The sequence below is a fragment of the Xenopus laevis genome, chromosome 3L, assembly GCF_017654675.1.
Source record: "Xenopus laevis strain J_2021 chromosome 3L, Xenopus_laevis_v10.1, whole genome shotgun sequence".
Lineage (NCBI taxonomy): Eukaryota > Metazoa > Chordata > Amphibia > Anura > Pipidae > Xenopus > Xenopus laevis.
The window spans coordinates 159,441,019-159,513,107 of NC_054375.1; the positions used below are offsets into that span (position 1 = coordinate 159,441,019).

A 72,089-nucleotide genomic window follows, 5' to 3' on the forward strand; every position below is an offset into this window, starting at 1 on the left:
TAAAATTCCAATGTTTGTGTGTTTTTTACTTGCCCTTGAATAGAAGATGTAAGTGCTGGACTGTAGCCATAAAGGTGGCCGATGCCATACACAGACTAATAAAAGCTGACTCGGCCAGTGTATGGGGCTCCTTATAGGCCTGCCAAGGGTCGGACTGGGCCGACGGGACACCGGGGAAAAAACAGGTGGGCCAGCCCAGACCCGAATCCCACTGATGCTCCCCGAGGCCTCTGATCTCCCTCCCCTGAAGCGCTGAAGGTAGGTTTCATTTACACACGCTCGAAGAGGGGTGGATGGTGGCGGCCCCTGTAGGGGGGTGTGGGTGTGCACTGGGGACCCCTGAGTTGGCAGCCCCCGTGGGCCCTGCACCCACCAGTTCGACCCTGGGCCTGTCTGATGGATATCTGCCCAAAAATCATACAGATGTCTATAAGGCAGATTTAAAAATCCTGTTGGGGTGAGGTCCTTGCCTGGACAGCCTTCATTTGCCATTGGACCCTTGGGCCAAACAATTGGATGAGCCCAATATCAGCCGGCTCAAGGTGGGCACGTTGGGGAAAGATCTGGTGACCTCCTGAAACTAGAGGATCTATAAGTACATGGCCAGCGAGGCTACTGTGTGATACCTTCTGTACAGCAGCCCTACAGTCGGAATAAGTGGGCCTTTATTTGGCAATGAATGTGGATAAACGAGACTAACGGGCTGATCGGATCTGGAGCACAGAAGTCATGAGCCAGGGGCAAGCAGAAGCCCCAACTGCACAACATCACAGCCAGAGAGGGGAAAAGCCCAGGGGCAGGAAAGAGCCCAAAGCAAAGTCTGTTTTGGGTTAAACACGAGTGTAACAATGTCACGGACAATGAGAATCTGCCCACAATAAAGTGTCAAACCGGAAGTGACATCATTGGAAGTAGGCGTGATCAGGAAAAAGGAGTAAAAGTCGCTATTGAGAAGACCCGCGAGCCGCAAACCCGGAGAACTGCCGACCCGCCTCTATACCCGCTCCCGAATATACAGCCTGTGTGTGTGTCCACACAGGTTGTATATTCATAACATTTAATGTTGAGCGGGAACCCAAAATAGAAATAAATATAAACATACTTTTTCTGTTATTAGTAGTTTATGAGACATTGTCAGTTTTAGACTGCTAATATCAGGCTTGCAGCTCAGCTGTTGTCTGAGAGTCAGTCGGCTATACAGATTTACTGATACACACACCTCCCAACATTTTGGAAGTAAAAAGAGGGACAATATAATTTTTCCTGCACGTAGCGCAGCAATTTTTTTGACCACACCCCTTTCTGTGGCCACACCCCCTAATTACCATGTTTATTTTACAAAATTTGGCAGGTTATGAAAGTTTCAAAATATTTCTCCTTATCTAAAATGTGTTTTTGTGTCTCAAAATTGTTACAAAGTATCTTATTTGCACCTGTTAGCTGTTCTGGGCTCTCTGCTAAAAGCCAATTAAGTGAGAAACTTTGTTTCTTTTTCTGGCTGTTCAGTGCAGAGAAAAGAGGGACTTTCCAGTACAAATGAGGGACTGCGGGTTGAGCTGTCAAAAGAGGGACTGTCCCTCCGAAAAAGGGACAGTTGGGAGGTATGCATATTCAAGGAATCCAAAGTCGTTTTGTTCATGGTGCAGCAGGGGTTAAATTTCCCTTCAAGCACTAAGAGAAGTGAGGGGAATAATTTGGGGGGAAGAACCATTAGGGAAGGATGAAGAGGTGACTGGAGGTGAAATAGTTCTGTACAAACAGCACTGGAATCCTTCTCACTGTGACCCTGACCCTTTATTGACTCAATAAACTCTTTTACTGTCCCCAAAGAGTCAATGTTTAACTGAGACCCCCCCATATGGGGTAGAGATGAACTGCTCCAGCACAATCCCAAACATCTCACTTTCCTTCTCTTATTCCTCTTGTAACTGGAGAAGTAGCAACTGCGGCTCAGACATTGGTAGAAATTGCCCATGTGCCAATGTATTGGGGAATCCAATCAATAGTAATGAGGAAAGGAGGAGACTAAAGGGGAAGTATCATATCCTCATGTAGTCTTGGCACACCTGGGTATAGAGGAATCATATACTGATATACAGTGTGGGGAGTCATTTCTTATTCCTACAAATATCCACAATACTGACCTTTGTCTGCTCCCAAGTGATCCCAAACCTTTACTTTATAGTCTGTACTAGTCCAGACAAGTCCATATAGTCAGGAGAGAGAGACACCCCAATATATATATATATATCTGTAACCTTGTTATGAGCTAAGGGGGCCCAGTCTGAAGGTCAGTTAGGGGGAGATTTGGGGTGAGTGCTTATTTGTACCCTGGGTACCCCTGGAACTATAGCAGGGTGACACCCCAATGTTTCTATATATCTGTAACCTTGTTATGAGCTAAGGGGGCCCAGTCTGAAGGTCAGTTAGGGGGAGATTTGGGGTGAGTGCTTATTTGTACCCTGGGTACCCCTGGAACTATACTGGCTGTACGGCCCTCTGTCCCCTTTGTTTTCTTTATACAATTTCACCTATAAAGTCGCTGTTTGTCTTTCTGTCCATGACACAATATCTGTCAGATCCATAGAACCCCCATATACTAATTACCTGCCCTCCCTGCTTCCTGGGGTCTCTATACCCCTCTCTCCACTACCCTCAGCTTTATGTCTGTCTTTTCTCCCCTGTCTCCTTATCTCTTTTGTGTATAACTGTCTCTGCCTGTCTCTGTCACAGTCTCTCCCCCACCCCAAACACACACACCTGAACACTAAACAATGACTCTTATTGTGCACTGCTCTGCATGCCCTGTGCCTTTAAGTAGCAATTGGTACTGGTCTATACTGGGGAGGGCTGGGATGACTGGTAGGTGGTATATAAGGAGAGGGTGTGAGTGACAGTCCCAGTGTTAGACATGGGGGTGCTGCACTCAGACAGGCTGGAGGAGATACACGAGGGAGCAGGAGACAAGTCAGTGAGTGAAGTGGAGAGGAAAGAGAAGTGCGGGGAGAGTAAAGCTGAGAGTGAAATGAGTGAGGCTTATTCTTACACTGCCACCGACAAGGACCAACAGGGCCGGCTACATCAGGCATGTGGAAGCCTAACCCGACTACTGAGAAGTAAGTCTACTTCTTTCTGTTAGTCACATCCAGCAGTTACACTCCTGTCTGTCTGTAGCACCCACTTGTTACACACTCCTGTCTCACACATTCCTCCTTAACCTCAACCATAACTGATCCCTTCCATTCCCGTAATCAGTTTAGTCGCTTTTCTGTGTATTTTCTCTATTTCATTACTGTCCGTTATATATTTATATAGTGATCATATCCCCTTATATATTTATATATAGTGATCATATCCCCCTTATATATTTATATATAGTGATCATATCCCCTTATATACTTATATATAGTGATCATATCCCCTTATAATATTTATATATAGTGATCATATCCCTTATATATTTATATATAGTGATTATATCCCCTTATATATTTATATATAGTGATCATATCCCCTTATATATTTATATTATAGTGATCAATATCCCCCTTATATATTTATATAGTGATCATATCCCCCTTATATATTTATATAGTGATCATATCCCCTTATATATTATATATAGTGATCATATCCCTACTATATTATTATATAGTGATCATATCCCTTATATATTTATATATAGTGATCATATCCCCTATAATTTATATATAGTGATCATATCCCCTTATATATTTATATATAGTGATCAGTATCCCCCTTATATATTTATATATAGTGATCAATCCCCCTTATATATATATATATAGTGATCATTATCCCCTTATATATTTATATATAATGATCATATCCCCCTTATATATTTATATATAGTGATCATATCCCCTTATATATTTATATATAATGATCATATCCCCTTATAATATTTATATAGTGGATGCATTATCCCCTTATATATTTATATATAATGATTCATATCCCTTATATATTTATATATAGTGAGTACATATCCCTTATATATTTATATATAGTGATCATTATCCCCCTTATATATTATATATAGTGATCATTATCCCCTTAATATTTATAAACGTGATCAATCCCCTTATATATTTATATATAGTGATCATATCCCCTTATATACTTTATATATAGTTGAATCATATCCCCTTCATATATTTATATATAGTGATCATTATCCCCCTCTATATATTTATATATAAGTGATCATATCCCCTTATATATTTATATTAGTGATCATATTCCCCTAATGATTTATATATTAGTGATCATCATCCCCTTATATATTTATATATAGTGATCATATCCCCTTATATATTTATATAGTACGTGATCATAGTCCCCCTTATATATTTATGATATAGTGATCATATCCCTTATATATTTATATATAGTGATTCCCTTAATTTTATAGTGATCCCCTTATATTTATATATAGTGATATATCCCCTTTATAATTTATAATAGTGATCATATCCCCTTATATATTTTATATATAGTGATCATATCCCCTTATATATTTATTATAGTGATCATATTCCTTATATTTTTATATAGTGATATCCCCTTAATATATATAAATATAGTGACATATCGCCTTATATATTTATATATATAGTGATCATATCCCCTTATATATTTATATATAGTGATCATATCCCATTATATATATTTATATATAGTGATCATATCCCCCTTATATATTTATATATAGTGATTATATCCCCTATATTTTATATATAGTGATCCGATCATACCCCTTATATATTTATTATAGTGATCATATCCTTATTATATTTATATAGTGATCATATCCCCTTATATATTTATATATAGTGATATATCCCCCCCATATACCCTTATTATTTATATATAGTGATCATATCCCTTATATATTATATATAGTGATCATATCCCTATATATTTATATATAGTGATCATATCGCCTTATATATTATATATAGTGATCATATCCCCCTTATATATTTATATTAGTGATCATATCCCCCTTATATATTTATAATATAGTGATCAATATCCCCCTTATATATTTATATAATAAGTGATCATATCCCCTTAATCTATTTATATATAGTGATCCTATCCCCCTTATATTATTTAAATATAAGTGATCATATCCCCCTTATCATATTTATATAGTAGTGATCATATCCCCTTAATATATTTATAATATAGTGATCATATCCCCTTATATATTTATATATAGTGATTCATATCCCCTTAATTATATTTATATAGTGATCATAACCCCCTTATATATTTATATATAGTTGATCATATCCCCTTATATATTTATATATACGTGGATCATATCCCCTCTATATTTATATATAGTGATTATCCTTATATATTTAATATATAGTGATCATATCCCCTTATATATTTATATATAGTGATCATATCCCCTTATATATTTATATATAGTGATCATATCCCTCTTATATATTTAATATATAGTGATCATATCCTTATATATTTATATATAGTGATTCATATTCCTTATATATTTAATATATAGTGATCATAGTCCCCTTATATATTTATATATAGTGATCATATCGCCTTATATATTTATATATAAGTGATATATCCCCTTATATATTTATATATAGTGATCATATCCCCTTATATATTTATATAGTGATCATATCCCCCTTATATATTTATATATAGTGATCATATCCTTATATATTTATATAATAGTGATCATATCCCTTATATATTTATATATAGTGATCATATCCCCTTATATATTTTATATATAGTGATCATATCCCCCTTATATATTTATATATAGTGATCATATCCCCTTATAATATTTATATATAGTGATTATATCCCCTTATATATTTATATATAGTGATCATATCCCTTATATATTTATATATAGTGATCATATCCTCCTTAACTGTCTCTTCTCCAGTGTAACAATCCCAACTTGCCTTTCCCCATAACTGATCCCTTCCATTCCCTTTATCAGTTTAGTTGCTCTTCTCTGTACTTTCTCTATTTCCATTTAGCAGACTCAGGGCAGAAAGTAGATGGGACATTACCAGTGCTGTGTAAAGGGGAACAGTCTCCTCCTGAGAATCTATACACATCTATACAATAGAATATACAGTAACACGAGCACCAATAATACAATTCAGTACAGTTCCCCCTCACTGCCCCCACCCTCAAGAACTTAAAGGGGCGGCACATAAGAGTGGCCCCATGAGTGCACAGATCACTGCACCAGCAATACATTTAGGTAGAAATGTGCTCAGTTGTGTAATGGTGGGGCAAATACATTTTTGTCTTTAGTGTTGCAGTGTAACAGTTTCCTATTACATTGTAGCCATGGGACTTGCACTGCGCAGACTACTCCTGCGTTTGGGAGAGGACTGGATCTTCTTGTTCTTACTGGGCATCAGTATGGCCACCATCAGCTTCGGCCTGGACGTTTCCATTGCAAAGCTACAGAGAGGTGGGTTGTTTTCCAGAGAAACACTTCCCTATGTAACACAATGTAGGCTGTGTATAGGCTTTGTGTTGGCTGTGTGTAGTCTATGTTGGCTGTGTGTAGGCTGTGTGTTTTCTGTGTGTAGGCTGTGTGTTTTCTGTGTGTAGGCTTTGTGTAGGCTGTGTGTTGGCTGTGTGTAGTCTGTGTTGGCTGTGTGTAGTCTGTGTGTTGGCTGTGTGTAGGCTGTGTGTAGTCTGTGTTGGCTGTGTGTAGTCTGTGTTGGCTGTGTGTAGTCTGTGTGTTGGTTGTGTGTAGGCAGTGTGTTGGCTGTGCATAGCCTGTGTGTAGGCTGTGTTGGCTGTGTGTAGGCTGTGTGTAGTCTGTGTGTAGTCTGTGTTGGTTGTGTGTAGTCTGTGTGTTGGCTGTGTGTAGGCTGTGTATAGTCTGTGTTGGCTGTGTGTAGTCTGTGTTGGCTGTGTGTAGTCTGTGTGTTGGTTGTGTGTAGGCAGTGTGTTGGCTGTGCATAGCCTGTGTGTAGGCTGTGTTGGCTGTGTGTAGGCTGTGTTGGCTGTGTGTAGGCTGCTCATAGGCTGTGAGTTGGCTGTGTGTAGGCTGCATGTTGGCTGTTTGTAGGCTGTGTGTTGTCTGTGTGTAGGCAGTGTGTTGTCTGTGTGTTGTCTGTGTGTAGGCTGTGTGTAGGCTGTGTGTAGGCTGTGTGTTGTCTGTGTGTTGTCTGTGTTTTGTCTGTTTGTAGGCTGTGTGTAGGCAGTGTGTAGGCTGTGTGTTGTCTGTGTGTTGTCTGTTTGTAGGCTGTGTGTAGGCTGTGTGTTGTCTGTGTGTAGGCTGTGTCCTCTCTAGTTTCGCTTTGGGTGGGAATGAGATTTATGGTTCTGGAACCCAACAGTCATGTGTAAGTCACGTATCTGGGGCAGTCTGTTACATGTTGTAAGTCACAAGGTGGGTGGCTGCTGAGTGGCCAGTTTTATTGATAAAAGATTCGGTAAATGAAGTGCAAGACTGGCACAAAACAGAGGACAGGTAAGTGGCACTTGGTAGGTTGGTGCAGGTACATCAGTGTTATAATTAGGGGGTAATTAGGGTGAAATGTTCTTTATGCAGAAGCCTAACAACTCCATATTCCTGCTCCTTACAGCCAATCTGTGGGTGTATGACAGTCTGGATCACTACCTCTACCTACAATACTTCTCCTGGGTTCTCTTCCACGTGCTGCTCATGATGACGTCGGCTGCAGTAGCAAAGTACATATCCCCCCAGGCAGCAGGTAAGTGCCCCCAGATGCCTCTATGAGACCAGAGCATTGTGGGATAAAGGCAAGATTGGGTGACAAGAGGTGATGCTCCCCTTACAGGGTGATTCCTCTGTTGCAGGTTCTGGGATCCCTGAGATAAAAGTGACCCTACGGGGTGTCGTCCTGGCTGAGTTCTTTACCCTGAGAACTTTTATAGCCAAACTTATTGGGGTCACCTGCACCCTGGCTGCCGGCAGCACCATATTCCTGGGGAAAGTGGTCTTTGTCATACCATATACCATATACATACTATATACCGACCATATACCTACTATATACATACTATATACATACCATATACATAATATATACATACTATATACCTACCATATACCTACCATCAGGGCCGCCATCAGGGGGGGACAGGGGGGACAAGCGTACCGGGCCCGGGCATGAAGGGGGGCCCGGCAGCGCTGCATTTTTTTGAAGATCCGGGCCCCCCTTACGAGCGTCCGAGCCGTACGTCTTGCCTCTTCAGTGCCGAATGCGGAAGTGCCGAAAAGCCGAAGCCGATGCGACGAAAAGACTCGAAGTCACGGAAAAAGCCGAAGTCCCGAAGTCACGAAGCGCCGAAAAGACCCGAAGTCACGAAAACAGCCGAAGCCGAAGTCCTGAAGCGGTGAAAAGACCCGAAGTCACGAAAGGAGGCGAAGTTGAAGTACTGAAGCCATGAGTTCAATTCTACTGAACACCAGTTTGTGTTTTTTTTTAATCCCCTGGCCACCAATGTATTATTTTAATATTCTATAGGCCCCTGCCACCAATCTTTTTTTTAAAACTTTTGTTTTTGGGGCCCCAATTTTTTTTTTTAACTCGTAAGGGGCCCCTTGCCACCATTGTTTTTTTTGGGTTTTTTTTTTAAAAAAAAATTAATTTTCTTTTTGGTGGCCCCATATTTTTTTAACTTGTAAGGGGGCCCCTGCCACCAGTTTTTTTTTTTCAAAAAAAAATTATTTTTTTTTTAAATTTTTTTTTAGGGCCCCAATTTGTTTTTAACTTGTAAGGGGGCCCCTGCCACCATTTTTTTTTTTTTCAAAAAATTTTTTTTTTTTCCAAATTTTTTTTTGGGGCCCCAATTTGTTTTTAACTTATAAGGGGGCCCCTGCCGCCAATGTTTTTTTTTTTTTTTCAAAAAAAAATTAATTTTTTTTCCAATTTTTTTTTGGGGCCCCAATTTGTTTTTAACTTATAAGGGGGCCCCTGCCACCAATGTTTGTTTATTTTTTAGTTTTTTTTACATTTTTTTGTGTTGGGGCCCCAAGTTTTTTTTAACTTATAAGGGGGCCCCTGCCACCAATGTTTGTTTATTTTTTAGTTTTTTTACATTTATTTTTGTTGGGGCCCCAAGTTTTTTTTAACTTATAAGGGGGCCCCTGCCACCAATGTTTTTAAAAAAAAAAAAAAAATTTAATTTTTTTTTTTTTGGGGCCCCAATTTTTTTTATAAGGGGGCCCTGACCATCAATAGCTTTTTACAATTTGTGTGGGGGGGGGTTACTTTTTTAGCGCTGATGTCTGTGTGGTCTTTTAACTGCGATGTGGGCGGGATATGGGGCGGAGCTTGGTCGTCAGTGTGGGCGGGGCCCAGGGGGCCCCAAAAATTTTGCTGTACGGGGCCCCGTGATTTCTAATGGCGGCCCTGCCTACCATATACATACCATACACAAAATATATACATACTATATACATACCATATACATACTATATACATACCATATACAGACCATATACATACTATATACCTACCATATACATAATATATACATACTGTACCATATACAGATCATATACATACCATAAACATACTATATAAATACCATATACATACCATAAACATACTATATAAATACCATATAAATACCATATACATACTATATAAATACCATATACATACTATATAAATACCATATACATACTATATACATACTGTGCCATATACAGACTATATACATACCATATACATACCATAAACATACTATATAAATACCATATACATAATATATACATACTATATACATACCATATACATACCATGTGCTGCAGTGACAATATCCAGTAATTTAACCCTTACTTCTCTTCCCAGGGCCCATTTGTGCATATGGCTACCATACTTGCTACCCAGCTAGGCAGACTTATGGTGAAACTTGTTGGAGCCAAGGAGGTAAATAATGTGATATAGATCCCTCCCCTGCAGTGGATCAAATACCCCCACACCTTTCTCCAAACAGCCCCCATTTCTGCCTAAATAGCATCCCCTAGTCCCTAGCGCTGTTTGCAGTGCCCTTATTCCATCACAGGGAGGGGTCACTGACCCTACAATTTATAGGGACCCTATGTTTGTGAGACTCCCACTTATCCCATAAGAGGGAGGGGATCACTGACCCTATAACTTATAGGGACCGTGTGTGTCAGAGGGAAGGGTCGCTGACCCCATGACTTACAGGGAGCCTGTGTGAGATGCCCTTTATTCCAGCGCAATCAACAGGTTTACTGCCAATTCCACAGAATCCAAGTCGGAAATATGAATTGTTAATTGCTGGAGCGGCTGTGGGCGTGGCTTGCTGTTTTGTGGCACCTGTGGGAGGTACAGTAGGTTTTCTTACCTTTACTTTACAGAGAAATATATACAGTATATATATATATAATATTATTAATGGCGTATCTGTTGCTCAGGTGTGCTCTTTAGTGTGGAAACCACTGCCACTCACTTTGCTGTTCGGAATTACTGGCGTGGATTCTTTGCTGCAACGTGTGCCGCACTTATGTTCCGCCTGCTCGCCGTCATAAACCGTGAGAAAGGTAAGTTACCCTTTAATGAAAACCTCAATGTCCCTACACACAGCCCTGCAGACTATCACTGGAATTCAATAAGCCTCCCCTGTAGTCTGTGGCCCCTGCAGAACAGCTTGTCACTAATCTTGTCACTAGTCGTGGCCCTTCAGAGACTCAGAGATTCCTCATTCTGCCCTGCGGCCGCCACTTCTGTTTGTCACAACCACTGACTCCCACAATTGCTCATTGCTACTCATTTCTTGCCCACGTATAACTTAATGCAACACAATAGATCAATTCTGGGATTGAGCATCACTCCAGTCCTACCAATTATCTCTTCTGCTCCCTTATATTTTAGAGACGGTCGCCATTCTCTTCAGCACAAACTGGCGCGTGGAATTTCCCTTCGACCTCCCCGAATATCTCTCTTATGCCATCCTGGGGTGAGTGTTAATAAAGAGAATGGAAGGGGGATATGATCACTATATATAAATATATAAGGGGGATATGATCACTATATATAAATATATAAGGGGATATAATCACTATATATAAATATATAAGGGGGATATGATCACTATATATAAATATATAAGGGGGATATAATCACTATATATAAATATATAAGGGGATATGATCACTATATATAAATATATAAGGGGGATATGATCACTATATATAAATATATAAGGGGATATGATCACTATATATAAATATATAAGGGGGATATGATCACTATATATAAATATATAAGGGGATATGATCACTATATATAAATATATAAGGGGATATGATCACTATATATAAATATATAAGGGGATATGATCACTATATATAAATATATAAGGGGATATGATCACTATATATAAATATATAGGGGGATATGATCACTATATATAAACATATAAGGGGGATATGATCACTATATATAAATATATAAGGGGATATGATCACTATATATAAACATATAAGGGGGATATGATCACTATATATAAGGGGGATATGATCACTATATATAAATATATAAGGGGATATGATCACTATATATAAATATATAAGGGGATATGATCACTATATATAAATATATAAGGGGATATGATCACTATATATAAACATATAAGGGGGATATGATCACTATATATAAGGGGGATATGATCACTATATATAAATATATAAGGAGATATGATCACTATATATAAATATATAAGGGGGATATGCTCACTATATATAAATATATAAGGGGATATGATCACTATATATAAATATATAAGGGGGATATGATCACTATATATAAATATATAAGGGGATATGATCACTATATATAAACATATAAGGGGGATATGATCACTATATATAAGGGGGATATGATCACTATATATAAATATATAAGGGGATATGATCACTATATATAAATATATAAGGGGATATGATCACTGTATATAAATATATAAGGGGGAATGATCACTATCTATAAATATATAAGGGGGATATGATCACTATATATAAATATATAAGGGGATATGATCACTATATATAAATATATAAGGGATATGATCACTATATATAAATATATAAGGGGGATATGATCACTAAATATAAATATATAAGGGGATATGATCACTATATATAAATATATATGGGGGATATGATCACTATATATAAATATATAAGGGGATATGATCACTATATATAAACATATAAGGGGGATATGATCACTATATATAAGGGGGATATGATCACTATATATAAGGGGGATATGATCACTATATATAAATATATAAGGGAGATATGATCACTATATATAAATATATAAGGGGGATATGATCACTGTATATAAATATATAAGGGGGATATGATCACTATATATAAATATATAAGGGGGATATGATCACTATATATAAATATATAAGGGGATATGATCCTATATATAAATATATAAGGGGATATGACCACATATCACTATATAAGGGGATTATGATCACTATATATAAATATAAGGGGATATGATCACATATATTATACCATATAAGGGGTATGATGCACTAATATAGGGATATGGATCACTATATATAAAGATATAAGGGGATATTGATCACTATATATAAATATATAAGGGGATATGATACTGTACTATAAATATATAAGGGGGATATGAGTCCACTATATATAAATATGATAAGGGGATACTGATCACTATATATAATAATATAGGGGGGATATGATGTGATATGATATATGAAATATATAAGGGGGATATGATCACTATATATAAATATATAAGGGGATATGATCCACTAGTATATAAATATATAAGGGGGATTATGGGGGATCACCTATATATAAATATATAAGTGGGAGATGATCACTATATATAATATTATATAAGGGGATTATGATCACTTATATATTAAATATGATTAAGGGGGATTATTGATCCACTGTATATAAATATATTAAGGGGATATTGATCACTATATATAAATATATAAGGGGGATATTGATCACTATATATAAATATATAGAGGGGATATGATCACTATATATAAAGTATATAAGGTGGGATATGCATCACTATATATAAGGGGGGATATGCTCACTATATATAAATATATAAGGGGATATGATCACTATATATAAATATATAAGGGGGATATGATCACTATATATAAATATATAAGGGGGATATGATCACTATATATAATATATAAGGGGGATATGATCACTATATAAATATATAAGGGGATATGATGCACTATATATAAATATATAAGGGGGATATGATCACTATATATAAAAAAGGGGGATATGATCACTATATAATATAAGGGGGATATGATCACTATATATAAATATATAAGGGAGATATGATCATTATATATAAAATATATAAGGGGGATATGATCACTGTATATAAATATATAAGGGGGATATGATCACTATATATAAATATATAAGGGGGATATGATCACTATATATAAATATATAAGGGGATATGATCACTATATATAAATATATAAGGGGATATGATCACTATATATAAATATATAAGGGGATATGATCACTATATATAAATATATAAGGGGATATGATCACTATATATAAACATATAAGGGGGATATGATCACTATATATAAGGGATATGATCACTATATATAATATATATAGGGATACATATATATAAGGGGATATGACATATATATAAATTATAAGGGGATATGATATGCTATAAATATATAAGGGGGATATGATCACTATATATAAATATATAAGGATATGAATCACTATATATATTATAAGGGGATATGATCACTATATATAAATATATAAGGGGATATGATCACTATATATAAATATATAAGGGGATATGATCACATATATAAATATATATATGATCCTATATATATAATGATATATAAGGGGGATATGATCACTATAATATATAAGGGGGATATGATCACTATATATAAATATATAAGGGGATATGATCACTATATATAAATATATAAGGGGATATGATCACTATATATAAATATATAAGGGGATATGATCACTATATATAAATATATAAGGGGATATGATCACTATATATAAATATATAAGGGGGATATGATCACTATATATAAATATAAGGGGGATATGATCACTATATATAAATATATAAGGGGATATGATCACTATATATAAATATATAAGGGGATATGATCACTATATATAAATATATAAGGGGGATATGATCACTATATATAAATATATAAGGGGATATGATCACTATATATAAATATATAGGGGATATGATCACTATATATAACATATAAGGGGGGATATGATCACTATATATAAGGGGATATGATCACTATATATAAGGGGGATATGATCACTATATATAAATATATAAGGGGAGATATGATCACTATATATAAATATATAAGGGGGATATGATCACTGTATATAAATATATAAGGGGATATGATCACTATATATAAATATATAAGGGGGATATGATCACTATATATAAATATATAAGGGGATATGATCACTATATATAAATATATAAGGGATATGATCACTATATATAAATATATAAGGGGATATGATCACTATATATAATATATAAGGGGGATATGATCACTATATAACATATAAGGGGGATATGATCACTATATATTAAGGGGGATATGATCACTATATATAAATATATAAGGGGATATGATCACTATATATAAATATATAAGGGGATATGATCACTATATATAAACATATAAGGGGGATATGATCACTATATATAAATATATAAGGGGATATGATCACTATATATAAATATATAAGGGAGATATGATCACTATATATAAATATATAAGGGGGATATGATCACTGTATATAAATATATAAGGGGGATATGATCACTATATATAAATATATAAGGGGGATATGATCACTATATATAAATATATAAGGGATATGATCACTGATATATGAATTAGGGGGATATGATCACTATATATAAATATATAAGGGGATATGATCACTATATATAAAACATATAAGGGGGATATGATCACTATATATAAATATATAAGAGGGATATGATCACTATATATAAATATATAAGGGGATATGATCACTATATATAAATATATAAGGGGATATGATCACTATATATAAATATATAAGGGGATATGATCACTATATATAAATATATGAGGGGATATGATCACTATATAGAAATATATAAGGGGATATAATCAGTAAGTTCTATGTAATAGTTTGGGGTGTTACTCTGTACATTGAATGTGTCTCCCCAGAGTAGTATGTGGGTGCGTGTGTTGTGTGTACTTGTTCCTGCACCGTACGACTCTTCTCTTTCTGCAGAACGACACAAGAATCAGCAAATTTCTCAGAAATAAGTAAGTTACTGATAATCAGCCTTGGAGTCGGGTCATTTGTGGGGTTGGATTTGGGCCAGACTCGGCTGCGACGCGGCGCCGGCTTATGGTGAGTGCGCATGTGTGAATTGGCACTCGCGTGTGGTCTCCTCTCTGCCCGACTCTCTCTGCCCTTTTCTTCTTTCTGCGCATGTGAGTGAACTTGTGTTTGCACATGCGCAGAAAGAAGAAAAGGGCAGAGAGAGTCGGGCAGAGATGGGAGAGGACTGGGGGCAGGTGACAGAGGAGGTAAGTGCCTGGCGCCCCCCCAGCTTTGCACCCTGGCCATGTGCCGACTCTGCCTTCCCCTTGGCCCGGCCCTGGTCAGACTCAATTCAGTGAGAAAAAGGTTTATCACATGAAAACTCCATTGTAGTCAAAGGGGAAAAAGCTGGAACTGAAACAAATTGAACCTCGTCCATGAGTTTTCATGTGATAAACCTTGTGATGATTAGTTTTTCTCATTGAATTGAATGTGGCTCAGTATGTGGTCAAATCAGTAGCCAACGGAGGGGAAAACTGTGACTGCTCCCCCCCATCATATTCATTTCTCCCCACTCCATTGTATTTATAAGCTGTGACCCCGTCCCTTTCATACAGTTGTGGCTCTTGTAGAGGGGCCCGAGTTTTGTCTTTATGTCCTGATTGTCGACTCGTCTGTAGAATTTGTTTCATATTGAGGGACTTCCGCTCGGGGGGGGCTCAGTGACATCACTCCTATCAGCCAGTGTCTGGGTCACAGCTTGAACCGCCCAATTCTGGGAAGAGCAGATATAGATCCAGATCCCGGAATTAGGAGAAAGACTTTGGAGTTTTTTCATGGAAAGCTCTATTGCGAGGACTGGAGACTTCCGGGGGATTTCCTTCATTCATCGGCTTGTTGAGTATGAGGTGTAATTGCTATTCATTGGCTCTTGTCCTGTAGGAAATCCTCATTCCCACAGTATCAGAGGAAGAGGCACATATTCCCTCATTCATTCACATAGAACAGGGAACAGCATATAATTCATCACTGCCATCAGCAGGGCCCCACGTTATATTCACATTATACAATGGCACCATCAGGATTTTATAATAACCCATGGCAACCAATCAAATGCTTTCTTTCACTACCCCACAGCTGGCTCATCACATCTAACTACTGATTGGTTGCTATGGGTTACTGCCCTGGTGCAAATGTGTCCAGTGTTTATAAATGAGCCCCGTTGTGTCCCCCAATGGCACAGTTTGGCCCCCAAATAGTTCATGACATTCCCAATGGAAGCCCCAGCCATGCCCAGTACAGGGAGGGGGCAGCCAGCAATATTGGACCTTAATCAAGAAATCTGGGATTTTTCATGGAAAAGCTTTATTTATAAATATATATATGAGACTGACAATGTTCAGAGGTTGGGGGGGGCAATATATCATTTACATGACAGACAAAGACATAAAAGCATAGGATGTCTGTATAAGACGCAGTGATTGGCAGTTGCACACATGTAGCTGTAATATAGTCATATAATATAGTCATATAATATAGTCAGCAGGGGGCGCTCATGAGTCCTGCCTTGTTGTTGTTACAGTCGCATTGTCTATGCCGCATTTGTGTCTTGGGTTCTGGCCAGTGTCACTTTTCCACATGGATTTGGCCAATACTTAGGAGGCACACGGGTATGTTATTATTCCTTTCCTATCCCATCTCTTTCCCTTGCCTTCTGTCTCCTCTCTTCTCCTGCATTCTGCTTCTATCTTCTCTTTTCCTTGCCATTTCCCTCTATCCACTCTCTCTTTCCTTACCTTCTCCTTCTATCCACTTCTCTCATCCCTTGCATTTTCCCTCTATCCACTCTCTCTTCCCTTGCCTTCTTCTTTTATCTTCTCTCTTGCCTTGTCATGTCCTTCTATCTTCTCTTTTCCTTGCTTTTCCCTCTATCTGCTCTCTCTTGCCTTCTCCTTCTATCCACTTCTCTCTTCCCTTGCATTCTCCTTTTATCGTCTCTCTTGCCTTTTCCTTCTATCTTCTCTCTTCCCTTGTCATCTCCTTCAGTCTTCTTTCTCGCCTTGCCTTCGCCCCACTATCCAAATTCTCTTCTCTTGCCTTCTTCTATCAACGCCTCTCTTCCCTTGCCTTTTACTTCTATCCACTATCTTCCCTTGCCTTCATTTTTATCCTCTCTCGTTGCTCCCTTCCCTTATAGTTTCTCCTCTCTTGCTTCTGCTTTCTATCCACTCAGCCTTCTCTTTCCATCAGCTCCAGTCTATCCTACATGTCTGTGTTCCAGGTCTGTTCCTGGTCTTTTCCTGCTATCCCCTGTTCTCTTCTCTTGCTTTCTTCTATTCCCTACTATTCCCTTGTATTTTCTATCCCACCTTCTCTTCCCTTTCCTTCTCCATCTATCACCACCTCCCATCTCTGCAGTAAGAGAAGAAGTGATAAATAGAGAAGGCATTATTGGTGCCTAACAAACAGGCACCCCAGTCATATAAAGTTTCCCTTTGCTGAACCTTCAGTTTATACCCTCTTTGATTTCTTGTTTTTTTTCTACTCTCTTTGCTTCTCTAATGCTCCTTTAAATATATTTACTTCTTTATTTTTTTCTCTCTCCAGTTCTCCCTTTTCTGATGCTTTCATCATTTCATAATTTCCTTTTTTATGGCCATCAGAAAAATAATACTTCACTCCCCGATTAGCTGACCATGAAGGAACATCTAGAGACCTTCTTCAACAACATAACATGGGGCGTTGAGGAACTCTCCCTGGGAGCAAACATCACCGGCCAACCTCCTAATCCCAGCTACGATAACAACTGGCTACAGTGGACTCACCCAAATATGTCAACCGTGGAGATACTGGCCTGCTTTGTGGTTCTGAAAGTACGTTTTTGAAATGAATGGCTGAGGCCTGGGCCACATGACAATTTTTCAGGACATGTTTACACTAATGATAATTAAAACGATCAGCTACAAAGCTAAGTAAGTCTGTATAGTAAGTTCCTTACAGCTTTGCTTTGATTGGCTGCACCATGTGGTGGCCATGTAGGTGCAACTGGCAGAATTGCTGGAGCTCAGATCTTGTAATTCACTTGTTGTCTTAGTCCTTATTGGCTGTGACTGTGTTGCTGCTGTTCCAAACTGCCACTTGTCAGCTTTAAACTGATGTCAGCAGGTTGGGTCGGTATTTCACCAGTATAATCACCATCAGACTATCACAAACAATGGCTCCTGTAGCTGAACATTCTGCCTGTAGCCATTACTAGAATTGTGTTGTGCAAGGTCATGAGAGCATTCCATCCATGGACACGGACACTCCAGTAACATCTCTGAGGCTTTTTCTACATCTGCCAGTGAGGGAGCAGTCTCCCAAGTCACTTTATCACCCACATTCAACATCCAACAGTATTTATTAAAGCATCTAGAGAGATTTAACTGGGGCAGGACTTCTGGATCCCCAGGGATGATATAATTTATCTCTTGTGGTGGCACAGCATTTATTCTCTTGATTTTCTCTTCTTCTCTAGTTCTTCTTGCTCCTGTTGGCCAACACCATGATTATCCCGGCGGGCTACTTCCTCCCTGTCTTTGTCTATGGTACGTCTTTTCCTCTGACTGATCGAATCGGATCCCGTCAGGTACATGAATACAGTGCTCCCTACTCCTACTTTACACAAGTAACTGTTCCCCTCTCACAGGCGCTGGACTCGGAAGGCTTTATGGAGAGATCATGGCGAAAATCTTTCAAAATGGGTTCATCTCTGAAGGTATCCCCATCAAAATAACACCGGCGGGATATGCACTGGCAGGTAGAGTGAAAGTCCAACTATAGTCAAAGAATCAGACAATGGTGAGGCCCTTGGTTCTAGGGTCACGTTTATTCATTGGAGAAAAGGCTGAGCTTTTGCATTTCTATTGCTGACACCAAGTTAGAGGCTTCCTATTTAAGGGTAATTGTCGTGGAGTAATTTCAACATTCTGGATTTTCATGGGAAGGGGACAAAGTGGCCCAAATCAGTCCTTTATTGACTTGAATTAAAAGTGTCAGGTCCAGATTTGGGCAGAAGATTATTGCCTTGAACTGCAGCACCCAGGGAGGCCAATGAGAAGTGCTCCATGAACCATGACCCAAATGCTTATGTGCCTCTAATAACAAAGGTCCAAGTTCTGTGGGTATTTACACCAGGGTTAGCAGGGTTCTCCGTTTTTGGCAATTCTTCAGCGTGACAGGTTCCCATAATGTCTTTCAGAGGGGCCGGGATATCGTCCAAGATAGAAAAATATATTGAGGGCTACAATTAGTATAATGTATGTATTTGTGTATGGATGTAACAGTATGGTAACTCTCCCCAAATTCTCTACCACTTTCAACTTTCTTTTCCTTCCTCTGTCTCCCCATAAAGTCCTTAATCTCTGTCCTATGTCCTATGATTTATTTTATAACCCTTGTTCTTATTCTCACTCTCTCCCTATTCCCAGGTGCTGCTGCGTATTCTGGTGCAGTTACTCACACTTTATCTACGGCACTGCTGGTGTTTGAGCTGTCGGGTCAGATGTCCCATATTCTCCCTGTACTTATTGCTGTTCTTATTGCAAACGCCATTAGTCAGAGCTACCAGAATTCTTTCTTCGACCTTATTGTTATTATCAAGAAACTTCCGTATCTTCCAAAGCTTAAAATGGGGCAAAACAGGTCAGTGATGCAAAATGTATGAGTACAGACACCCCATATATAACACATAGTCTCCCCATATATCCCATTTATACTATAGGACAGTTATAGTGTGTGTGTGTCAGTGTATAGGACACAGTCTCCCCATATATCCCATTTATACTATAGGACAGTTATAGTGTGTGTGTGTCAGTGTATAGGATACAGTCTCCCCATATATCCCATTTATACTATAGGACAGTTATAGTGTGTGTGTGTCAGTGTATAGGACACAGTCTCCCCATATATCCCATTTATACTATAGGACAGTTATAGTGTGTGTGTGTGTCAGTGTATAGGACACAGTCTCCCCATATATCCCATTTATACTATAGGACAGTTATAGTGTGTGTGTGTCAGTGTATAGGATACGGTCTCCCCATATATCCCATTTATACTATAGGACAGTTATAGTGTGTGTGTGTCAGTGTATAGGATACAGTCTCCCCATATATCCCATTTATACTATAGGACAGTTATAGTGTGTGTGTGTCAGTGTATAGGATACAGTCTCCCCATATATCCCATTTATACTATAGGACAGTTATAGTGTGTGTGTGTGTCAGTGTATAGGATACAGTCTCCCCATATATCCCATTTATACTATAGGACAGTTATAGTGTGTGTGTGTGTCAGTGTATAGGATACAGTCTCCCCATATATCCCATTTATACTATAGGACAGTTATAGTGTGTGTGTCAGTGTATAGGATACAGTCTCCCCATATATCCCATTTATACTATAGGACAGTTATAGTGTGTGTGTGTCAGTGTATAGGATACAGTCTCCCCATATATCCCATTTATACTATAGGGACAGTTATAGTGTGTGTGTGTGTGTCAGTGTATAGGACACAGTCTCCCCATATATCCCATTTATACTATAGGACAGTTATAGTGTGTGTGTGTCAGTGTATAGGATACAGTCTCCCCATATATCCCATTTATACTATAGGACAGTTATAGTGTGTGTGTGTCAGTGTATAGGATACAGTCTCCTCATATATCCCATTTATACTATAGGACAGTTATAGTGTGTGTGTGTCAGTGTATAGGATACAGTCTCCCCATATATCCCATTTATACTATAGGACAGTTATAGTGTGTGTGTCAGTGTATAGGATACAGTCTCCCCATATATCCCATTTATACTATAGGACAGTTATAGTGTGTGTGTGTGTCAGTGTATAGGACACAGTCTCCCCATATATCCCATTTATACTATAGGACAGTTATAGTGTGTGTGTCAGTGTATAGGACACAGTCTCCCCATATATCCCATTTATACTATAGGACAGTTATAGTGTGTGTGTGTGTCAGTGTATAGGATACAGTCTCCCCATATATCCCATTTATACTATAGGACAGTTATAGTGTGTGTGTGTCAGTGTATAGGATACAGTCTCCCCATATATCCCATTTATACTATAGGACAGTTATAGTGGTGTGTGTGTGTCAGTGTATAGGACACAGTCTCCCCATATATCCCATTTATACTATAGGACAGTTATAGTGTGTGTGTGTCATGTATAGGATACAGTCTCCCCATAATATCCCATTATACTATAGGACAGTTGATTAGTTGTGGTGTGTCAGTGTATTAGGATACAGTCCTCCCATATATCCCATTTATACTATAGGACAGTTATAGTGTGTGTGTGTCAGTGTATAGGACACAGTCTCCCCATATATCCCATTTATACTATAGGACAGTTTATAGTGTGTTGTGTGTGTCAGTGTATAGGACACAGTCTCCCCATATATCCCATTTATACTATAGGACAGTTATAGTGTGTGTGTGTGTCAGTGTATAGGATACAGTCTCTCCATATATCCCATTTATACTATAGGACAGTTATAGTGTGTGTGTGTGTCAGTGTATAGGACACAGTCTCCCCATATATCCCATTATACTATAGGACAGTTATAGTGTGTGTGTGTTCAGTGTATAGGATACAGTCTCCCCATATATCCCGCCATTTATACTATAGGACAGTTTAGAGTGTTGTGTGTGTCAGTGTATAGGATACAGTCTCCCCATATATCCCATTTATACTATAGGACAGTTATAGTGTGTGTGTGTCAGTGTATAGACACAGTCTCCCAACATATATCCCATTTATACTATTAGGACAGTTATAGTGTGTGTGGTCAGTGTATAGGATACAGTCTCCCCATATATCCCATTTATACTATAGGACAGTTATAGTGTGTGTGTGTCAGTGTATAGGATACAGTCTCCCCATATATCCATTTATACTATAGGACAGTTATAGTGTGTGTGTGTCAGTGTATAGGATACAGTCTCCCCATATATCCCATTTATACTATAGGACAGTTATAGTGTGTGTGTGTGTCAGTGTATAGGACACAGTCTCCCCATATATCCATTTATACTATAGGACAGTTATAGTGTGTGTGTGTGGTCAGTGTATAGGATACGGTCTCCCCATATATCCCATTTATACTATAGGACAGTTATAGTGTGTGTGTGTCAGTGTATAGGACACAGTCTCCCCATATATCCCATTTATACTATAGGACAGTTATAGTGTGTGTTGTGTCAGTGTATAGGATACAGTCTCCCCATATATCCCATTTATACTATAGGACAGTTATAGTGTGTGTGTGTGTCAGTGTATAGGATACAGTCTCCCCATATATCCCATTTATACTATAGGACAGTTATAGTGTGTGTGTGTGTCAGTGTATAGGATACAGTCTCCCCATATATCCCATTTATACTATAGGACAGTTATAGTGTGTGTGTGTCAGTGTATAGGATACAGTCTCCCCATATATCCCATTTATACTATAGGACAGTTATAGTGTGTGTGTGTCAGTGTATAGGATACAGTCTCCCCATATATCCCATTTATACTATAGGACAGTTATAGTGTGTGTGTGTGTCAGTGTATAGGATACAGTCTCCCCATATATCCCATTTATACTATAGGACAGTTATAGTGTGTGTGTGTCAGTGTATAGGATACAGTCTCCCCATATATCCCATTTATACTATAGGACAGTTATAGTGTGTGTGGTGTCAGTGTATAGGATACAGTCTCCCCATATATCCCATTTATACTATAGGACAGTTATAGTGTGTGTGTGTGTCAGTGTATAGGATACAGTCTCCCCATATATCCCATTTATACTATAGGACAGTTATAGTGGTGTGTGTGTCAGTGTATAGGATACAGTCTCCCCATATATCCCATTTATACTATAGGACAGTTATAGTGTGTGTGTGTCAGTGTATAGGATACAGTCTCCCCATATATCCCATTTATACTATAGGACAGTTATAGTGTGTGTGTGTCAGTGTATAGGATACAGTCTCCCCATATATCCCATTTATACTATAGGACAGTTATAGTGTGTGTGTGTCAGTGTATAGGACACAGTCTCCCCATATATCCCATTTATACTATAGGACAGTTATAGTGTGTGTGTGGTCAGTGTATAGGATACAGTCTCCCCATATATCCCATTTATACTATAGGACAGTTATAGTGGTGTGTGTGTCAGTGTATAGGATACGGTCTCCCCATATATCCCATTTATACTATAGGACAGTTATAGTGTGTGTGTGTCAGTGTATAGGATACAGTCTCCCCATATATCCATTTATACTATAGGACAGTTATAGTGTGTGTGTGTCAGTGTATAGGATACAGTCTCCCCATATATCCCATTTATACTATAGGACAGTTATAGTGTGTGTGTGTGTCAGTGTATAGGATACAGTCTCCCCATATATCCCATTTATACTATAGGACAGTTATAGTGTGTGTGTGTTCAGTGTATAGGATACAGTCTCCCCATATATCCCATTTATACTATAGGACAGTTATAGTGTGTGTGTGTCAGTGTATAGGATACAGTCTCCCCATATATCCCATTTATACTATAGGACAGTTATAGTGTGTGTGTGTGTCAGTGTATAGGATACAGTCTCCCCATATATCCCATTTATACTATAGGACAGTTATAGTGTGTGTGTGTGTCAGTGTATAGGATACAGTCTCCCCATATATCCCATTTATACTATAGGACAGTTATAGTGTGTGTGTGTCAGTGTATAGGATACAGTCTCCCCATATATCCCATTTATACTATAGGACAGTTATAGTGTGTGTGTGTGTCAGTGTATAGGATACAGTCTCCCCATATATCCCATTTATACTATAGGACAGTTATAGTGTGTGTGTGTCAGTGTATAGGATACAGTCTCCCCATATATCCCATTTATACTATAGGACAGTTATAGTGTGTGTGTGTCAGTGTATAGGATACAGTCTCCCCATATATCCCATTTATACTATAGGACAGTTATAGTGTGTGTGTGTCAGTGTATAGGATACAGTCTCCCCATATATCCCATTTATACTATAGGACAGTTATAGTGTGTGGTGTGTCAGTGTATAGGATACAGTCTCCCCCATATATCCCATTTATACTATAGGACAGTTATAGTGTGTGTGTGTCAGTGTATAGGATACAGTCTCCCCATATATCCCCATTTATACTATAGGACAGTTATAGTGTGTGGTGTCAGTGGTATAGGATACAGTCTCCCCATATATCCCATTTATACTATAGGACAGTTATAGTGTGTGTGTGTGTCAGTGTATAGGATACAGTCTCCCCATATATCCCATTTATACTATAGGACAGTTATAGTGTGTGTGTGTGTCAGTGTATAGGATACAGTCTCCCCATATATCCCATTTATACTATAGGACAGTTATAGTGGTGTGGTGTCAGTGTATAGGACACAGTCTCCCCATATATCCCATTTATACTATAGGACAGTTATAGTGTGTGTGTGTCAGTGTATAGGATACAGTCTCCCCATATATCCCATTTATACTATAGGACAGTTATAGTGTGTGTGTGTCAGTGTATAGGATACAGTCTCCCCATATATCCCATTTATACTATAGGGACAGTTATAGTGTGTGTGTGTCAGTGTATAGGATACAGTCTCCCCATATATCCCATTTATACTATAGGACAGTTATAGTGTGTGTGTTGTCAGTGTATAGGATCACAGTCTCCCCATATATCCCATTTATACTATAGGACAGTTATAGTGTGTGTGTGTGTCAGTGTATAGGACACAGTCTCCCCATATATCCCATTTATACTATAGGACAGTTATAGTGTGTGTGTGTGTCAGTGTATAGGATACAGTCTCCCCATATATCCCATTTATACTATAGGACAGTTTATAGTGTGTGTGTTGTCAGTGTATAGGATACAGTCTCCCCATATATCCCATTTATACTATAGGACAGTTATAGTGTGTGTGTGTCAGTGTATAGGATACAGTCTCCCCATATATCCCATTTATACTATAGGACAGTTATAGTGTGTGTGGTGTCAGTGTATAGGACACAGTCTCCCCATATATCCCATTTATACTATAGGACAGTTATAGTGTGTGTGTGTGTCAGTGTATAGGACACAGTCCTCCCCATATATCCCATTTATACTATAGGACAGTTATAGTGTGTGTGTGTCAGTGTATAGGATACAGTCTCCACCATAATATCCCATTTATACTATAGGACAGTTATAGTGTGTTGTGTGTCAGTGTATAGGACACAGTCTCCCCATATATCCATTTATACTATAGGACAGTTATAGTGTGTGTGTGTCCAGTGTATAGGACACAGTCTCCCCATATATCCCATTTATACTATAGGACAGTTATAGTGTGTGTGTGTGTCAGTGTATAGGACACAGTCTCCCCATATATCCCATTTATACTATAGGACAGTTATAGTGTGTGTGTGTCAGTGTATAGGATACAGTCTCCCCATATATCCCATTTATACTATAGGACAGTTTATAGTGTGTGTGTGTCAGTGTATAAGGATACAGTCTCCCACATATATCCCATTTATAACTAATAGGACAGTTATAGTGTGTGTGTGTGTCAGTGGTATAGGATACAGTCTCCCATATATCCCATTTATACTATAGGACAGTTATAGTGTGTGTTGTGTGTCAGTGTATAGGATACAGTCTCCCCCATATATCCCATTTATACTATAGGACAGTTATAGTGTGTGTGTGTGTCAGTGTATAGGATACAGTCTCCCCATATATCCCATTTATACTATAGGACAGTTATAGTGTGTGTGTGTCAGTGTATAGGATACAGTCTCCCCATATATCCCATTTATACTATAGGACAGTTATAGTGTGTGTGTCAGTGTATAGGATACAGTCTCCCCATATATCCCATTTATACTATAGGACAGTTATAGTGTGTGTGTGTGTCAGTGTATAGGACACAGTCTCCCCATATATCCCATTTATACTATAGGACAGTTATAGTGTGTGTGTGTGTCAGTGTATAGGACACAGTCTCCCCATATATCCCATTTATACTATAGGACAGTTATAGTGTGTGTGTGTCAGTGTATAGGATACAGTCTCCCCATATATCCCATTTATACTATAGGACAGTTATAGTGTGTGTGTGTCAGTGTATAGGATACAGTCTCCCCATATATCCCATTTATACTATAGGACAGTTATAGTGTGTGTGTCAGTGTATAGGATACAGTCTCCCCATATATCCCATTTATACTATAGGACAGTTATAGTGTGTGTGTGTGTCAGTGTATAGGACACAGTCTCCCCATATATCCCATTTATACTATAGGACAGTTATAGTGTGTGTGTGTGTGTCAGTGTATAGGACACAGTCTCCCCATATATCCCATTTATACTATAGGACAGTTATAGTGTGTGTGTGTCAGTGTATAGGATACAGTCTCCCCATATATCCCATTTATACTATAGGACAGTTATAGTGTGTGTGTGTCAGTGTATAGGATACAGTCTCCTCATATATCCCATTTATACTATAGGACAGTTATAGTGTGTGTGTGTCAGTGTATAGGATACAGTCTCCCCATATATCCCATTTATACTATAGGACAGTTATAGTGTGTGTGTTTAGTTGAAGTAAATGTAATAAATAAAGTAAATGTAATAAGTAAAGTAAATGTAATAAATAAAGTAAATGTAATAAGTAAAGTAAATGAGTGTATGTTTGTGTCCGTAGTGCACATGATATCTGCGCAGAAGACTTTATGGTGACCAACTTGCAATATCTTATAAAAGGATTTAAATACAGGGACATACGGAGTCTCCTCAAATCTTGTGACCTGAAACAGTTCCCCATTGTGGATTCAGAAGGTTTTTAATACTTTTCCTCCATTATAACGTTCCTCCACTAACCCTTTCCTACTCTCTCACCTATAGGTTTTCTCTACTTGCTTCTCACCTAAATCTCATGGAATGTCTCTTCTTTCATAATGTTTTCTCCTTCCTCCCATTCCCAGAATCCAAGATTCTCCTGGGCTCTGTGAGTCGGAAGATCCTGACGAAGCTCCTGGCAGATCAGCTGAGCCCCGAGCGCAGGATCCAGTACATGTTGGACAAAACTGGGGGAAACTTCAACAGTGACTTCACCGTAAGTGTGAGTGTGAGTGGGAAGAAGCTTGGATTGGATGAAAGTGAGTGAAGGCAGAGATTTATTAAGGATGTTGGGGATAATGAGAATGGGTAATATGACTGGGGAGATGGAGGGAGAATAAGGTGGTTGGTGGGCAGTTGGGGATATAGAGGCAGAGCGTGAGTGTTAGGAACATGGCTGAGGATAGTCCAACAAATAGTGAGAAGATTGGGGAGATGAGAGGAGAAAGTGAGAATGGGGTGGAGGAAAGAGTGACAAGGCTGAATAGGATGGAGAGAAGAAGAAACTAGAGAAATAAAGTGGTTGGAGATGCAGCTAAATGATATAATAAGACATAACCAGAGAGTCGGGCTATGGGGAGTTGGGTGAAAAAGCCAACATTGTGCTCTGTAAGGTAAATAGGGTTGAAGGCTACAAGTGAGTGATGTTGAAGGCTACAAGTAAGTGATGTTGAAGGCTACAAGTAAGTGAGGGTATTCACTGCCCCTGCTGAACTCATGGCTGTCACAGGGGGTGGGGGGTGGGGTTTATGGAGAAAGCAAAGAAGCAACTGGGTTGTTGTAGTAATTAGGATAGAGCCTCTCCCCCCAAGGAAAAAACTAAATAAACACAATTTTCCTTTATTTCAGCCTGAAAAGTCTGACGAGCAGAAAATTGGTGAGTACCTGGCGCCATATACGGGTTGGTCTCGCCAGTTCACTTTGTGGTAATATATAGGTATATATATATATATATATATATATATATATAGGTGCCCAATGGCAGTTACCAACAGAAACCAATAGGTAATTCACTTTGCTCAGTCTACTGGAAGTTACATGAGAAAAACAAAGCGCAGACGTGTGAGCAGATTAGCCCCATTAGCAGCTCTTCATACTATTTCTTTTTATATCCAGGCTGAGGTATAACTGGTGTTTTATTGCTCAGAAGGAATCAGCGCATTGTATATTAGAATATTTCAGTTAATCGTCCTTGCCAGCCTCCCTGTAAGATGCCATCAGGTTGTTGTAGCCACACCCACAGCTTGAGTCACAGACTCCCTGCCCCTCCCCCTGTAAGATTTCCTAAGACTGTTCTAGCCACACCCACTGTAATTTGCCTCTGTGCATCTCCCTATTTCCAGATGAGTGTGAGTACACAGACCCCATATACAGTGCCCAGGAGACTGTTGTGTATGAGAGTGAGGAGGTAAGTGATGTCTAGGGGACGGTGAGACTCTCTGTTCTGTAATCCCTAGAGACTAAACCACTAAGCTTGCAATCCACAGACTGAACCACTGAGCTTCCCATTCCAACAGACTTAACCACTGAGCTTCCCATCCCTTGAGACTGAACCACTGAGCTTCCCAACACTAGAGACTGAACCACCGAGCTTCCCATCCATTGAGACTGAACCACTGAGCTTCCCATCCCTAGAGACTGAACCACTGAGCTTCCCATCCCTTGAGACTGAACCACTGAGCTTCCTATCCCTTGAGACTGAAACACTGAGCTTCCCATCCCTAGAGACTGAACCACTGAGCTTCCATTCCACAGACTGAAACACTGAGCTTCCCATCCCTAGAGACTGAACACTGAGCTTCCCATCCCTTGAGACTGAACCACTGAGCTTCCCATCCCTTAGGACTGAATCACTGAGCTTCCCATCCCTAGAGACTGAATCACTGAGCTTCCCATCCATTGAGACTGAACCACTGAGCTTCCCATCCCTTGAGACTGAACCACTGAGCTTCCCATTGCAACAGACTTAACCACTGAGCTTCCCATCCCTAGAGACTGAACAACCAAGCTTTCCATCCCTAGAGACTGAACCACTGAGCTTCCCATTCCAACAGACTTAACCACTGAGCTTCCCATCCCTTGAGACTGAACCACTGAGCTTCCCAACACTAGAGACTGAACCACCGAGCTTCCCATCCATTGAGACTGAACCACTGAGCTTCCCATCCCTTGAGACTGAACCACTGAGCTTCCCATCCCTAGAGACTGAACCACTGAGCTTCCCATCCCTAGAGACTGAACTACTGAGCTTCCTATCCCTTGAGACTGAACCACTGAACTTCCCATCCCTAGAGACTGAATCACTGAGCTTCCCATCCATTGAGACTGAACCACTGAGCTTCCCATCCCTTGAGACTGAACCACTGAGCTTCCCCATCCCTTGAGACTGAACCACTTAGCTTCCCATCCCTAGAGGCTGAACCACTGAGCCTCCCATCCCTAGAGACTGAACCACTGAACTTCCATTCCACAGACTGAACCACTGAGCTTCCCATCCCTAGAGACTGAACCACTGAGGTTTCATTCCACAGACTGAACCACTGAGCTTCCCATCCCTAGAGACTGAACCACTGAGCTGCCATTCCACAGACTGAACCACTGAGCTTCCCATCCCTAGAGACTGAACCACTGAGCTTCCCCATCCCTTGAGATTGAACCACTAAGCTTCCCATCTCTTGCGACTGAATCACTGAGCTTCCCATCCCTTGAGACTGAACCACTGAGCTTCCCATCCCTAGAGACTGAACCACTTAGCTTCCCATCCCTTGAGACTGAACCACTGAGCTTCCCATCCCTAGAGACTGAACCACTGAGCTTCCATTCCACAGACTGAACCATTGAGCTTCCCATCCCTAGAGACTGAACCACTGAGCTTCCCATCCCTTGAGACTGAACCACTGAGCTCCCCATCCCTAGAGACTGAACCACTGAGCTTCCCCATCCCTTGAGACTGAACCACTAAGCTTCCCATCCCTTGAGACTGAACCACTGAGCTTCCCATCCCTTGAGACTGAACCACTGAGCTTCCCATCCCTAGAGACTGAACCACTGAGCTTCCATTCCACAGACTGAACCACTGAGCTTCCCATCCCTAGAGACTGAACCACTGAGCTCCCCATCCCTTGCGACTGAATCACTGAGCTTCCCATCCCTTGAGACTGAACCACTGAGCTTCCCATTGCAACAGACTGAACCACTGAGCTTCCCATCCCTTGAGACTGAACCACTGAGCTTCCCATCCCTAGAGACTGAACCACTGAGCTTAAATTCCACAGACTGAAACACTGAGCTTCCCATCCCTAGAGACTGAACTTCTCATCCCTAGAGACTGAACCACTGAGCTTCCATTCCACAGACTGAACCACTGAGCTTCCCATCCCTTGAGACTGAACCACTGAGTTTCCCATCCCTAGAGACTGAACCACTAAGCTTCCCATCCCTAGAGACTGAACCACTGAGCTTCCCATCCCTTGAGACTGAACCACTGACCTTCCCCATCCCCTGAGACTGAACCACTGAGCTTTCCATCCCTAGAGACTGAACCACTGAGCTTCCTATCCCTAGAGACTGAACCACTGAGCTTCCCATCCCTAGAGACTGAACCACTGAGTTTCCCATCCCTAGAGACTGAACCACTGAGCTTCCATTCCACAGACTGAACCACTGAGCTTCCCATCCCTTGAGACTGAACCACTGAGCTTCCCATCCATTGAGACTGAACCACTGAGCTTCCCATCCCTTGAGACCGAACCACTGAGCTTCCCATCCCTAGAGACTGAACCACTGAGCTTCCATTCCACAGACTGAACCACTGAGCTTCCCATCCCTTGAGACTGAACCACTGAGCTTCCCATCCCTAGAGACTGAACCACTGAGCTTCCCATCCCTTGAGACTTAACCACTGAGCTTCCCATCCCTAGAGACTGAACCACTGAGATTCCCATCCCTTGAGACTGAACCACTGAGCTTCCCATCCCTTGAGATCGAACCACTGAGCTTCCATTCCACAGACTTGGGCAAATACAGGCCAAACATGATATTGAGTTTCTGTTCTTTTCCTCAGAAACACAAAACTCACACAGACACACGCAGGAGATGCTCGGCTAAATTTAAAAGCCAGTACCTGAAAATGGTGAGTAAATCCAAAATTAACAAATTGATATTGTGAGATAAACAGAATAACCAGAGAGAGGACCCTCCAAAAAGTGAATAGTGTCTGTGCAGAGTGAGTGCAGGAGTGAGTATGGGGTGAGTAGGTGTATAAGTTACAGAGACACTCAGTGAGTGTGTATTGCAGGTGAGTAGATGTGTAAGTTACAGACACTCAGTGAGTGTGTATTGCAGGTGAGTAGGTGTGTAAGTTACAAAGACACTCAGTGAGTGTGTATTGCAGGTGAGTAGGTGTGTAAGTTACAGACACTTGGTGAGTGTGTATTGCAGGTGAGTAGATGTGTAAGTTACAGACACTCAGTGAGTGTGTATTGCAGGTGAGTAGGTGTGTAAATTACAGACACTCAGTAAGTGTGTATTGCAGGTGAGTAGGTGTGTAAGTTACAGAGACACTCAGTGAGTGTGTATTGCAGGTGAGTAGGTGTGTAAATTACAGACACTCAGTGAGTGTGTATTGCAGGTGAGTAGGTGTGTAAGTTACAGAGACACTCAGTGAGTGTGTATTGCAGGTGAGTAGGTGTGTAAGTTACAGAGACACTCAATGAGTGTGTATTGTAGGTGTGTAAGTTACAGAGACACTCAATGAGTGTGTATTGCAGGTGAGTAGGTGTGTAAGTTACAGAGACACTCAGTGAGTGTGTATTGCAGGTGAGTAGGTGTGTAAGTTACAGAGACACTCAGTGAGTGTGTATTGCAGGTGAGTAGGTGTGTAAGTTACAGAGACACTCAATGAGTGTGTATTGCAGGTGGAGGAGTGGGAGTGTCACCAGTTGAACCAGGAGGTCCCATTGGAATATCTAACAATAGACCCGGCTCCATACAGACTGCTGGAGAAAGAGACACTCTATCAGGTGAGTCCCACGTGGGGTACAATGAAGAGATGAGACGGGTCTTGGGGATCTGGTGGGAGACCCTGAGTCTTAATTTCATAATAATCAATTAATGATTCCTTCTCTCCTCAGTGTTACGACTTGTTCAACCTCCTCGGCCTACGTATGGCCTATGTCACTCGTTTAGGACGCCTTGTGGGAGTGGTTTCACTTACTGAGGTAACCTCACTTCTTACATCATCATCATGACATCACTCAGATCACTAGCAGGGTCCACATCTGCCGAGAGAAGGAGAGTCCTATAGCATTCTTTATTGGGAAATATATGTCAAGCAGAAAGGAATGTGAGCACAATTCTGAGGCTAAAGCAAACAACAAAGTGAGCTGTGACCAAAGATTTTGTATTTACTCTGTCCCTCCAACTTCTCTGCACACACACGGTTATAAACATGCACACAAAATGGCATTCTTACACACACACAACTAAATGGAATTAGAGGGAAGGAAGAACTCTATGGAGAACTGATGGGAAAGAGAGGGAGTGAAGCAGAAGGAAGGGAGGAAAGGGAAGAACTCTATGGAGAAGTAATGGGAAAGAGAGGGAGTGAAGCAGAAGGAAGGGAGGAAAGGGAAGAACTTTATGGAGTAGTAATGGGAAAGAGAGGGAGTGAAGCAGAAGGAAGGGAGGAAAGAAAATAACTCTATGGAGAAGTAATGGGAAAGAGAGGGGGTGAAGCAGAAGGAAGGAAGGAAAGGGAAGAACTCTATGGAGAAGTAATGGGAAAGAGAGGGAGTGAAGCAGAAGGAAGGGAGGAAAGGGAAGAACTCTATGGAGAAGTAATGGGAAAGAGAGGGAGTGAAGCAGAAAGAAGGGAGGAAAGGGAAGAACTCTATGGAGAAGTAATGGGAAAGAGAGGGAGTGAAGCAGAAAGAAGGGAGGAAAGGGAAGAACTCTATGGAGAAGTAATGGGAAAGAGAGGGAGTGAAGCAGAAGGAAGAGAGGAAAGGGAAGAACTCTATGGAGAAGTAATGGGAAAGAGAGGGAGTGAAGCAGAAGGAAGGGAGGAAAGAAAAGAACTCTATGGAGAAGTAATGGGAAAGAGAGGGGGTGAAGCAGAAGGAAGGAAGGAAAGGGAAGAACTCTATGGAGAAGTAATGGGAAAGAGAGGGAGTGAAGCAGAAGGAAGGGAGGAAAGGGAAGAACTCTATGGAGAAGTAATGGGAAAGAGAGGGAGTGAAGCAGAAGGAAGGGAGGAAAGGGAAGAACTCTATGTAGAAGTAATGGGAAAGAGAGGGAGTGAAGCAGAAGGAAGGGAGGAAAGAAAAGAACTCTATGGAGAAGTAATGGGAAAGAGAGGGGATGAAGCAAAAGGAAGGAAGGAAAGGGAAGAACTCTATGGAGAAGTAATGGGAAAGAGAGGGAGTGAAGCAGAAGGAAGGGAGGAAAGAAAAGAACTCTATGGAGAAGTAATGGGAAAGAGAGGGGGTGAAGCAGAAGGAAGGGAGGAAAGGGAAGAACTCTATGGAGAAGTAATGGGAAAGAGAGGGAGTGAAGCAGAAGGAAGGGAGGAAAGGGAAGAACTCTATGGAGAAGTAATGGGAAAGAGAGGGAGTGAAGCAGAAGGAAGGGAGGAAAGGGAAGAACTCTATGGAGAAGTAATGGGAAAGAGAGGGAGTGAAGCAGAAGGAAGGGAGGAAAGAAAAGAACTCTATGGAGAAGTAATGGGAAAGAGAGGGGGTGAAGCAGAAGGAAGGAAGGAAAGAACTCTATGGAGAAGTAATGGGAAAGAGAGGGAGTGAAGCAGAAGGAAGGGAGGAAAGAAAAGAACTCTATGGAGAAGTAATAGGAAAGAGAGGGGGTGAAGCAGAAGATAGGGAGGAAAGGGAAGAACTCTATGGAGAAGTAATGGGAAAGAGAGGGAGTGAAGCAGAAGGAAGGGAGGAAAGAAAAGAACTCTATGGAGAAGTAATGGGAAAGAGAGGGAGTGAAGCATAAGGAAGGGTGGAAAGAAAAGAACTCTATGGAGAAGTAATGGGAAAGAGAGGGAGTGAAGCAGAAGGAAGGGAGGAAAGAAAAGAACTCTATGGAGAAGTAATGGGAAAGAGAGAGGGTGAAGCAGAAGGAAGGGAGGAAAGGGAAGAACTCTATGGAGAAGTAATGGGAAAGAGAGGGAGTGAAGCAGAAGCAAGGGTGGAAAGAAAAGAACTCTATGGAGAAGTAATGGGAAAGAGAGGGAGTGAAGCAGAAGCAAGGGTGGAAAGAAAAGAACTCTATGGAGAAGTAATGGGAAAGAGAGGGGGTGAAGCAGAAGGAAGGGAGGAAAAAAAAGAACTCTATGGAGAAGTAATGGGAAAGAGAGGGGTGAAGCAGAAGATAGGGAGGAAAGGGAAGAACTCTATGGAGAAGTAATGGGAAAGAGAGGGAGTGAAGCAGAAGGAAGGGAGGAAAGAAAAGAACTCTATGGATAAGTAATGGGAAAGAGAGAGGGTGAAGCAGAAGGAAGGGAGGAAAGAAAAGAACTCTATGGAGAAGTAATGGGAAAGAGAGGGGTGAAGCAGAAGATAGGGAGGAAAGGGAAGAACTCTATGGAGAAGTAATGGGAAAGAGAGGGAGTGAAGCAGAAGGAAGGGAGGAAAGAAAAGAACTCTATGGAGAAGTAATGGGAAAGAGAGAGGGTGAAGCAGAAGGAAGGAAGGAAAGGGAAGAACTCTATGGAGAAGTAATGGGAAAGAGAGGGAGTGAAGCAGAAGGAAGGGTGGAAAGAAAAGAACTCTATGGAGAAGTAATGGGAAAGAGAGGGAGTGAAGCAGAAGGAAGGGAGGAAAGAAAAGAACTCTATGGAGAAGTAATGGGAAAGAGAGAGGGTGAAGCAGAAGGAAGGGAGGAAAGGGAAGAACTCTATGGAGAAGTAATGGGAAAGAGAGGGAGTGAAGCAGAAGGAAGGGAGGAAAGGGAAGAACTCTATGGAGAAGTAATGGGAAAGAGAGGGAGTGAAGCAGAAGGAAGGGAGGAAAGAAAAGAACTCTATGGAGAAGTAATGGGAAAGAGAGGGAGTGAAGCAGAAGGAAGGGTGGAAAGAAAAGAACTCTATCGAGAAGTAATGGGAAAGAGAGGGGGTGAAGCAAAAGGATGGGAGGAAAAAAAAGAACTATATGGAGAAGTAATGGGAAAGAGAGGGGGTGAAACAGAAAGGAAGGAAGGAAAGGGAAGAACTCTATGGAGAAGTAATGGGAAAGAGAGGGAGTGAAGCAGAAGGAAGGGAGGAAAGAAAAGAACTCTATGGAGAAGTAATGGGAAAGAGAGGGAGTGAAGCAGAAGGAAGGGTGGAAAGAAAAGAACTCTATCGAGAAGTAATGGGAAAGAGAGGGGGTGAAGCAAAAGGATGGGAGGAAAAAAAAGAACTCTATGGAGAAGTAATGGGAGAGGGGGTGAAACAGAAAGGAAGGAAGGAAAGGGAAGAACTCTATGGAGAAGTAATGGGAAAGAGAGGGAGTGAAGCAGAAGGAAGGGAGGAAAGGGAAGAACTCTATGGAGAAGTAATGGGAAAGAGAGGGAGTGAAGCAGAAGGAAGGGAGGAAAGAAAAGAACTCTATGGAGAAGTAATGGGAAAGAGAGAGGGTGAAGCAGAAGGAAGGAAGGGGAAGAACTCTATGGAGAAGTAATGGGAAAGAGAGGGAGTGAAGCAGAAGGAAGGGAGGAAAAAAAAGAACTCTATGGAGTAGTAATGGGAAAGAGAGGGGGTGAAACAGAAAGGAAGGGAGGAAAGGGAAGAACTCTATGGAGAAGTTATGGGAAAGAGAGGGAGTGAAGCAGAAGGAAGGGAGGAAAGAAAAGGACTCTATGGAGAAGTAATGGGAACGAGAGGGAGTGAAGCAGAAGGAAGGGAGGAAAGGGAAGAACTTTATGGAGTAGTAATGGGAAAGAGAGGGAGTGAAGCAGAAGATAGGGAGGAAAGGGAAGAACTCTATGGAGAAGTAATGGGAAAGAGAGGGAGTGAAGCAGAAGGAAGAGAGGAAAGGGAAGAACTCTATGTAGCAGTAATGGGGGGAGTGAAGCAGTAGAGGGAGTGAAGCAGAAGGAAGGTAGGACTGCATGGAGCAGAACAGAGGGCAGTTGATACCACCGCCTTATCACATAGAACTTTATTATTATAACACTGGGTCCAACAGCCCCTAAAACCTATTGTACATTTCTTTACATTGCTCACTTCTACGGGCCCCTCACACAGTAATCACAGGGTCTGCTTCCCCTGCACCACAGCTATTGGCAGCACATGGTATAGTAAATGATATAGTATAGTTTTATAGTAAATTATATAGTATAGTTTTATATAGTCAATGATATAGTATAGTTTTATAGTAAGTGATATAGTATAGTGTTATATAGTCAATGATATAGTATAGTGTTATATAGTAAATGATATAGTACAGTTTTATAGTAAGTGATATAGTATAGTGTTATATAGTAAATTATATAGTGTTATATAGTAAGTGATATAGTATAGTATGATATAGTGAGTAGTCAGGGAGACAATACAGGGGTGAAGAGACAGTAGTAGGAGACAATACAGGGGTGAATGTGAATAACAGGGGTGTCTGTACTTGGCACAGATAAAGGAGGGGGTGGATGGGTCAGTTAAAGGGACATTCAGCCCCAGGACTCAGGAGGAAACAGAGGAGACCCTACACTTGAACCCACTGACCCCAGGAGCCAACAGCAGCTGACAGTGAGCAGCCAACTCCTCCTCAACTCAAACTGTCACGTCTACTAGAGAAATGCCTGGGGCCACAGGATCCACTCTCCTAAGTATTGTGTCATGTCATTCTCTTTATGTCATTATTGTCACACACACGTTCTGTTACTTCTTCTTCTTTCTAATAAAACTCACATATTTCATTGTCACACTTGTGTCTGTGAGTCTGGGGCTGAGGGACTTTATAATGTGCTTGAAATGAGATCATTGTGTGATTCCTGTCGCTGGGCTTTATTGCTCAATGCTGGGGCTCCCCCTACTGGTGAGGATGTAGTGATGCAGCCGCAGCCATAGGAATACTGGGGTCTCACTGGCACCTCCATCACACGCAAGAGCCCACGGACCACTTCTCGACCCCTCACACTAACGGGGAAAATCAACAAAAATCAGACTGTTCCAAAAATCTCGGAAATGATTAAACCCTGAGGATAGAAAAGTCCAAATCAGAAAATCCGGCGTCTGAGACGTGTCGAGGTTCCAATGAAGTCAATGGAGAAGTCGATTTTATCATGTGCGTTGGGTTTTGTACCGTTGGTGAGAATTTCTGAAACAATTGTGAAATCCGATGAAAATTCCGAAAAAATTGTGAAAATCGGATGAAAAGTCTGAAAAATTCGTGAAAATTAGATTTTTCCCGCAATGCAAATTTTGTAATGTAATAAATAAGCGTAAAACCCCCGAGAGGATCTGATCAGATATTGAGATAAATGGGGCGGTTCCTAAATAACCGTTAGACGTGTAACGCTGAGGGGCACATTTACTAAGGGTCGAATATCGAGGGTTAACAAACCCTCAAGGTAAAATCCTATGAATTCGAATATGGAATTCGTAGGATTTACCGCAATCGATTGCGAAGGATTTTAATCCATCAATCGAAGAATTTTCCTTTGACAAAAAACCCGTAGCAAAGTGCTGGGTCCCCAGTAGAAGAACATGGCACCTCCGTAGTTTAAAGTGGCCAAGTAGGTGGTCAAAGTTTTTTTTTTAAAGAGACAGTACTTGGACTAGCGAATGGTTGAAGTCAAACGATTTTCAGTTAGAATCATTGGAATCAAAGTCGAAGTAGCCAATAAAATACTTTGAAATATGAAGTTTTTTTAACTTTGAATCCTTCACTCGAGCTTAGTAAATGTGCCCCTTAGTATAATGAGGCTACACAGACTGATCCCACACACACAACACGTCCTACAACTTTACTCTCCAATCAACTACTGGACAAACAGCAGCAACTAAACTGATAATGAAATACAGTCACAACACGTCATTACTGCGTCACACTGCTGGGGGAGGGACAAGCTAGAGGCAGGAAGTGCAGGGGCCTCGGGTAGGGCGGAGGCTCCTCCTTTCTCTGAGCTGCCAGTTTATTGGTTGTGGCCCTTGTCTAAAACCGGAAATTCTATATAATAAATGAGACACAAGACAAATGAGGCTCCTGCTTGTTGTTCAGGGCCCGGCTGTCGCAAACAGGAAGCAGTAATATGTACAGTAAGGAAACGCCGAAATCAAACATGGCGCCCGAGTGTCGCCATAGCGGCTCTGCGCATGCGTGTGGCGATAACGTCCCACAGACGCAGTGTGATTGGCCCTTAATCGAGATAGAGGCGTCTGTTCTCCAGTGATAAACACGCCTGCGTAAGAGAACTGCCCTGATTGGCCACCGTCTGTCGTTCCGTGAGGAGAGCAGCAGTGAGGTATGATGGGTAACGCTTAGCGTGTCGTAGTCTTCCTTCTGCCATGTGACCCGACTTGTGCTCAGTCTGTAACATGAGGGTCTGTGGCCCGAGTGTCCGTGTCCAGTTGTGGAGTCTGGGGGAGGCCGAGAGAGAGGAGGGACCGGAACATGCGGCTCATTCCCCTGTGTCACTCATACAGCACGTGACTCCTAGCGCCCAATCAGCTGTTGCACTCAGTGAGACGCTGACAGTGACGTAAGCACTCCCACAGCACGTGACTCCTAGCGCCCAATCAGTGAGACGCTGACAGTGGCGTAAGTAGTAGAGAGCGGGCCCAGCAAGAGTTTCATCCAAGGAGCTGCCGGTGAATGGACGTCCCTGCTGCAGCTCTATCAGTACAAAGCTGTGACGGTGCAGTTCCAGCGTCATGTGACCAAAAACAAGCTCATTGCTCTAAACACGTCACTCACATTATAATCATATATATATATACACACACATTATTATATTATTATATATACACATTATTATATTATTATATATACACATTATTACATTATTATATATACACATTATTACATTATTATATATACACATTATTACATTATTATATATACACATTACATTATTATATATACACATTATTACATTATTATATATACACATTATATATTATATATACACATTATTACATTATAATACACATTATTACATTATTAATATACACATTATTATATTATTACATTATTATATATACACATTATTACATTATTATATATACACATTATTACATTATTATATATACACATTATTATATTATTATATTATTATATATACACATTATTATATTATTATATATACACATTATTATATTATTACATTATTATATATACACATTATTATATTATTATATATACACATTATTATATTATTATATATACACATTATTACATTATTATATATACACATTATTACATTATTATATATACACATTATTATATTATTATATATACACATTATTATATTATTATATATACACATTATTACATTATTATATATACACATTATTATATTATTATATATACACATTATTATATTATTATATATACACATTATTACATTATTATATATACACATTATTACATTATTATATATACACATTATTATATTATTACAATTATTATATATACACATTATTATATTATTATATATACACATTATTATATTATTATATATACACATTATTACATTATTATATATACACATTATTATATATTACACATTATATTATTATATATACACATTATTATATATATTATATATATATATACACATTATTATTATATTATTACATTATTATATATACACATTATTATATTATATATATTACATTATATATATTACCACATATATACATTATTATTATTATATACACATTATTATATATATATCTATATTATATATACACATTATTATATTATATATATACACATTATTACATTATTATATATACACAGTATACACATTATTATATATATTATATATACACATTATTACATTATTATATATACATTATTACATTTTACATTATTATTATATTATATATACACATTATTATATTATTATATATACACATTATTACATTATTATATATAACACATTATTACATATTATATTATTATATATATTATACATTATTATATATACACATTATTATATATTACATTAATTATATATACACATTATTATATTATTATATATACACATATTATATTATACATTATTATATATACACTATTACATTATTATATATACATTATATAACATTATTATATAACACATATATACACATTATTATTTATTATATATAACACATTATTATATTATTACATATTATATATACACATTATTACATATATTATATATACACATATTATATTATTACATATTATATATACACATTATTTATATATTACATATATATATAACACATTATACATTATTATATATACACATTATATATTATTATATATACACATTATTACATTATTATATATACACATTATTATATTATTACATTATTATATATTACACATTATTATATTATTTATTATTATAACATATACATATTATATTATACATTATTACATTATTATATATACACACATTATTATATAACATTATTATATTATTATATATACACATTATTATATTATTACCATTATTATATATACACATTATTTTATTATTATATATACACATTATTATATTATTATATATACACATTATTACATATATATATACACATTATTACATTATATATACACATTATTATATTATTATATATACACATTATATATTATTATTATACACATTATTAACATTATTATATATACACATTATATATTATTATATATACACATTATTATATTATTATATATATACACATTATACATTTATTATATACACATTATTACATTATTATATATACACATTATTATATTATTACATTATTATATATACACATTATTATATTATTATATATACACATTATTATAATTATTATATATACACATTATTACATTATTATATATACACATTATTATATTATTATATATACACATTATTATATTATTATATATACACAATTATTATATTAATTATATATACACATTATTATATTATTATATATACACATTATTACAATATTATATATACACATTATTATATTATTACATTATTATATATACACATATATATTATTATATATACACATTATTTAATATTATTACATTATTATATATACACATTATTACATATTAATATACACATTATTACATTATTATATATACACATTATTATATTATTATATTACACATTATTAATTATTATATTATACACATTATTACATTAATTATATATACACATTATATATTATTACATTATTATATATACACATTATTATATTATTACATATTATATATACACATTATTATATATTATATATACACATTATTTACTTATTATTATAACACATTATTACATTATACATTATTATATTATTATATATACACATTTATTATTATTACATTATATATATACACATTATACATTATTATATTATTAATATTACACATTATTACATTATTATATATACACATTATTATTATTATTTACATTATTATATATACACATTATTATATTATTATATTATACACATTATTATATTATACATTATTATATATACACTATACATTATTTATATACACATTATTATTTATTACATTTTATATATACCATTATAATTATCACATTATTATATATACACATTATTAATTATTATATATACACATTATTATTTATACATTATTTATAACATTATTACATTATTATTATACACATTATTATATTATTACATTATTATATATACACATTATTTATTATTACATTATTATATATACACATATACATATTATATATACACATTATTAATTACTTAATATATACACATTATTACTTATTATATTAACACATTATTATATATATACATTATTATATTATTATATATACACATTATTACATTATTATATAAACACATTATTATATATACACATTATTATATTATTACATTATTATATAACACATTATTACATTATTATATATACACATTATTATATTATTATATACACACATTATTACATTATTATATAAACACATTATTATATATATACATTATTATCTGTGAATATAGAAATGTGTGAAAGTAACTACTACAAAGCTTCTATTTTTGTTCCTTTCATTTAATTTCCATTCTTTCTACTTTTACACATTGTTCTTTGTTCCTCATTCTTCCCCTTCACAATTCACTTTCCTCAATCTTCTCACAAGTGTCACATGTTAGTGGCCTCCTCTCATGAGTCTCTTCTGAATGGACTGTGATACATTAGAGCACAAGGGAGAGGCCTCAGCTAATGGGAATCCATAACTGTAACCAGATCCTCTGCTTACTGTAGGCAATACTTGTAGCAATACTTGTAGCAATACAGTAATACTTGTAGCAATACTAGCAAACAGTAATACTATACTTGTAGCAATACAGTATACTTGTAGCAATACACTGTAGCAATACTTTAGCACAATAACAATACAGGTAGCAATACAGCTACTTGTAGGTAGCAATACTTGTACAGTAATACTTGTAGCAATACTTGTATACAGTAATACTTGTAGCTACTTACACTGGTGTACTTGTTACCTCCTGTAGAGCAATACAGTAATACTTGTAGCAATACTTGCAATACTTGTAGCAATACAGTAATACAGCAAATACAGTAGCAATACTTGTAGCAATACAGTAATACTATGCTTGTAGCAAATACTTGTAGAATACAGTAATACTTGTAGCAGATACTTTAGCAATACTTGTAGCAATACAGTAATACTTGTGGCAATACTTGTACTTGTAGCAATACAGTAATAAGCAATACTGTGTAGCAATACAGTAATACTTGTAGCATACAGTAATACTTGTGTAGCAATATGTAGCAATACAGTAATACTTGTAGCAATACAGTAGCAAATACTTGTAGCAATACAGTAATACTTTGTAGCAATACAGTAATACTTGTAGGTAGCAATACTTGTAGCAATTACTTGTAGCTTGTAAATACTTGTAGCAATACAGTAATACTTGTAGCAATTACAGCAATACAGTAAATACTTGTAGCAATACAGTAATACTTGTAGCAGCAATACTTGTAGCAATACAGTATACTTGTAGCCAATACTTGTAGCAATAACAGTAATACAGCAATAGCAATACTTGTAGCAATACATAAATACTATGTAGCAATACTGTAGCAATACAGCAATACTTGTAGCATACAGTAATACTTGTAGTACAGCAAACTTGTAGCTTGTAAGCAATACAGTAATACTTGTAGCAATACAGTAATACTTGTAGAATACAGAATACTTGTAGCAATACTTGTAGCAATACAGTAATACTTTAGCAATACAGTATACTTGTAGCAATACAGTAATACTTGTAGCAATACTTTAGCAAACAGTAATACTGTAGCAATACAGTAATACTTGTAGCAATACAGTAATACTTGTAGCAATACATGTAGCAATACTTGTAGCAATTACATCTTGTAGCAATACTTGTAGCAATACAGTAATACTTGTAATACTTGTAGCAATAGCAATACTTGTAGCAATACTGTAGCAATACAGTAATACTTGTAGCAATACAGATAATACTTTGTAGCAATACAGTAATACTTGTAGCAATACTTGTAGCAATACTTGTAGCAATACAGTAATACTTGTAGCAATACTTGTAGCAATACAGCAATACTTGTAGCAATACTTGTAGCAATACAGTAATACTTGTAGCAATACTTGTAGCAATACAGTAATAAAGTAGCAATACTTGTAGCAATACAGTAATACAGTAATAGTAGCAATACTTGTAGCAATACAGTACTGTAGCAATACAGTAATACTTGTAGCAATACAGCAATACTTGTAGCAATACTTGTAGAATACAGTAATACTTGTAGCAATAATACTTGTAGCAATACAGTAATACTTGTAGCAATACTTGTAGCAATACAGTAATACTTGTAGCAATACAGTAATACTTGTAGCAATACAGTAATACTTGTAGCAATACAGTAATACTTGTAGCAATACAGTAATACTTGTAGCAATACTTGTAAGCAATACAGCAAATAGCACTTGTAGCAATACTTGTAGCAATACAGTACTTGTACTTGTAGCAATACAGTAATACTTGTAGCAATACAGTAATACTTGTAGCAATACAGTAATACAGTAATACTTGTAGCAATACAGTAATACTTGTAGCAATACTTGTAGCAATACAGTAATACTTGTGCAATACAATACTTTAGCAATACATAATACTTGTAGCAATACTTGTAGCAATACAGTAATAACTTGTAGCAATACAGTAATACTGTAGCAATACAGTAAACTTGTACAGTAATATACAGCAATACTTGTAGCAATACAGTAATACTTGTAGCATACAGCAATACTTGTAGCAATACAGCAATACTTGTAGCAAACTTGTAGCAATACAGTAATACTTGTAGCAATACTTGTAGCAATACAGTAATACTTGTAGCAATACTTGTAGCAATACAGTAATACTTGTAGCAATACAGTAGCAATACTTTAGCAATACTTGTAGCAATACAGCAATACTTGTAGCATACAGTAATACTTGTACAATACAGAATACTTGTAGCAATACTTGTAGCAATACAGTAATACTTGTAGCAATACTTGTGCAATATAGCAATACAGTAATACTTGTAGCACAGTAATACTTGTAGCAATACAGTAATACTTGTAGCAATACTTGTAGCAATACAGTAATACTTGTAGCAATACAGCAATACAGTAATACTTGTAGCAATACTTGTAGCAATACAGTAATACTTGTAGTACAGTAATACTTTGTAGCATATTGTAGCAATACTCTGTAAGCAATACAGTAATACTTGTAGCCAATACAGTAATACTATGTAGCAATAACTTGTAGCCAATACAGTAATACCTATGTTAGCAATACAGTAAGTACTGTGTAGCAATACTTGTAGCAATTACAGTAATACTTCTGTAGCAATACTTGTTAGCAATACCAGTAATACTGTAGCCAATACCAGTAATACTGGAGCAATAACAGTAATACTGTAGGGCATACAGTAATACTTTGTAGCTAATACTTTGTAGCATACAGTAATACTTGTAGCAAGTAACAGTAATAACTTGTAGGCAATACAGTGTAATACTTGTAGCAAGTTACCAGCAATACTTGCTAGCAATACTGTAGCAATACAGTAAATACTTGTAGCAATACAGTAATAACTTGCTAGCCAATACCCAGTAATACTGTGTAGCAATACAGTAATAACTTGGTAGCAATAAGTACTTGTAGCAATACTTGTAGCAATACAGTAATACTTGTAGCAATACAGTAATACTTGTAGCAAGTACAGTAATACTCTGTAGCAATACAGTAATACTTGTAGCAATACAGTAAATACTTGTCAGGCAATTACAGTAAAGACTTGTAGCAATACAGTAATACTTGTAGCATACAGTAATACAGTACAATACTTGTAGCAATACAGTAATACTTGTTAGCAATACAGTAATACTTGTAGCAATATGTAGCAATACAGTAATACTTAGATACTTGTAGCAATACAGTAATACTTGTAGCAATAAGTAATACTTGTAGCAATACAGTAATACTTGTAGCAATACAGTAATACTGTAGCAATACTATGTAGCAATACAGTAATACTTGTAGCAATTACAGTAATACTGTAGCAATACAGTAATACTTGTAGCAATACAGTTGTAGCAATACAGTAATACTTGTAGCAATACAGTAATACTTGTAGTAGCAATACTTGTAGAATACAGCAATACAGTAATACTTGTAATACAGTAATACTTGTAGCAATACTTGTAGCAATACAGTAATACTTGTAGCAATACAATACTGTAGCAATACAGCACAGTAAACTTGTACAGTAATACTTGTAGCAATAAGTACTTGTAATACAGCCAACTACTTGTAGCAATACTTGTAGCAATACAGTAATACTTGTAGCAATACAGCAATACTTGTAGCAATACAGCAATACTTGTAGCAATACAGTAATACTTGTAGCAATACAGCAATACTTTGTAGCAATACTTGTAGCAATACAGTAATACTTGTAGCAAACAGTAATACTTGTAGCAATACAGCAATACTTGTAGCAATACTTGTAGCAATACAGTAATACTTGTAGCAATACTTGTAGCAATACAGTAATACTTGTAGCAATACTTGTAGCAATACAGTAATACTTGTAGCAATACAGTAATACTTGTAGCAATACTTGTAGCAATACAGCAATACTTGTAGCAATACTTGTAGCAATACAGTAATACTTGTAGCAATACAGTAATACTTGTAGCAATACAGTAATACTTGTAGCAATACAGTAATACTTGTAGCAATACAGTAATACTTGTAGCAATACAGTAATACTTGTAGCAATACAGTAATACTTGTAGCAATACAGTAATACTTGTAGCAATACAGTAATACTTGTAGCAATACTTGTAGCAATACTTGTAGCAATACAGTAATACTTGTAGCAATACAGTAATACTTGTAGCAATACAGTAATACTTGTAGCAATACAGTAATACTTGTAGCAATACTTGTAGCAATACAGTAATACTTGTAGCAATACAGTAATACTTGTAGCAATACAGTAATACTTGTAGCAATACAGTAATACTTGTAGCAATACAGTAATACTTGTAGCAATACAGTAATACTTGTAGCAATACTTGTAGCAATACAGTAATACTTGTAGCAATACTTGTAGCAATACAGTAATACTTGTAGCAATACTTGTAGCAATACAGTAATACTTGTAGCAATACTTGTAGCAATACAGTAATACTTGTAGCAATACAGTAATACTTGTAGCAATACAGTAATACTTGTAGCAATACAGTAATACTTGTAGCAATACAGTAATACTTGTAGCAATACTTGTAGCAATACAGTAATACTTGTAGCAATACAGTAATACTTGTAGCAATACAGTAATACTTGTAGCAATACAGTAATACTAGTAGCAATACAGTAATACTTGTAGCAATACTTGTAGTAATACTTGTAGCAATACAGCAATACTTGTAGCAATACTTGTAGCAATACAGTAATACTTGTAGCAATACTTGTAGCAATACAGTAATACTTGTAGCAATACTTGTAGCAATACAGTAATACTTGTAGCAATACAGTAATACTTGTAGCAATACAGTAATACTTGTAGCAATACAGTAATACTTGTAGCAATACAGTAATACTTGTAGCAATACTTGTAGCAATACAGCAATACTTGTAGCAATACTTGTAGCAATACAGTAATACTTGTAGCAATACAGCAATACTTGTAGCAATACAGCAATACTTGTAGCAATACAGTAATACTTGTAGCAATACAGCAATACTTGTAGCAATACTTGTAGCAATACAGTAATACTTGTAGCAATACAGTAATACTTGTAGCAATACAGCAATACTTGTAGCAATACTTGTAGCAATACAGCAATACTTGTAGCAATACTTGTAGCAATACAGTAATACTTGTAGCAATACAGCAATACTTGTAGCAATACAGTAATACTTGTAGCAATACAGTAATACTTGTAGCAATACTTGTAGCAATACAGCAATACTTGTAGCAATACTTGTAGCAATACAGTAATACTTGTAGCAATACAGTAATACTTGTAGCAATACAGTAATACTTGTAGCAATACAGTAATACTTGTAGCAATACAGCAATACTTGTAGGAATACTTGTAGCAATACAGCAATACTTGTAGCAATACAGTAATACTTGTAGCAATACTTGTAGCAATACAGTAATACTTGTAGCAATACAGCAATACTTGTAGCAATACAGTAATACTTGTAGCAATACAGTAATACTTGTAGCAATACAGTAATACTTGTAGCAATACAGTAATACTTGTAGCAATACAGTAATACTTGTAGCAATACAGTAATACTTGTAGCAATACAGTAATACTTGTAGTAATACTTGTAGTAATAGCGGGCACGTGTGACACAACAACTACAGACTCATTCAGTCCGCTCCTCCCAGGTTGCACACACTACCGGCTACTGATTAAAGAAATTAACTGTTAAGAGGACTGAGACGAGATCATAAGGAAAGGGATTTACATTCTGGGGGGCAAGGTCAGGTTGGCTTTAATTAGCACTCGTCCTCTCTCTGCTCTTACACAGTTTACAAAAAATAGCTCCAGTATTTTGAAAATTTGCATCTTGCCAACCAGCTTCTCCTGCGGCCCTAAGAGGTGTGAGCCCAGGGACACTCGCACCCCCTGCACCTCCCGTAGTTACATCACTGGCCAATCATATTATTGGTGCTGCCAAGAGGGACTAGAGGAGATCAGTTAGTGAGAGGGAAACATTCCCCTAGCAGGTTCCATTGGGGAGGGGAGACTGTCCCCAGCAGGTTCCATTGGGGAGGGGAGACTGTCCCCCAGCAGGTTCCATTGGGGAGAAGAGAGTGTCCCCCAGCAGGTTCCATTGGGGAGGGGAGACTGTCCCCCAGCAGGTTCCATTGGGGAGAAGAAACTGTCCCCCAGCAGGTTTCATTGGGGAGAAGAAACTGTCCCCCAGTAGGTTCCATTGGGGAGGGGAGACTGTCCCCCAGCAGGTTCCATTGGGAAGGGGAGACTGTCCCCGAGCAGGTTCCATTGGGGAGAAGAAACTGTCTCACAGTAGGTTCCATTGGGGAGAAGAGAGTGTCCCCCAGCAGGTTCCATTGGGAAGGGGAGACTGTCCCCGAGCAGGTTCCATTGGGGAGAAGAAACTGTCGCCCAGTAGGTTCCATTGGGGAGGGGAGACTGTCCCTTGACTGGTTTTGTTAGGGAAAGTAGGAAGTCCAGTTGCAGTCAGTTCTGGAAGGTAAATAACTGCTTCTCTTCCCCTGTAGGACATGGCGGAACAAAAACCACTTCCTGGGCGGGTCCATCACACGCGTCGTCCAGCCCCCCGGCCGCCTCGCAGCCCAAATGACATCTACGTGACTACAAAGACTGATTTCCGGGCTCAGTTGGCTCGGTGCCGGCAACTTCTCAGTACCGGGGACTTTAGGGAACTGAGGGTCCATGGTTTGGGCCTGGCCATTGGACGTGCCATTAACTTGGCTCTGCAGCTGCAGTTGTCCTACCCCGGGACTCTGCACATCTCCCCCAACACCTCCACCGTAGAACTGACCGATGATCTGGAACCTGAGGGCGGAGAGGACATGGAACCTGGAGCCCGGAACCGCAATAACTCCGCCATTCATATCCGCGTGTATCGCCCGCAGGGAGAGTGAGGGAATTATTGGTGCTTTCATGGGGTCCACTGACATCATCTGCTTGCACTTGTTTCCCTGGTAACAGCGCATTGATACTTGCTACTTGTATACGTGTCACTGTTGGACTTACTACAGGCAGCAGCTCCCATTGGTCGTATCTGGATACAGATTCTACTGCACAAGCCAAACAATATTATAGGTCCTATACTTATAGTTTATGTTTTTAAAAGCTGTGTAGTTTGGTCAGATTTAATACAAAATGTTGTGTTTTTACACAAAATTCTTTGTTTGTAGCGCAATTTGTTGCAAACCTTATGGTGACCATAGACGTTAACATTTTTTGACCAATTTCTGTGCGATCTGTCCAACTTGTCATTATGTATTTAGAACTTTATTTGTAAAGCACTGTTAAAGTACAATATAAATAAAAGTAAACACGGGGAAGACAAAGAGCTTAAGTTCTATGTGGTAAGAGACACAGTAGGAAGGAGGTCCCTGCCCCATAGAGCTTACAGTCTAAGTGTGTGGGTGGATAATATTCAGGCACAAATTGGAGGGGAAAAGTGCAGAAGGTAAAGTCATTGTCCAATAGGAACAGGACTAGACTAATGTTCTACTGCTCCGAAGAGCAGACTCTTGGTTTTCTCTTGAAGAGATTGAGAGAGTGTTCCTTACAGAGGAATTCAGGGAGGGAATGACAGAGGGAAAGAGCAGAAGATAGAAAGGTTTGAGAGGTGACAGTGGATGGAGGGAAGAGAAGGTGAATCTGAGAGGAGAAGACACGAATGTACAGTGAGACAAGAGAAGAAATGTAGTGAGGAGCAGAGGAGTGAGGGACATGAATGTTATCAGAAGGAGTTTCTATGTTGTCCTTTGTTTAACAGGCAGTCCTATCTTGGCTATATTGTGAAGGAAGAAGCGACAGGTTTTGGCAGGATTATTAATAGAGAAGGAGAGGGACTGGTCAAAGATGATCCCAACAGTGTGTTGAGTTAATGGGGTTAATGGTCATGCCATCAATAGTAATGGTGAAAGGAAGAGAAGGGCTCAGTTTGGGTGGAAAGACCATGAGCTGAGTCTTGGCCAAGTTGAGCTTGAGGTGATGTTGATTCATCCAGGAGGAGATATTTACTAACAGTCTGGGATCAGTGAGGGGTGTCTCAGTATATCTGGATATCATTGGCATACTGCTGGTATTTAAGGCCAAATGAAGATATAAGGTCTCCTAAAGAGAGAGAGAGAGTACAAGGAGAACAACAGAGGAACAAGTCCAGAACCCTGAGACACCTCCACATTAAGATGAAAGGATTTGTTATGAGCAGTAACCCGGACCTGATTGAATAAAAGAGGGGAAAGTAGCAGACGTTAACGAGGAATTGAATATATGAGTAAGTACTGGTATAAGGATCAAGTGAGCAAGTTGTAGATGGAGACAGGAGAAGTTTAGAGACTTCAGAGTCTGTTATAATATCAGGAGAGTTGAAAAGGGAAAGAGGAGATTTAGGAGGAGTGAGAATATTGGAATCTGAGGGGTGGGGAATTGTTTGTGGATGGAATTGACTGCTATTAAAGAAGTCCGCAAAGTCCTGGGGGAATGTTCAGGTGTTAGTGTGTCATTAGTAGAGGGATGGATGATTTATGAGGGTACTATAGTATTCTTGTTTAGCCTGGGATAGGGCAGCACATAAGCAATTTATAGAGGAGGAAGTTGGTTTTGTACTGGGTTTCCTCCACATTTCCTCTACTTACAGGAACACAGAAGTCACATGTGAGACTTCATCCAGGGATGGGGATTGTGGGACTGATTGTGTTGTGGCTGCAGAGGGTCATGGGTAATTATATGAGCAGTCACAGCTGAGTTGTTGGTATTTACCAGTGAATCAGAGGAGTTAGTGATGGAGGAGAGAGCAGTTATATTAACAGTGTGTATGCTGAGTGTTAGAGGGGCAGTATGTGACATAGTAAAAGAGATTAGATAATGATCTGAAAGGGATCTCTGTTGAATGCAGAAACATTTAGGTGTTTGGTAAAGAGCAGATCTAGTAAGTGACCATTCTTATACGTAGGTGGATTTGTCCCCTGATGGAAATGGTCAGATGGAGAAAATGGCATGACTGGCATGTGACAGTTGAAGTCACACAGAAGATTTCCAGGACTGTCAGAGTATGGGAAAAAAGAGAGACAAGATTCAAAATCCGAGAGAAATGTGGCGGGAGATTTGTCAGAAGGTCTGTAAATGTTTACAGAGGTCTGTAAATAACAGTTACTCGTGCAGTGAGAGAGAACAGCTTGTACCTCAAAATAAGGCAACAAGAAGGGATGAGGTGTAGACATGAGTTTAATGTGGGAGAGAGGGGAGAGCACATTGTCTACTCCTTCTTCATGGTCAGTAGTGTGGGGGGTAGGAGAGAGACCACCATAAGAGAGAGTTGCCTATAGCATTGATATTCTGAGAGACTTAGGGGCCGATTCACTAACTTCGAGTGAAGGATTCGAAGTAAAAAAAACTTCGAATTTCGAAGGTTTTTTTTGGGCTACTTCGACCATTGAATGGGCTACTTCAACCTTCGACCTTTGACTACGACTTCAAATCAAAGGATTCGAACTAAAAATCGTTCGACTATTCGACCATTCGATAGTCGAAGTACTGTCTCTTTAAAAAAAACTTCGACCCCCTAGTTCGGCTTCTAAAAGCTACCGAAGTCAATGTTAGCCTATGGGGAAGGTCCCCATAGGCTTGGCTAACTTTTTTTGATCGAAGGATATTCCTTCGATCGTTGGATTTAAATCCTTCGAATCGTTCGATTCAAAGGATTTTATCGTTCGATCGAAGGAATAACCCTACGATCGTACTATCTGCGCTAAATCCTTCGACTTCGATATTCGATTTCAATTCCCAGTCGAATAGCGAGGGTTAATTAACCCTCGATATTCGACCCTTAGTGAATCAGCCACTTAGTGCAGGAGGCATCATGAATTCAAGTAGGGATGCACTGAATCCAGGATTCGGCCTTTTTTCAGCAGGATTCTGATTCGGCCAAATCCTTGTGCATGGTCAAACCAAATCCAAATCCTAACTTGCATATGTAAATTAGGTGTGGGAAGGGAAATGACATATCTTTTTGTCACAAAACAAGGAAGTAAAAAAAGTTTTTCCTACCTTTCCCGACCCCTAATTTCCATATGCAAATTAGGACTTGGTTCATTATTCGGCGAATCTTTCACAAAGGATTCAGGGATTTGACCAAATCCCAAAAAGTGGATTCAGTGCATCCCTAAATGAAAGTGGATTTGTTAGTAACAGAGCGAGTATAAAGAAGGGGAGGTGAGTGGGAATGTGAATAAGGTTGGAAGGGGGACGATGGCAGATTAGGAGAGATATCGCCAGCAACAAGTAACTAGAAGAGAGAGTGAGAGCAGGTGGGAGAAAGATTTGAATTTTCTATGTCTGTATGAAGTGTTTTGATAGAAGTCTATGCGCTTCCTAAAAAATAAAGTATACGTTTACCACAAAGCTTTTTTGAGTTCTCCTTTAGTTAGAATGGCTCTTGTCGCTTGATGTATGGAGGAATAGCTCCCAACTGTGAGAGTGAAAAAACAACGTCTCCTCTCCCACCCGATACATCAATGTTCCACAATACAACCTCCAAGAACAAAAAACAAGAGAGGGAGAAAAAACACAGTTGTGCCAAGATATAGATACGGCTGCCCTGCTCCCATAGTACTCACGGGAGTACATTTGTCAGAGAGATACAGTATATAATGTATAGGAGCAGCAGTGTGTGCAGTGGAGCAGAGAGGGACATATTATGATAGAGAGGAGGATATTATGATAGAGACGGAGATATTATGATAGAGACTGAGATATTATGATAGAGAGGGGGATATTATGAGATGGAGATATTCTGATAGAGAGGAGGATATTATGATAGATAGGGGGATATTATGATAGAGAGGGGGATATTATGATAGAGAGGGAGATATTATGATAGAGAGGAGGATATTATGATAGAGATGGGGATATTATGAGAGGGAGATATGATAGAGAGGAGGATATTAAGATAGAGAGGGGATATTATGATAGAGAGGGAGATATTATGATAGAGAGGAGGACATTATGATAGAGAGGAGGATATTATGATAGAGAGGGGAATATTATGATAGAGGGGGATATTATGATAGAGATGAAGATATTATAATAGAGAGGGAGATATTATGATAGAGAGGGGGATATTATGATAGAGAGGAGGATATTATGATAGAGAGGGAGAAATTACGATAGAGAGGGAGATATTATGATAGAGAGGGAGATATTGTGATAGAGAGGAGGATATTATGATAGAGAGAGGGATATTATGATAGAGAGGGAGATATTATGATAGAGAGGGAGATATTATGATAGAGAGGGAGATATTATGATAGAGAGGAGGATATTATGATAGAGATGGGGATATTATGATAGAGAGGGGAATATTATGATAGAGATGGGGATATTATGAGAGGGAGATATGATAGAGAGGAGGATATTAAGATAGAGAGGGGATATTATGATAGAGATGAAGATATTATAATAGAGAGGGAGATATTATGATAGAGAGGGAGAAATTACGATAGAGAGGGAGATATTATGATAGAGTGGATATTATGATAGAGAGGGAGATATTATGATAGAGAGGAGGACATTATGATAGAGAGGAAGATATTATGATAGAGAGGAAGATATTATGATAGAGAGGAGGATATTATGATAGAGATGGGGATATTATGATAGAGATGGGGATATTATGATAGAGATGGGGATATTATGAGAGGGAGATATGATAGAGAGGAGGATATTAAGATAGAGAGGGGATATTATGATAGAGAGGAGGACATTATGATAGAGATGAAGATATTATAATAGAGAGGGAGATATTATGATAGAGAGGGGGATATTATGATAGAGAGGAGGATATTATGATAGAGAGGGAGAAATTACGATAGAGAGGGAGATATTATGATAGAGAGGGAGATATTATGATAGAGAGGAGGATATTATGATAGAGAGAGGGATATTATGATAGAGAGGGAGATATTATGATAGAGAGGAGGATATTATGATAGAGAGGGAGATATTATGATAGAGATGGGGATATTATGAGAGGGAGATATGATAGATAGGAGGATATTAAGATAGAGAGGGGATATTATGATAGAGAGGGAGATATTATGATAGAGAGGAGGACATTATGATAGAGAGGAGGATATTATGATAGAGAGGGGAATATTATGATAGAGAGGGGGATATTATGATAGAGATGAAGATATTATAATAAAGAGGGAGATATTATGATAGAGAGGGGGATATTATGATAGAGAGGGAGATATTATGATAGAGACAGGGATATTATGATAGAGAGGGAGATATTATGATAGAGAGGGGGATATTATGATAGAGAGGGGGATTTCAGTAGTAGTAGTAACATTCCACCATCTTCAAATTAGATCTGAGTTTAGGCTGCCGGATCTTCTTACCAATAATAAATGCAGTGTACAGGGTCACAGCAGATGTATATGGAATATATTGTGCAACCACAATGTAAACTCTTTGCAGAGCAGAAAGCTGAGGAAAAGGTATAAAGTCCAGACCCAAAACAAACAGGATTTCAGTAGTAGAGGTTGTAGAATGAAGCAATGAAGCAACAGTGTTACAGTTGGAAGCAGATTCAGAGCAAGTTGAGTAGATAAAATTACAGTCCCCAATACACATTCCAATTCCAGGTATAACTCCTTAAAGCCTAAACTTCTAACTCCATACTTAAAGCCTCCAATACTAACTCCTTACTTAAAGCCTCCAGTTCTATCTCCCTACATAAATCCTCCGATTTTAACTCCCTACATTAAGCCTCAAGTTCTAAGTTCTTACTTAAAGCCTCCACTTCTAACTCCATACTTAAAGCCTCCAGCTCTTTCTCCCTACATAAAGCCTCCACTTCTTACTCCTTACTTAAAGCCTCTACTTCTAACTCCATACTTAAAGCCTCCAGCTCTTTCTCCCTACATAAAGCCTCCACTTCTTACTCCTTACTTAAAGCCTCTACTTCTAACTCCTTACTTAAAGCCTCCACTTCTAACTCCTTACTTAAAGCCTCCAGTTGTAACCTCCTACTTAAAGCATCCACTTCTAACGCCTTACTTAAAGCCTTCAGTTCTAAGTCCTTACTTAAAGCCTCCACTTCTAACTCTTTACTTAAAGCCTCCAGTTGTAACCTCCTACTTAAAGCCTCCAGATGTAACCTCCTTACTTAAAGCCTCCAGTTGTAACCTCCTTACTTAAAGCCTCCAGTTGTAACCTCCTACTTAAAGCATCCACTTCTAACTCCTTACTTAAAGCCTCCAGTTCTATCTCCCTACATAAAGCCTTCAGTTCTAACTCCTTACTTAAAGCCTCCACTCCTTAATTAAAACCTCCACTTCTATCTCCTTAATTAAAGCCTCAACTTCTAACTCCATACTTAAAGCCTCCAGTTCTTTCTCCCTACATAAAGCCTCCAGTTTTAACTCCTTAGTTAAAGCCTCCACTTCTAACTCCTTACTTAAAGCCTCCAGTTGTAACCTCCTACTTAAAGCCTCCACTTCTAACTCCTTACTTAAAGCCTCCAGTTGTAACCTCCTACTTAAAGCCTCCACTTCTAACTCCTTACTTAAAGCCTCCAGTTGTAACCTCCTACTTAAAGCCTCCACTTCTAACTCCTTACTTAAAGCCTCTACTTCTAACTCCTTACTTAAAGCCTCCACTTCTAACTTCTTACTTAAAGCCTCCACTTCTAACTCCTTACTTAAAGCCTCCAGTTGTAATCTCTTACTTAAAGCCTCCACTTCTAACTCCTTACTTAAAGCCTCCAGTTGTTACCTCCTACTTAAAGCATCCACTTCTAACTCCTCACTTAAAGCCTCCCGTTCTATCTCCCTACATAAAGCCTCCAGTTCTAACTCCTTACTTAAAGCCTCCAGTTCTAACTCCTTACTTAAAGCCTCCACTTCTAACTCCATACTTAAAGCCTCCAGTTATTGCTCCCTACATAAAGCCTCCAGTATTAACTCCTTACTTAAAACCTCCACTTCTAACGCCTTACTTAAAGCCTCTACTTCTAACTCCTTACTTAAAGCCTCCAGTTCTAACTCCCTACTTGAAGCCTCCACTTCTAACTCCTTACTTAAAGCCTCCAGTTGTAACCTCCTACTTAAAGCCTCCACTTCTAACTCCTTATTTAAAGCCTCCAGTTGTAACCTCCTACTTAAAGCATTCACTTCTAACTCCTTACTTAAAGCCTTCAGTTCTAACTCCTTACTTAAAGCCTCCAGTTCTAACTCCTTACTTAAAGCCTCCAGTTTTATCTCCCTACATAAAGCATCCAGTTCTAACTCCTTACTTAAAGCCTCCACTTCTAACTCCTTACGTAAAGCCTCCACTTCTAACTCCTTACTTAAAGCCTTCAGTTGTAACTTCCTACTTAAAGCCTCCACTTCTAACTCCTTACTTAAAGCCTCCAATTCTAACTCCATACTTAAAGCCTCCACTACTAACGACATTATTTAAGCCTCCAGTTCTAACTCCTTACTTAAAGCCTCCACTTCTAACTCCTTACTTAAAGCCTCCAGTTCTATCTCCCTACATAAAGCCTCCACTTCTAACTTCATACTTAAAGCCTCCAGTTCTAACTCTATACTTAAAGCCTCCACTACTAACGACATTATTAAAGCCTCCAGTTCTAATTCCTTACTTAAAGCCAGTGATCCCCAACCAGTATCTCGTGAGTAACATGTTGCTAACCAACCCCTTGGATGTTGCCCCCAGTGGCCTCAAATACAGGCAAGTTTTGGTTGTATAAAAACCAGATGTTCTGTCAAACAGAGTCTCAATGTAGGCTGCCACTCCACATAGGGGCTACTAAATGGCCGATCACAGCCCTTATTTGGCACCCCAGGAACATTTTTCAGGCTTGTGTTGCTCCCCAACTCCTTTTACTTCTGAATTGGGTTCAAAAGGCTGGGGATCCCTGTATTATTCTTTCAGACAGCCAAGCAGCCCTGCAAGCCTTCCCCAGAGAGTGCCTGAATTAAAGGAGAAGTAGTCTAGATAATTAGGTGGGAGGGAGTGGCAGATGATGCAGATTTAGTTAATGACACAATAGAGCAGCATCACTGACAGTTCAGTATGGGGGTGGGGCAGAATTAAACCCGGGAGGTGGAAATGAATGAAAACATGAGAGATGGAGCAGATTAGCACAGTATTAGTGCTAGAGAAATGCCCAACCCACACCCTGCCCACTGCTCCACCCTCTATGTATAGCTCCGCCCACAGTGATGTCACATAAGAGGCGTGCTTGAGTCTATAAATATAGGTGAGAGCAGTGTTAGGTCTGGCAGAAGATTTAGTGCCGGCCCATTCCTCACTACCAACTGATGTATCACTCAAAATGGCCTTTTTTATTCATGGACAAATCTTGCATTTAATCAATTGTTTCAGCTTCTACAATAAAAACCTTAACATCTATGGTCTCCTCTAGCAGGAACATTGGTGGGAGGGGCTGAGATGGAATAAAGGGGAGGGGCTGAGATGGAATACAGGGGTGGGGCTGAGATGGAATAAAGGGGAGGGGCAGAGATGGAATAAAGGGGAGGGGCTGAGATGGAATAAAGGGGAGGGGCTAAAATGGAATAAAGGGGAGGGGATGAGATTGAATAAAGGGGAGGGGCTGAGTAGAAATACAGGGGTGAGGGCAATGGGAGATGATAAGGAAATGTGAAGGAACAGATGAATAAGGAGGGAGAAGCTGAGATATGAGAAGGTTCAGCAGAGGAAGGGGAAGCTGATGAATATGTGTGACTATACATACCTCCCAACTGTCCCGTTTTTAGAGGGACAGTCCCTCTTGCTCAACTCCCAGTCCCTCATTTGTACTGGGAAGTTTTTCTCTGCACTGAGCAGCCAGAAAAAGAAACAAAGTTTCTAACTAAATTGGCTTTTGGCAGAGAGCCCAGAACACTTACTGTCCATTAAGAAAAAGGAAGAAAGGTGCCAAAGGATACCTTTTGTTTCCACCCATGACACACACTCAAAAAGGGTAAGAAAAGTGGCCAGTAAATACTGGCCAATCTTAATGAATGATCCCACAACATTGAGGGTCTTCAGTGAGTTTCCCTTGTTTGCTTATTAAAGAGGTAAAAATGTAGGAGATTATCCACACAGACATAAATCCCCCTATAATAGCTAAACAAATGTTCCTTGGAAAACCACTGGTAGGGACCTTTCCCTGTTTATTGTGTCAGAACTGCAATAGTATCATTAAGGGACATACTGTATTACACCCCACACTGGGAACCCCAAGTAAACTACGAGGGTATCATACATGTGTATCCAAAAATGTTATATACTTTCTACAATGTCCGTGTGGGACAGTATATGTAGGGAAAACAAACAGAATGGTAAGGCTACGTTTAAATGAACATCGCAGCTCCATGTGAAATGCGCACACAAAGATTAACTCTGTCGGACAACATTGGACTGTAGACACAATGTCGCACAATTACAGTGGCAAGTGTTAGAAGAGGTTAAATCTGAATACACCAATTCTGACAAAAAACTGCTGCAGCGAGAGTGTTTCTGGATATGGAAGCTGGGGACCTTAGCCCCTAATGGATTGAATGAGAGCTGGGGACTGAACTGTTTTGTTTAACTTAAAGGGCACCAATCACAGCCAAAATCAAACACATATTAACAATCTGACCAGTACAAGCTAAACACGTTTAATCAAACTACATATATCGTTTTTTGAATAAAATGCAGGTTTTAAAAAAATCCCTTACTTTGTCAAATGGGTTCTTTCACTGAGGGAGGCCATACTGTGACTATTACAGAGACTCTAATATGCAAATTTCAGGAGCATGCTCAGATTGTAACACTGCTTTGAGTATTCTACCCAGAATGCCTTGTTTTAGTAAACTCCTCCACTAGAAGTATCAGGAGATTTCCCTATCTTGTCCCCTGCTGGTGATGTCATTATGCAAATGAAGGGCACACAGTAACTTCCAGCAGGGGGCAGCACTACTGAACAGCAGCTAACACACAGACGTTTGGCTGATTTGAAAATAGCTTAGAAGGGTTAATAAGCAACAAGAAATTTCAACTGAGCATGTGCGAGATTTCAGAGCTGCAGTTGGCTGGGAAGATATAGGTAGGAGGAGCCAGTGAAATCCAAGATGGCTGCCTCAGCTAGAACTGCAGTGGAGATAGGGGAGATCTTGCAGAAGGAATAGTGAGCTGATCATTTACATTATACAAACAATTCTAACTGTTTTAAAAATCGGATTTCTTGAACTTTCACATAGTGAATTTACTTAGTAAATGATATTGCCCATGATTGGTGCCCTTTAAGGCAGTAGTTCTATTAAATGATTAATCTGCTTATATTTCCCTTACAGCCATAGAATGAGAAACATAAAAGCCCTGAATATGAAGTGAGATATAGACACCCTTCCTCTAACTGTGCTGTAGTCAGTGAGTAACAAGCAACAGTATTTTTATATTACACTCTTGTTTTATTATGTAAACATGTATTATGAGATGCACTCAGGTCATATGATAATGGGTTCCATTTGTCACTAGAAACAAAAACTATAAAATAACAAGAAACAGAAAAAAATTCACGTGTCTACGCAATGTTTTTGGTAATGTATTTTTATTAATATTTATAGAAGTAGGAGGTGATTAACCTTGTTAAATCTGTATCGAAATGGACGTAGACACGTTGTCATGAAAAGAACATTGTTGCACATTTGTTTTAAGTGTTTTGTATCAACGACCACCACTAGAGGTCGCTGTTTAATTGTCTATAAATGTGCACAATCTCTATGGTTGGGTATCACTGAGGAAGGGCCATGCGCTCCCGAAACATTTGATAAGTGTTGTGTAGCACCATTGAATATATTTGGGATCACCCCGTTTGCTGCAACCACAGCTATTGGCATTCTTCTCTATTTAGACGCACTGCGTGCCACAACTTTTTTTGTCCCTCTTTTTATTTCCAAAATGTTGGGAGGTATGGACTATGTGTGACTATTTGTGACTTTGTGTGAGTATGTGTGACTGTGTGAGTGTGTGTGACTGTGTGACTGTGTGAGTATGTATGTGTGACTGTGTGTGAGTATGTGTGACTGTGTGAGTGTGTGTGACTGTGTGAGTATGTATGTGTGACTGTGTGTGAGTATGTGTGACTATGTGTGACTGTGTGTGACTATGTGTGAGTATGTGTGACTGTGTGTGAGTATGTGTGACTATGTGTGAGTATGTGTGACTGTGTGTGAGTATGTGTGACTATGTGTGACTGTGTGTGACTATGTGTGAGTATGTGTGACTGTGTGTGACTATGTGTGAGTATGTGTGACTGTGTGTGAGTATGTGTGAGTATGTGTGACTGTGTGTGAGTATGTGTGACTGTGTGACTGTGTGTGAGTATGTATGTGTGACTGTGTGTGAGTATGTATGTGTGACTATGTGTGAGTATGTATGTGTGACTGTGTGTGAGTATGTATGTGTGACTGTGTGTGAGTATGTGTGACTATGTGTGACTGTGTGTGAGTATGTGTGACTATGTGTGAGTATGTGTGACTATGTGTGAGTATGTGTGACTGTGTGTGAGTATGTGTGAGTATGTGTGACTGTGTGTGAGTATGTGTGAGTATGTATGTGTGACTGTGTGTGAGTATGTGTGACTGTGTGTGAGTATGTATGTGTGACTGTGTGTGAGTATGTATGTGTGACTATGTGTGAGTATGTATGTGTGACTGTGTGTGAGTATGTGTGACTATGTGTGAGTATGTGTGACTGTGTGTGAGTATGTGTGACTATGTGTGAGTATGTGTGACTATGTGTGAGTATGTGTGACTGTGTGTGAGTATGTGTGAGTATGTGTGACTGTGTGTGAGTATGTGTGAATATGTGTGAGTATGTGTGACTATGTGTGAGTATCTGTGACTGTGTGTGAGTATGTGTGAGTGTGTGTGAGTATGTGTGAGTATGTGTGAGTATGTGTGAGTATGTGTGAGTATGTATGTGTATGTATGTGTGAATATGTGTGAGTATCTGTGACTGTGTGTGAGTATGTGTGAGTATGTATGTGTGACTGTGTGTGACTATGTGTGAGTATGTGTGAGTATGTGTGAGTATGTATGTGTGAATATGTGTGAGTATCTGTGACTATGTGTGAGTATGTGTGACTGTGTGAGTGTGTGTGACTGTGTGACTGTGTGAGTATGTATGTGTGACTGTGTGTGAGTATGTGTGACTGTGTGAGTGTGTGTGACTGTGTGAGTATGTATGTGTGACTGTGTGTGAGTATGTATGTGTGACTGTGTGTGAGTATGTGTGACTATGGTGTGACTGTGTGTGAGCATGTGTGAGTATGTGTGAGTATGTGTGACTGTGTGTGACTATGTTGAGTATGTGTGACTGTGTGTGACTATGTGTGAGTATGTGTGACTGTGTGTGAGTATGTGTGAGTATGTGTGACTGTGTGTGAGTATGTGTGACTGTGTGTGAGTATGTGTGAGTATGTGTGACTGTGTGTGAGTATGTGTGACTATGTGTGAGTATGTGTGACTGTGTGACTGTGTGTGAGTATGTATGTGTGACTGTGTGTGAGTATGTATGTGTGACTATGTGTGAGTATGTATGTGTGACTGTGTGTGAGTATGTATGTGTGACTGTGTGTGAGTATGTGTGACTATGTGTGACTGTGTGTGAGTATGTGTGAGTATGTGTGGACTGTGTGTGAGTATGTGTGACTGTGTGTGAGTATGTATGTGTGACTATGTATGTGTGACTGTGTGTGAGTATGTATGTGTGACTATGTGTGAGTATGTATGTGTGACTGTGTGTGAGTATGTATGTGTGACTGTGTGTGAGTATGTGTGACTATGTGTGACTGTGTGTGAGTATGTGTGACTATGTGTGAGTATGTGTGACTATGTGTGAGTATGTGTGACTGTGTGTGAGTATGTGTGAGTATGTGTGAGTATGTATGTGTGACTGTGGTGTGAGTATGTGTGACTGTGTGTGAGTATGTATGTGTGACTGTGTGTGAGTATGTATGTGTGACTATGTGTGAGTATGTATGTGTGACTGTGTGTGAGCATGTATGTGTGACTGTGTGTGAGTATGTGTGACTATGTGTGAGTATGTGTGACTGTGTGTGAGTATGTGTGACTATGTGTGAGTATGTGTGACTATGTGTGAGTATGTGTGACTGTGTGTGAGTATGTGTGAGTATGTGTGACTGTGTGTGAGTATGTGTGACTGTGGTGAGTATGTGTGAATATGTGTGAGTATGTGTGACTATGTGTGAGTATCTGTGACTGTGTGTGAGTATGTGTGAGTATGTGTGAGTGTGTGTGAGTATGTGTGAGTATGTGTGAGTATGTGTGAGTATGTGTGAGTATGTATGTGTATGTATGTGTGAATATGTGTGAGTATCTGTGACTGTGTGTGAGTATGTGTGAGTATGTATGTGTGACTGTGTGTGACTATGTGTGAGTATGTGTGAGTATGTGTGAGTATGTATGTGTGAATATGTGTGAGTATCTGTGACTGTGTGTGAGTATGTGCTACATCCCTATTCTGTCACACACTAGACCAGTGATCCCCAACCAGTAGCTCGTGAGTAACATGTTGCCCCCCAACCCCTTGGATGTTGCTCCCAGTGGCCTCAAAGCAGGTGATTATTTTTGAATTTCAGTCTTGGAGGCAAGTTTTAGTTGTATAAAAACCAGTTGCACTGCCAAACAGAGTCTCAATGTAGGTTGACAATCCACAAAGGGGTTACAAAATGGCCTATTACAGCCCTTATTTGGCACCCCAGGAACATTTTTCATGCTAGTGTTGCTCCCCAACTTCTCTTACTTCTGAATGTTACTCACGGGTTCTAAAGGTTGGGGATCCCTGCACTAGAGGTACAGGGTTACTTGCCCTTTACCCAACCCCCAGCAGCAGCAGTACTGTCATGTGACACAGCCAAGGGGCCAATCATTAATGTCAGAGCCAAGTCCTCAGGAGGAAACTCACAAGTGACGCCAGTGATGGGGGAGGAGCAGACGAGAGGCGCCACCTACAAATGACTCACAAGATCAGCAACTTAAAGGAACAGTAACATCAAAAAATTTTACAAAAAAATTTGTTTGAATAGAATTAAAAAAAAACACCAAGACAAATTAAAATGTAAAATAGCAAAGGCTTTATTAAGAAATAAATGACAGAAAAGGCACTTTGTGTCCTGTAGAGAAAAGGCGACAGGGCGACTGTGGAGCTGAGCGAGGGGCGCGTTCTACTCCCTGATCTCTCCTGTCAATAAGCCCCCAGTCCCAAGCGCAATCGCTCAGATGCTTCACTTGCCCGAAGGCAGGGAGTCACCACCCCCACTGGGGTCACAACACTCAGGGACTGAGGGGCTTATTGACAGGAGAGATCAGGGAGTAGAACGCGCCCTCGCTCAGCTCCACAGTCGCCCTGTCGCCTTTTCTCTACAGGACACAAAGTGCCGTTTGTGTAACTTATTTCTTAATAAAGCCTTTGCTATTTTACATTTTCATTTGTCTTGGTGGATTTTTTTCATTCTATTCTAACGAATGTTTTTGTAAATATTTTTGACGTTACTGTTCCTTTAAGGAGAAATAAAGTTCACTGCTAAAACTAAATGTAATTCCCCAATGTCTGTACAAGTGGAGAATGTCCTTCCTACCGGCCACGCCCCTCTTGCCTGGCCACGCCCACGCGCTGGACGTTGTCCCTGGGGCTTCTCGGGCGGTTCATCACTCAGGGTCTCACTCCGCTGTTCCCGCTAATTCCCTGAGGTAAAGATGCGACGGCAGCGCAGCTCTGACGAGCCAGTGAGGAGAACCAATAGCAACGCCGTTGTCTCTTATCATTAAAGTTTGTTGATTCGTTAAGTAAAAAAAAGATACGATTTGCGCCGCCCACTCGTCCGTGTTGTTTTCATGCGGTCACGTGGTCCGAGCTAGCACCGCCCCCGGGACAGGACAGACCACGTGACCTCGCGGCCCGGCCGCCATCTTGTTTTGAGTTCCCCGCACACTGAGGAGGTGGCGGAGGGAGCGTGACGTGTCGTGACGTAACGAGGACTATCGCGACCCGAGCGACAGCTGTAGAGAAACGCACGGAGGGAGGGAGCCGGAGAGGGGCCCCTGTGGCAGCGCGGAGACCGAGGGACGCGCTGGGGCCTCGGGAGGGACAGAGTCGCCTCGGACGTAACGCGCGGGCCTCACGTATCCACGCAGCAATACAGGCCTCACACTCTCACGCACATATCTCTCTATACTCCCATATAGGCCTCAGCTCCTCACACCGACCCCCGCCCACTGGCCTCCCACACCGACCCCTCCAATGACAGTCTCTTCGCGCTCATAGGCCTGAGGCGGCCACACACTCTCTGACCCCTGCGGCGCCCCGTAGCCTCACATCTGCCTCCTACACAGGGGCCACTCACATCAACTCCCTGTATCTACAGCCAGGGGCCACTCACATCAGCTCCCTGTATCCACAGCCAGGGGCCACATACTCACATCAGCTCTCTGTATCCACAGCCAGGGGCCACTCACATCAGCTCCCTGTATCCACAGCCAGGGGCCACATACTCACATCAGCTCCCTGTATCTACAGCCAGGGGCCACATACTCACATCAACTCCCTGTATCTACAGCCAGGGGCCACTCACATCAACTCCCTGTATCTACAGCCAGGGGCCACACACTCGGATCATACAGAAATCTGTCAATCTCCATAGCCAGGGCCCTCAGTATCTGTGTCCATACAAGCAGATTCCATAGAGGGACAGAAGGCAGTTCAGTATATAGAGGCAAGAGAGGGCTCTGGGGTATATAGAGAGTTCGGTATAGACTGTCCCATTGCACAAGGACTTACCCAGAGGCATTGGCTCATTATAGAGGGGCAGCACTGGGTGTTAGAGTCCTGTACAGGACAATACACTCACACACATTAGCAAAGACATATACATGTTGGGGCAGTTATTGGCCCTTTTCTGAGGGCCCCTTATAAGGAGCATTAGCAACGGAGCATGAAGTAGGGAAACCACAGAGGCCTAAACCAGTTCTACATACAAACCTGTATATATATAGAGAGGGCTATAGCCACGCCAGCCTGGTAGCCAGAGGGCATCAGAGAAGCACATGTTTACTGGTACTGACTGTCAGTTTATACATAGGCGGCAGTGAGGCTGGTTTACAATTGCGCTGGTACCGCAGCACTGAAGGGACTAATCACGCATGTCACCCAGGAGATTTCAGGGTTAATTACATGTATGTTCTGTATGTAGTGACCCACACACGTAGAGAAAGGAGGGACGCGTGTAACGTCTGGGCTCAGACACTTCTGTAGTGGCCAGCGCTGGGCAACAGGGCCGGAATATTGTGTGTTCTGAAAACTTGCACAGAACTCACCAGGACTGGACCCCGGGGCCCAAAACATCCTTGTACTGAAGGACCCGCCCCCTGTAGCTCCTCCCACCCTGCTTAAAGCTGCTACACAGGACAACATTGAGCTCTTAAAGTGGCGGCAAGGGACGTTGTGCCAGCAGCTCTGCAAGAGGTAAGTTCATTTAGTTACCGTAGATCTATTGAGGGCACCCTCTAACCTTCAAACCTAATAGCCCCCCCCCCCCAGAATCATCAGGAGTGAGGCCTGGGTTGTTCAATACAGCCAAGGATTTGTACCTACTCTACTCTAACTATATTACTATGCCCAAGGATTTGCACCCACTCACACTTTACTCTGACTATATCTCTATGTCCAAGGATTTGTACCCACTCACAGGGACGTATTCTCTGCCACTTCTCTGTATCCCCCATAGAACCCCTGAAATCCACACACTGCCCAAAACTCTCACCTGAAAGAACCAGAACTATTGAGCTCTTGCCATTGGACCGTTTCCTTTTGCCCCACCTTCTTCCTGTTAAAATATAAGCCTTGTGGCCAGCAATAAATCTGCCATTATCCTAAGGGCAAGTGTAGCAGTTGAGCAGTTGCCCCCCTATGATGGGCACAAAGTTGTTGCTATGGTTGGAAAAAGAGCCCGTCACATGCAGAGGAATCACCTGACCCTCCTCCAGGTTGTGGCCCAGTAGTATTTGTATAGGCCACAGTGTTGGCCATTATGGGATACTGATGTGCCAGGCTGGGGCAGCTTTGTGATTGCAGTCACTCTGTTGTTTGTCTGCTTGTGCACTTTGGGGTGTATTGGGTTTGTGTGTATGGGCGACATTGTTAGTGATGCTGCAGGAGTTTGTATATTAATGGGGTTGTTCAACTTTAAATGAACTGTTAGTATGATGTAGAGAGGGATATTCTGAGACAATTTGCTATTGGTTTTTATTATTTGTGGTTTTTGAGTTATTTAGCTTTTTATTCAGCAGTATTGTGGTTGCTAGGATACAGAATACCCTAGCAACCATGCATTGATGTGAATAAGAGACTGGAATATGAATAGGAGAGGTCTGAATAGAAAGATGAGGAATAAAAAGTAACAATAACAATATATTTATAGCCTTACAGAGTATTTGTTTTTTTAGATGGGGTCAGTGACCCCCATTTGAAAGCTGGAAAGAGTTAGAAGAAGAAGGTAAATAATTCAAAAACTGTAAAAAAAAAAAAAAAAAAAATGAAGACCAATGGAAAAGTTGCTTTTCTATAACATACTAAAAGATCACTAGAAATAAAGACTTTTCCAATTACTTTCTCTTCTCTATCTGTGACCATTTTTCTAATATTGAAGTGTAAAGTGTCATTTTTCACCTTCTAAAGCAGCTCTGGGAGGGGGGGGGGTCACTGACCCCGTAAATTGATCTAAATTGATCCATTAGTGAATACATTTCTTGTGTTTGTCCCTGCTGAGCAGAATCCCTGAGTTTCATTACAGGCAGCAGCTGTTAGTCAGATCTATGGGGAACATAAGTGCAACTATTGGATCAAGTCTGAGAAATGGACCAACTGAATGTATCAAGTAAATGTATCTACTAAATGTATCCACTGAATGTATCCAGTAAATGTAGCAAATTGTAACAGTTCAGATATTCCTGGATCACTGAGCTGTCAGACTGAGACACTAGAGACAGGAACATTACATTTTAAACTTCGGTTTTGGGAAAATTGTCCTAACGGTCCCTGCTAGAAGCACAGTAGGAGGGGGGCAGCCAATCACAGCCCTGCTGTCTCACAAGCAAGGCTTCAGTTCCCTCTCAGGTCTGTCTAGCTGCTGATTGGTTCCTGTCCCTCAGTGCTGAATGCACATCCAGCAGTGCAACAGGGGCTGGGACTAGATACAACTATATTATTTCTATATATAATACACTGGCACTTGCTTTTCACACAGTATGTCTCCTTTAATCAAGACCCTAAGATTAGTGACCCCCGAAGCAATGGGCAGCCTGTTTGTGACTCTATATTGCTCTATATGAGGCTATTGCTGTATATGAGGCTATTTCTCTATATGTCTATGTTGCTGTTACTTTCCCAGTGTGTGACTGAGGTTAGCAGTGTTGGGCATGGATATAGCTACAGAGACTGAGTGAGGGGTTTCCAGACTCCCATTGAGCCCTCACATGGCCAGAAGGAACATGGGAAGCTTGTGTCAATGTGCTGCTGCATGTGGGGTGTCCTTATACAGGGGTGTATGTATTTAGGGCATGTCAAGAGGAGAGATGACTAACAGTATACTCTCTGTAGGGGTCACAGTGTAAGAAGCCCACCCTGCTGTATCCACTGAGCCTCTGTCTCTTGCAGGTACCTGAACACTCAATCAATATGGCTGCCGAAACCCTAAACTTTGGGCCTGAATGGTGAGTAACAAACACTATGGGGGGGGGGGGCACATGGAGCTGTTGCATCTATACTGCTGCACACACTGGCCCACACACACTGTATACTCACCTCTGTACTCACCTCTCTACTCACCTCTCTACTCACCTCTCTACTCACCTCTCTACTCACCTGGCTACACTTTACCCAGATGGGCTATATGCCCCTCATGCAGTTGTACTGTACAATGTAGGAAGTGGCAATTAGCAAAGCATCTTGGACACTCATGGGTGACACAGGTGCAAGTCCCATTTCCTGTTGCTATGACATCACCTGAATGCAAACATGTGACTGACACATTGAGACCTGAGCAGCACTTCATGCCATTGTCATTGAAGGCAAGGTGGGAGATCCTAAAGATTAGTGGGTGCCTAAAAAAGAGCCTTAAATCAGCCAGTATGGCACTGCTCTAGCAGCTGTATGTGGAGAGGGAGAATGTCTATAGGACAGTGATCAGTGGAATCTCTAGAGAAACCAACAAAAATTCTGCACCTTTGGGTCCCAGTTGGCACCTGCTCTTCACTGTAGTGGTGTCAAGAAATCCTGCAACTCTTTCCCTAACCCTCTGTATGATCTGCTGGTGGCGCCTCTGCCCTTAATGACATATACCGGCCCCTTAATGACATATACCGGCCACTTAATGACATATACCGGCCCCTTAATGACGTATACCGGCCCCTTAATCACAGCTACCGGCCCCTTAAACTGGCCATAGACGCGAAGATCCGATCGTTCGAATCCTCAAACGATTGGACTTCCCCATCTCCAGACCTGCCACTGACCATTCAGATGAAATAAAGTAGTAATAGAACAGATCGGCCGATGTTCTGCCCCTGACAGCAATCATATGAAAGTTTATGTCCGACAAAGCTGGAAAAATCCTCCGATCATCAATACATTATTATTAAATTATCGGCAGCCAACAGAAATCTTTTAACCTGTCCAATCGACAAAACGACCGATCTCCGCAGGACGAAAAATGTCGGGACTCTCCACACATCGTCTGAAAATCGTACAATCAGATCTTTGTGTCTATGGCCAGCACAGATACCGGCCCCTTAATGACGGTTACTGGCCCCTTAATCGCAGATACTGTCTCTTACAGGCTCAGAGCACTATCCAGTGGGGGGTCCGTGGCCTCCCCACCCCCCTCCCCCGCTATGCCAAAGTATAAACTTGCTGATTATCGCTACGGACGAGAGGAGATGTTAGCACTTTATATCAAGGAGAATAAGGTGAGTGGTGAGACATATAAACCCTTCCCATCACCCTGTACCCCACTTTCTATCCCCTCGTCCTCACCTGTCCCATTTACCCGCAGGTTCCAGAAGAAATGCAGGACAAGGAGTTTGCTGTGATTCTCAATGAGGAACCCCTGCAGCCTCTGGCTCTCCTTCCACTCACTGAGGAGGAGCAGGTAATCATTGCTGAGGTAGACTTCCTAAAAGGAGGTTCATGTGGAATTAGAGATGGGGGGGGATTAAACTGATTTACACTTGTCTTTTTGCAGAGGAACTTCTCGTTATCGGTGAACAGTGTTCCAGTGCTTCGATTAATGGGGAAAGGGGCAGCAGCAGCAGCACCAGCATCTAGTGGGACAACAAGAGGCAGAGGCACCACTCGTGGGAGAGGTAATGTGAGGTGCAGGGGGGGGATCATGGGAGCAGGACCAGCAGCTGGAGGGCTATGTCTCACTTTGCTGTTCCACAGGACGAGGTCGAGGAGATTCCGTTCCTTACCCACGAACACTAGATGAGCAAGACTCTGGGTTTGGCCGCGGTGGAAGAGAGATTCATCGGAGTCAAAGTTGGGACGACAGGTGAGAGTCTCTGGGCCATATACACTGAAAACAGGATTTTTTGATACTCACCGTTAAATCTGTTTCTCTGTAGTCATAAGGGGGACACAGGGACCGATGGGGGTTAAGCTCCACCCTCCAGGAGGCAGGACACTTGGTAACAATTAATTAAGGGGCGTGCCGTGCTTGGCTTAACCCCGCACACAGTGCTCAACACTCAGTTTGTTCCAAAAAAATTTTAACCATTATAACTGAACTATAACTTATGACAGAATGAAAGTCAGGGATTATCCTGGACACGACCATCAGGTCAACGGCTCGTCCTAGGGCGGGAAGCCCTGTGTCCCCCTTATGACTACAGAGAAACAGATTTAACGGTGAGTATCAAAAAATCCTGTTTTCTCTGTCGTCTTAGGGGGACACAGGGACCGATGGGGACTTAACAAAGCAGTCCCAAAAACAGCAGGGTGGGACGAGCCAAATTTAACTGATTTAGTGGAAGATAGACTGCAACACCTTGCGACCGAGGGAGGCCTCAGCCGACGAAGTTTTGTCGAGTCTGTAGAATTTAGTAAATGTATGAACAGAGGACCAGGTAGCTGCTTTGCAGATCTGATCCAATGAGGCAGCATTGCGCCATGCCGATGAGGCTCCCATTGCTCTTGTGGAATGAGCCTTGACACCTTGTGGTGGTGTTCTACCTTTTGACAGGTAGGCTTGGCAGATGGTTTGTTTGATCCATCTGGCGATGGTAGTCTTTGATGCTGGTAGACCTTTACGAGGTCCGGAAGGAATAACAAATAGAGTTTGAGATTTCCGAAAGGGCTTTGACCGTTCAAGGTACCACCGGAGTGCTCTGACTACGTCTAGATTGTGAAGACGTCGTTCCTTGTCATTATTTGGATCTGGACATAATGATGGAACTATGATTTCCTGATTAATGTGGAAGGAAGACACAACTTTGGGTAGAAACGAAGGAACTGTCCGCAAAACTGCCTTGTCCTTGTGGAACACCAGAAAGGACGGATCACAGGATAGTGCACTCAGTTCAGACACCCTTCTGGTTGACGAGATTGCCACTAGAAACACAGTCTTGTAAATGAGCCATGTGTCGGAAATAGAACTCATGGGTTCGAATGGAGGGTCAAGTAAGGCCTCGAGTACGAGATTAAGATCCCAACCCGCGACGGGCGGTTGAAATGGAGGAATTACGTGAGCCACTCCTTGCAGAAAAGTCCGTATGGTGTCCTCTGTTGCAAGTCGATGTTGAAAAAGGACAGACAACGCAGATACTTGTACTTTTAGTGAACTGAGTTTTAGACCCAACTGCAGACCACGCTGTAAATAGGACAACACTCTAGGCATGCTGAGTTCTAGAGGGGGCAGGTTGAGCTCTTCACACCAACTGTAATAGGAACGCCACACTCTGTGATAAGATTTGGAAGACGTGGGTTTACGTGCTTTTAGCATAGTTGAAATAACTTCTTCTGCTATCCCTTTTCTTCGCCAGATGGATGCTTCAATAGCCATCCCGTCAAAGCGA

The 72,089-nt window shown here is 39.6% G+C and overlaps 3 protein-coding genes across 10 annotated transcripts in view; all 3 read left to right on the plus strand.

Annotated features, from left to right (window-relative positions):
* The first annotated feature begins 2,838 nt into the window (after positions 1–2,838).
* LOC108711814 (chloride channel protein ClC-Kb-like) lies at positions 2,839–37,353 on the plus strand. Of its 4 annotated transcripts, none has more exons than XM_018253883.2 (22): positions 2,839–3,116; positions 6,380–6,508; positions 7,638–7,766; positions 7,873–8,012; positions 9,876–9,953; positions 10,298–10,376; positions 10,466–10,591; positions 10,923–11,007; positions 15,367–15,468; positions 17,052–17,139; positions 18,160–18,342; positions 18,987–19,056; positions 19,158–19,268; positions 19,939–20,152; positions 27,257–27,390; positions 27,537–27,673; positions 28,300–28,327; positions 28,794–28,858; positions 31,514–31,582; positions 32,367–32,471; positions 32,583–32,669; positions 37,062–37,353. In XM_018253883.2, exons 1-22 carry the CDS (start codon positions 2,912–2,914, stop codon positions 37,173–37,175), a joined length of 2,478 nt encoding a protein of 825 aa, XP_018109372.1. In that variant the 5' UTR covers positions 2,839–2,911; the 3' UTR covers positions 37,176–37,353. The 4 variants fall into 4 exon arrangements, with proteins under 4 accessions (XP_018109372.1, XP_018109373.1, XP_018109374.1 ...); XM_018253884.2 differs by having other exon boundaries at positions 27,537–27,667; XM_018253885.2 differs by lacking the exon at positions 15,367–15,468.
* A 1,517-nt stretch (positions 37,354–38,870) lies between these two features.
* pop7.L (POP7 homolog, ribonuclease P/MRP subunit L homeolog) lies at positions 38,871–50,276 on the plus strand. 4 transcript variants are annotated; one of them, NM_001095646.1, is given in 2 exon segments: positions 38,871–38,895; positions 49,458–50,276. In NM_001095646.1, a coding segment is annotated over 1 exon segment (384 nt). In that variant the 5' UTR covers positions 38,871–38,895; positions 49,458–49,460; the 3' UTR covers positions 49,845–50,276.
* Positions 50,277–64,801: 14,525 nt separating this feature from the next.
* Positions 64,802–72,089, plus strand: part of gigyf1.L (GRB10 interacting GYF protein 1 L homeolog) — a 21,102-nt gene continuing 13,814 nt past the window's right edge. The window contains exons 1-7 of one of the 2 annotated variants that reach the window (XM_041587410.1): positions 64,802–66,483; positions 67,464–67,513; positions 68,674–68,729; positions 69,854–69,983; positions 70,070–70,165; positions 70,259–70,379; positions 70,459–70,567. In XM_041587410.1, coding sequence (XP_041443344.1) covers positions 68,695–68,729; positions 69,854–69,983; positions 70,070–70,165; positions 70,259–70,379; positions 70,459–70,567 — 491 coding nt within the window. In that variant the 5' untranslated portion in view covers positions 64,802–66,483; positions 67,464–67,513; positions 68,674–68,694. The remainder of the gene's footprint in view (positions 66,484–67,463; positions 67,514–68,673; positions 68,730–69,853; positions 69,984–70,069; positions 70,166–70,258; positions 70,380–70,458; positions 70,568–72,089) is intronic. The other variant, XM_018253878.2, reaches the window with a different exon arrangement.

Excerpts from the sequence above, each read along its gene's own strand:
- LOC108711814 (XM_018253883.2), top strand. The coding sequence starts at position 2,912 with ATGGGGGTGCTGCACTCAGACAGGCTGGAGGAGATACACGAGGGAGCA. Across the intron at positions 27,674-28,299 it reads ACAGTGACTTCACCGTAAGT|CCTGAAAAGTCTGACGAGCA; the intron begins GTGAGTGTGAGT and ends CCTTTATTTCAG. Across the intron at positions 32,472-32,582 it reads AGAAAGAGACACTCTATCAG|TGTTACGACTTGTTCAACCT; the intron begins GTGAGTCCCACG and ends TTCTCTCCTCAG.
- pop7.L (XM_018251188.2), top strand. The coding sequence starts at position 49,461 with ATGGCGGAACAAAAACCACTTCCTGGGCGGGTCCATCACACGCGTCGT.